Source organism: Molossus molossus, unplaced genomic scaffold (genome assembly GCF_014108415.1).
Source record: "Molossus molossus isolate mMolMol1 unplaced genomic scaffold, mMolMol1.p scaffold_m16_p_9, whole genome shotgun sequence".
In the NCBI taxonomy this organism is placed as follows: domain Eukaryota; kingdom Metazoa; phylum Chordata; class Mammalia; order Chiroptera; family Molossidae; genus Molossus; species Molossus molossus.
In genome coordinates, this window is record NW_023425403.1 from 92,715,545 (window position 1) to 92,787,633 (window position 72,089).

At 37.6% G+C, this 72,089-nt stretch overlaps 1 protein-coding gene across 1 annotated transcript; it reads left to right on the top strand.

Annotated features, from left to right (window-relative positions):
* The first annotated feature begins 19,929 nt into the window (after nt 1-19,929).
* Nucleotides 19,930-53,778, top strand: ITM2B (integral membrane protein 2B). Its single transcript, XM_036249613.1, has 6 exons — nt 19,930-20,228; nt 45,460-45,588; nt 47,415-47,621; nt 49,045-49,155; nt 51,362-51,512; nt 53,069-53,778. Exons 1-6 carry the CDS (start codon nt 20,112-20,114, stop codon nt 53,152-53,154), a joined length of 801 nt encoding a protein of 266 aa, XP_036105506.1. The 5' UTR covers nt 19,930-20,111; the 3' UTR covers nt 53,155-53,778.
* Nucleotides 53,779-72,089: the final 18,311 nt, after the last annotated feature.

Below are 72,089 nucleotides of genomic sequence, written 5' to 3' on the forward strand. Positions count from 1 at the left end.
GTAGTATAACCTGATACCCAGTATTGTGATCCCTCCTACTTTGTTCTTTCTCAAGATTGCTGTGGCTATTCAGGGCCTCTTTTGGTTCTATATAAACTTTTGGAGTATTTGTTCTAGTTCTGTGAAGTATATCATTGGTATTTTGATGAGAATTGCATTGAATCTATAAATTGCTTTGTGTAGTATGGACATTTTAATGAAGTTAATTCTTCCAATCCATGAACATGGTATATGCTTCCACTTTTTTATATCTTCTGCTATTTATTTTTTCAATGATTTGTAGTTTTCTGTGAAGAGGTCCTTTACTTCTCTGGTTAAGTTTATTCCTAGGTATCTTAATTTCTTTGCTGCGATGATAAATGAGATTGTTTTTTTTAGTTTCTCTTTCTGTGAGTTCATCATTGGTGTATAAGAATGCCATCGATTTATTGACGTTAATTTTGTATCCTGCTACTTTGCCAAATTCATCTATTTAGTCTAGTAGATTTTTTTATGGAGTCTTTAAGGTTTTCTATGTACAATATCATGTCATCTGCAAATAATGACAGTTTGACTTCCTCTTTTCCAATTTAGATCCCTTTTATTTTTTCTTCCTGTTTGATTGCTATGGCTAAGATTTCCAGTACTATGTTAAATAAGAGTGGCAAAAGTGGGCATCCCTATCTTGTTCCTGTTTTTAAGGGAAATTCTTTTAGTGTTTGCCCATTGAGTATGATGTTGGCTGTGTATTTTTCATATATGGCCTTTATTATATTGAGATATGATCCTTCTTTTCCCACATTGCTGAATGTTTTTTATCAGAAATGAGTGCTGGATTTTGTCAAATGCTTTTCCAGCATCTATTGATAAGATTATATGGTTTTTATCTTTCATTTTGTTTATGTGGCATATCCCATTTATTGATCTGCAAATATTGTACCAGCCTTGCATCCCTGGGATGAATCCCACTTGGTCATAGTGAATAATTTTTTTTGATGTATTGCTGGATCCAATTTGCTAATATTTTGTTCAGGACTTTGGCATCTATGTTCATCAGAGATATTGGCCTATAGTTTTCTTTCTTTGTTGTGTCTTTTCCGGTTTTGGAATTAGGATTACGCTGATCTCATAAAATGAGTTTGAAAGTCTTCTGATTTCTTGGATGTTTTGGAATAGTTTGAGGAGAATGGGTATTAGCTCTTCTTTGAATGTTCAGTAAAACTCTCCTGTGAAGAACCATCCTGGCCTGGGCTTTTGTTTGCTGGGAGTTTGTTAATTACATTTTCAATTTCCTTTGTTGTTATTGGTCTGTTCAAGTTTTCTATCTCTTCCTGGTTCAGTTTTGGGAGACTGTATGTTTCTAGAAATGTGTCCATTTTGCCTAGATTGTCCAATTTGTTGGCATATAATTGTTCATAGTATGTTTTGATGATCCTTTGTATTTCTGTGGTTTCAGATTTCTGATTTTGTTTATTTGGGTTCTCTCTTTTTGTTTCTGGTTGAGTCTGGATAAAGATCCATCAATCTTGTTTATCTTTTCAAAGAACCAGCTTTTTGTTTCATTGATCTTCTGAATTGTTTTTTTAGTCTTTATGTCATTTATTTCTGCTCCAACCTTTAGTATTTCTTTCCTTCTACTTGCTCTGGATATTTTTGTTGGATTGTTTATTTTCTAGTTCTTTAAATTGTAGGGTTAGACAGTCAATTAAGAATTTTTCTTGTTTCTTGAGGTAGGCCTGTAGTGCTGTGAATTTCCCTCTCAGGACTGCTTCTGCTGCATCCCATAGAATTTGTGTTGTTGTGTGTTCAATTTCATTGGTTTCCAGGAAGTTTTAAATTTCTTCCTTGATTTCCATGGTAACCCATTCATTGTTTAATAACATGCTATTTAGTCTTCTAGTGTTTGAATGTTTTTACGTATTTTTGTTGTGATTGAGTTCTAGTTTCATGCCATTGTGATCTGAGAGGATGCTTGATATAATTTCAATCTTCTTGAATTTGTAGAGACCTACTTTGTGTCCTAACATGTGGTCTGTCTTTGAGAATGTCCCATGTGCACTTGAGAAGAATGTATATTTTGCAGTTTGGGGGTGAAATGTTCTGTAAATATCAATTAAATCCTATTGATCTAGTTCATCATTTAAGCACTTCATGTCCTTGTTAATTTTTTGTCTAGAAGATCTATCCAGTGGTGTCAGTGGGGTGTTAAAGTCACCCACTATGATCATATTGCTATTGATCTCTCCCTTGAAGTCCTCCAGAACTTTTAAAATATATTTTGGTGCTCCCGTGTTTGGTGGGTATATGTTTGCCAGGGTTATATCCTCTTGTTGGATTGATCCTTTTAATATTATGTAGTGATCTTTTTTTTTTTTTTTTTTTTTAATCCTCACCTGAGGACACTTTTCCATTTTTTGCACAGACAGAGTGGGAGGGAGAGAGAGGAAGGAAGAGAGAGAGAGAAACATCGACGTGAAGGGACACATCGAGTGGCTGCCACCCGCACGACCAACCAGGGCCGGGGACAAACCGCAACCGAAGTACGTGCCCTTAGCGGGAACCGAACCCGGGTCTCTCGGGACCGCAGGCCGACGCTCTAACCGCTGAGCCAAACTGGCCAGGGCAGTAGTGATCTTTTTTGTTTCTTATTATGGCCCTCATTTTGAACTCTGTCTTGTTAGATATAAGTATTGCTACACCACCTTTTTTTCATTTCGATTTTCTTGGAAATTTTTTTTTCCATCCCTTCACTTTTATCCTGTGTGAGTCTTTTGTTGTGAGGTGGGTCTCTTATAGACAGCATACATATGGGTTGTGTTTTCTTATCCAATCAGATATCCTATGTCTTTTAATTGGAGCATTTAAGCCATTTACATTTAAGGTTATTATTGATAGATAGTTATTAGTTGTAATTTTTATTTTATGCCTGTGTTTCTCTTTCTCTCTCTCTGTTTCTTTTTTTTTATTTACAATAGTCCCTTCAGCATTTCTTGCAGTGCTGGTTTGGTGGTGATAAATTCCTTTAGCTTTTTTTTTTTTTTTTTTTATGTGTGAAGCTCTTTATTTCTCCTTCAATTTTGAATGTTAGCCTTGCTGGATAGAGTAGTCTTGGATTCAGACCCTTGCCTTGCATTTCTTTGTACCCTTCTGGTCTGCAGTGTTTCTATGGAGAAATCAGCTGTCAGTATGATGGGAGCTCCCTTGTAGGTAACTTTCTGCCTCTCTCTTGCTTCTTTAAGATTCTCTCTTTGTCTTTAATGTTTGCCATTTTTATTATGATGTGTCTAGCTGTGAGTCATTTTGGGTTCACCTTGTTTGGGACTCTCTGTGTTTCCTGGACTTGTGTGACTTTTCCCTTCACCAGTTTAGGTAAGTTTTCTGTCATTATTTCTTCAAACAGGTTCTCTATTCCTTTCTCTGATTCTTCTCCTTCTGGTACTCCTACAATGCAAAGGTTGTTACATTTTGTATTGTCCCAAAGCTCCCTTAAACTCTCCTGCTTTTTAATTTTTTTTTTCCCCATTTGCTGCTCTATTTGGGTGTTTGTTTGTTGTTGTTTTTTTACCTTATCTTCTTAGTTGCTGATTCAGTTTTCAGCTTCTTCTAATTTACTATTGTACCCTTCTGATGTATTTTTCATAACAGCTACATCATTCTTTATTTCCTCTTGATTTTTATGCATAGCTTCTACCTCTTTTTTTAAGCTGAAGTAATTCCCAGTGAGCTCATTATAATTCTCATTAAGTTGCTTGTAGTTTTCACCAAATTGTTTGAGCACCTTTAAAATCATTGCTTTGAATTTCTTTATCTGACAAGTTTCTTTCTTCTATTTCCTGTAGGTCCTTTCCTGGTGATTCCTCTTTTTCTTTCATTTGGGTGTTTCTTTGTGTCACCATTTTAGCAGTCTGGTAGTTCTAGGCCCGGTGAGGGATGTTGGAATGTGTAGGCATGTTGGTGTGTATCAAATAAGGCTGCTGCGCCTCCCAGACTGTTTTGGTGTATGGCACCTCTTGCCTGCTGTGGGTCCTGGAGGACAGCTGGCAGCTGGTATTGGTCTGTCATGCAGGTCTCAGCTCCATGAGTCTTGCTGCTGCTTGGGCTGGGGCACTACTCCTGATCAGCCTCTACTGATGCTACTAGAGATGAGTCTCAGCTGCTTATCTGTGCTGCTGCCTGGGGTGCATGTGTCCAGTTGGTGCTCTGCTGGGGTTCATGGGTCCAGCTAGTGTGCTTCTGGGGTGCAAGAGTCCTTCTGGTGTACAGCTGAGGTACTCTGCTGCCTGGTGGGGCTCAGCTCCTGATCAGTCACTGCTGGGGGCGAATGTCAGCTCCCGGTTTGAACTGGTACTGCTGCTGCTGTTGCCAGGGGATGCTCTCGGTCCCGATCCTTTGCTGCTCTTGGGGGCTGAGGATGCTCCCAGGGGGAGCTCCCAGGGGACTTTGCTGCTGCCAGATGGAGGGGCTCCACTCCAACTCCACTGCCGCAGTTGTCAGGGGTGGGTCTAGGCTGCCCAAGCCCTGTTGCTTGGGCTGGGGCACCAATGGGGATGGGTCTTAGCTGCCGATCTGAGCTGTTACTTTCTGTTGGGGATGGGGCTCCACTCTCACCCTGTTACTGTTGCTGTGGGGGGGAACTGCAGGGCTCCCAAGCTGGCGCTTATGCTGCTGAGGGTGGGTCCCTGCTCCCGAGCCTCCCTGAGCCTCTGATGCTATTGAGGGTGGGGCTCCACTCTTGCCCAGTCACTGCTACTGTAGGGGAAGGTTCTGGGCTCCTATCTGGTTTCTGCTGGGGGGGATGGTGCTCAGCTCCCGGCCAGTTTCAGCTACTGCAACAGGCATCTTCCAGTAGCAAAGGCATCCACTACTGTGCGCTGGTCCACTGGACCGATGGTGCAAGGTGCTAGGGCGAACTCAGGTCGCTTGGCCCTAGCCACTCCCCACTTCCTCCTCCCAGGGAAGACCAGGGATCTTCCAAAATGGCGAGGTCTCCCAGCCTTGCAGGGAGAAGCTCAGTGATGCACTGCTTATTGCAGTAGCCAGCTGCTTTCCGTCCACAGCACAGGGACCGTCTGCCCTGCATCTCTGCACTGCTCAAGGTTGTTCATCCACACTCGCATTCACTCACACTCTCTCTCACACTCATTCACTCTCTCACACACTCACCCTTGCTTCGGTCCTGCCCACCACCATCTTCTTTTCTGTCCTGCTTCATTATTTTAAATACTGATAATATTTTGTTGAAGGAAAGCATCATAGTTTATTTATTTTTTCCCCTATTGAAACACATTTAGGTTGTTTCATAGTTATATCAAACAGTGGCACAATCACACATATTTTGGTGTGTCTATCTTAATATGTACATATGATAAATTCTTAGAATTGCTTGATTGATAATAAGTCTGAGAATTTGAATATTCATAAGTACCGCTATATTGTCTCCCCAAAAGCTACATCAATTTCCGCTCCCACTAAGAAAACATGAGTATACTTATTTCCTCACACCCTTGCCAACACTGGGTATTATAAAAACTTTGAACTTTTGATAATCAGATAAAAATTATATCTCATTTGTGTATTAATAATTTTTATTTAAGAATAAGGTCAAAGCATTTTTATGGTTGTAGTTATTTTTCGTAAACTATTCATCTTCTTTGCCCACTTTTCTATTTAATTTTATTGTTCTTATTGATTTGAAGTAGCTCTTGGTAAAAAAAAAAATAGCTATTTATTATAGCTGTTACAAATTTCATCTTGCTGCTTGTGTTAATTATCTTTGTTTATGGTACTTTTCATGAGAAAGTTTTATGCAATCTAGCATATTGATTTTTTTCTTCCATCCTTTTAGGATATTGTTTTATTCGTAGAGTCTTTCCCTCATTCCAAGATTATAATTTAAATTCACCAATGTTTCTTCCAGCAATTTCATGGATTCATTTTTACATTTAAATCTCTAATCTAAGTGAAAATATTTTGCTCTATAGAAACCTATAATCTTAAATGCTTTTGTTAGAATAAGCATAAATTATTATTGTAACTTTTTGAAATATGGTTACTAGCTGGCATAGTACCAATATATCTTTCTATGAAAATCTTAAAAAAAATAAAACAACAAAACCAATAACAGATGTAACTTGAAAAATATCAATATGGTAAAGAATGAAACTAGGCTTCCCATATTTTGTTTTGAAATTTGAAAGATCACCATATGTGAGCTTCCCTCTGCAATGGCCAAATTCCTCTTCCATGTGTGCGCACTGCTCAGCACACGAAGACTGCCAGCTTGCTCTGGGCGGCCATCCCTCCTCAAGCTTGATATCAGTCCCACAGAAAAAAAAATAAAAGGAATAAATGAAGTAAAGAGAAAGAGTAACAGAGTAAGAGTAAACTTTGGAAGCAGGATCAGCATTTGTTGCCAGGCAGCAACAATTCTTTTTGAAATGTCTGAACTATACAATAATACATGCTATTTCTTGACTCTGACCCCATAGAAATTCTTCAATTTCCCCAGCCTCCCCCCCCCCCCCCCCCCCAAGTCTGTAGTCCTAAAGTGTCTTTACTACACACCAAGTTAAGAACACAAGCTCTGGACCCAGACTACCTGATTCACACTAGCCTCTGTACTTACCAGCTGTGACATCTAGTCATGTTGCTCTTTGTCTCAGTTTTCTCATCTGTAAAATGAAGATAATGATAATAATACTTGCCTTACATAGATGTCCTATGGATGGATTATCTGAGTTAATACTTATAAAGCACTATAATAGTGTCTGGAATATAATAGTGTTCAATGAATATTTATCTGAGACTAGTTATATCTGAGTCACAAGTCCAAAGGAATAACAGAAAGTTAGGAATTCCAGAATTTTCCAAATGTTCTTTTGTTTGACAGGTTTGGGAAGATCATGCAAATCCTGCCTTTCTACTTTGCTAAGCTATGACATGTGGGCAATTAGTTTCTTATTACAATTTACTACTGCAGTACATATGTGGTTTGAGGGCTATTATCATTAAAGTCATTCTTAATAACCTGACCTAAGACAAGCTATTTTTTTTCCAACCGACTCAAAGATCTATTCATTACTATTATGCAATAAAGTTAGAAAAAGTTATTGAATCATTTCAAATCTGTTTACTGATGCTGTTTATGTAACTTTTATATATATACATATATATAAAAGTAAGGCAATGGCACTGTAATAGAAAGAAAAGTTTCTTTCTTGGTTAACTGTGCAAACGAGGTATTGGCTAATTTTAGAAAACTACCTACCATATCTATGTGTAAGTATATGTTTGTTTGTTTGTTTTTCAAAAAAATGCATTAATACAATTAAAATGTATTAATTTATTATTTCAGTCCATTTTTGTGCAGTATGTTCTATCTCTGTCTAGTCCACTCTATTATGGCTGAATCCTTTGGACCATTTCTTACAGCTCACTAATTTATGCTTTGATGTATTCGTTTTTTATTTGGTTTATCCAGTAAGAACTTTTATCATTTTTTTTGTCTTCAAGATTAACAAATTAACAAAAGATTCTTTCATTTAAAACTGCCTGCTGTTATAGTTGTCGTATTTGTCATATCACTGAGGCTATTGATTATAGTTAATTTAAAATCTTATTTGCTTGATTAACTGTTTCCTTGGCATTCATGCTTTTATTTATTGAGTTTGGTTCTTGTCTTTCATGGTGTTGGTTTTCCTTAAAAGCCTGGTGATTCTTGGTTTGCCGCTTGTCTTTGTGTTTGAGTATCCCTGTCTGTGGGAGCTGGTTCTGTTCCCAGGAGCTTGTCGCTGGTTATTGTGGATAAGCCAGGGCAGCAGTGCTGAGAGGAGCCCCCGCCCCTCCCAAACCTCCTGCAGTTCACTACTCTCTGCAGCAACGTTTCTCAACCTTTTTGTCATTATTGTCCTCCTCAGAAGCCTTGTTAGACGTACCCCCCTCTTCACTGCCTCCACCCAACGAAATTTTGATACCAGATAGTGCTGCATATCTGTTTATTTACTGTGGCCCGTTGGAGGGCTACAAACTATTGCAATACTTAAGGGTTTGTTTGGGGTTTTTTGCTTCCTTTCCTCCCAGTCTCCACCCAAAAACAAATATTGCCCCAGTGGGAGCAATATCGCCTACCCCCAGCAGAAAATGCGTGCTCTGAAGAATGTCCCTGCCTTTCTGCACTGAATATCCTGGAGGCTGATGCTCTTACTGCCTCTGCTTAGAAAGCAGTTGCCCAAAGAATTCTCCTACTCCCTCATCCAATGCCTCTGAGTAGAACATTCAACATTCCCTGAACCATTCCTACCTCTAACGTCTAATATGCTAGGTTTTGTTGTTGTTGTTTTAATTAATAAACTTTATTTATTACAGCAGTTTCAGGTTCACAGCAAAATTGAACAGGAAGTACAGAGAGTTTCCACATACTCCCTCCCCACCCCACACACAGCCTTCCCCACCACCGACATCCTCAGCGGTGCGGCACATTTGTTACAGTCTGCACCAGGTTTTAAACTGAGGTTTGCTTTGTTAATCTGATAATACGTGCTTACAGTATTTCTCAAAATTTTCAAAAACTCGATCTACTGCCCAGCTGGTGTGGCTCAGTGGTTGAGTGTCAACCCATGCATTGAGAGGTCGCTGGTTGGATTCCTGGTCAGGGCACAGTCCCAGGTTGTGGGCCCGATCCGCAGTGAGGGGCTTGCAGGAGGTGGCCAATCAATGTTCTCTCTCATTGATGTTTCTACCTCTCTTTCCCTCTCCCTTCCTCTCTCTCTCTAGAATCAATAAAGGGAAAACAAAAACAAAAACTCGATCTACTGATAGCCCTATTTTTAAGCAATAGTATCAATTCCTCTTTGTCTTTATAATTTGACATTTTGAGGAACTGGGGCAGCTGGGTAGGGAGGGTTTTCCTCACAGGTCTCCATCTCAAGTCAATTTCTTAGAAAGAGAATTCTAACACGACAAAAAGGGGAAGTAGAGTGGGAGTTAACTTTCGTAAACTGTTTTTTTTTTTTTTCTTGATTTATTTTAGAGAGAGAAGAAGGGAGAGGAAGAGAGAGAGAGCGATAGAAACATCAATGAGAGAGAACATTGATTGGCTGCTTCCTGCATGTCCCCCACTGGGGATAAGGCCCACATCCTGGGCATGTGTCCTGACCAGGAATTGAACTGGTGATATCTCAGTGCATGAGTCGACCCTCAACTAGTGAGCCACACCAGCCGGGCCATAAACTGTTATTTTAAGTTGTCTCAAAGATCCTCCAATTTATAACTGAATAATTCTTCTAATAATAAAAGGCAAGCAAATTATTCTTAACTAAATATTCAACTTTTTAAATTACTATTATGTATATGAGCTTTTATATGATAAAGTAACATGGCTCTATTTTTATGAGTTCTTTCTTTAATGTACAGTACCGTATTTATGATCGTTGAAGTTAATGATATAATTTATATAGTATATTTAAATTATTTATTAATACTACACATTTATTCAAGATTATTAAAAAAATAACACAAAAGTCATTAAATTATATTTCTACTGCTTCATATTCACCTTTAATCTGTCACTATATATGTATACATATTATACAGTTCTAATATTTTACCCTTACTAATTTTGTGCTGTTTAATTTACTCAGTGTGTGGGGGGAGTATGTGTTTAAAGCCAAAAAGTTGTCATTTTTACTGTCATGCTTTCCATATAACTATTAAATAGGATGGGATCATGTTTACTGACATCTTGTTAGTATTAAGACATAAGAATAGTTTTATATTATATCAAAAAATATGAATACTGTCAAGTAGCTTTACAAAAAACTTAAATCAATTTACCATGCACTTTCAGCCCTGCCAAACACTGGATTCAAATTTCTTAAATTCTTTTGGAAGTTTTAAAATTAGCATTTAAAAAAAATTTGTGAATGCATTTTTTTCACATAATAACTTCCTATCTGTATTCTTGCATGTATAAAAATGTTTGCAGCAAAATGTATTTTCTTAATTTGTCTATAACAACCAAATCATTGCATACTTTCTTATTTGATACTCCTTCCATTGACAGAACTCTTCCCCTTGATTTGGGGTGGCCTTGTGACCCTATCAGAAGTGACACTATGTGACCTCCAAGGCTAGGTTATAAAATGCAATATAGCTTCTGTTTGGGCCAAAAAAGTGTATCACAAAGATAAATTTACTCATAGAACTGAGCCACCTTGCTGTGAAAAAGACCAAGCTGCAACTACTAATAAGAAAACAAATAATTATAGTTAAAAAAAAGAAAGAGAGAGCCTGGCTGGTGTGGCTTAGTGGTTGTGCATCAGCCCATGCACCAAGAGGTCGCTGGTTCAATTCCTGGTCAGGGCACATGCCCAGGTTTTAAGCCAAATCCCCAGTGGGGAGCATGCAGGTGGTGGCCAATCGATGTTCTCTCTCATCGATGTTTCTATCTCTCTCCCCCTCTCCCTTCTTCTCTCTCTGAAATCAATAAAGAAAAAATTAAAATAAAAAAGAGAGAAAGAAAAAGCCCAAGCAACTGTGAAGAAGTCCACGTGGAGCAGAACTGAGGACCTCAACCCACAGTCCTGGCTAAGAACAGTACAAAGCCAGCACCAACTTGTTAGCCAAGTACATGAGTCATCTTGACTGATTAGTGCCCAAACTAGCCACCCCTGCTAATGTGGATGGGGGTGTACAGAGATAAGGCACCTTTGCTGAACTCTGCCCAAATTAAAAATTTATGAACAAAATAAATATATATATTTTTTTGTTTTAAACTACAGAAATTGGAGGTGGTTTGTTACCCAGTAATAGGTAACTGATACAGGGTACATATCTCTTTTAACTACTTATCAAGTGCAATTTGAAATGTTGACATGTATTTAATTCTTTATTTGAAACAGTCACCTGTCACTATTTTGTAATCAAAGAGAAATATAGAGAAGTGAGAGGCAATATAAATATCTTATTTGGAAATATAGTCTTTGCTGACACGATTACATTAAGGAAATTGGCCTGGATTATCGGGGGGGCCCTAAATGCCATCACAAGTGACCTTATAGAGACAGACAGAAAATTTCATTTACAGGAAGAGGACAAGGAGAAAGAAGGAGTGTGAAAAAAATTGAAGATACTGGCCTTGGAGATTTGAGTGATCACAGCCAAGAAATATCAGTTGCCACCTGAAGCAGGAAGAGGCAATGGATAGATTCTCCCCTACAGCCTCTGGAGGGAGTGTGGCCCTGCCAACCCCTTGACTTAGTCCAATGGTACTGGTGTAGGACTTCTGGCATTCAGATCTGTGAGAGAATAAATTTTTGTTTTTCAAGCCTTCAAGTTTGTGACAATTTGTTAGAGCAGCCATATGAGGTAAAGACAATGCCAATCCAATTGTGGACTGTGTAAAGGAAATCATTCTGCAATACCCTTCAGTGCATATGCTGTTACTGACAATACTATGTACTGCAGGCGTTTCTACCCACAGCCCCCACCAATTCTATAGGTTGATTTCTAAGGACCTGCCCACTTCTCAAATTCTCTGATCTGTGAGGAGATGATAGCTTTTGGTGTGATAACAACAGGATTCCCGGATGGAGTACTAAGAGCCACCTTTGGTATCTAATGTGAAACCAAAGGATTGTATGAAAGTGACCCAGTGATAAAGTGGGATGCCTTCAAATCCACAAGTAAATTCTGCTAGCCTCCTAAATAAAATGACTTTATTTTTCTAGTTAAGTAGAGTATGGAAACACCCTAGTTTCGCAAAAACTCGAGTCGAATCTATAAAATGCTAATTGAATGGAACCTAAACTGGAATGCAGCTACACAGGTAAGACTTGCCATTTCTCTGCTCACACAGACTCCCACTTGACAGAGTGTCTTTGTGTTAGGTTACTTTAGAACCAGCTGGAGGCCCCCTGGGCACTGGAGGCGGATGCAAGGCCTTCCCTGTTTTTCATACTTTGATTTTTTTTTTTATAGGTTTCTTTCTTTGTTTCCGTTTGTTTTTAAAATCAGGAAAGCAACCTTCATTTCCAAACTTATTAACTCCCTTGCAGTTCTTTTCAGAACCATATTGTTTTGTTTTTCTTTAACTTAGGAAAAAACTCAACCACAAATGCAATGTTTATCTTTCAAAATAGCAGCTGAAAAAAAGCACAGGATATGTGAGACCAAAAACACTCTTCTGACTTCCTCTCCTTTGAGTGTGTGTGTGGCTTTCCTCAGGTTCTTCCCAGAGGCTGGCTGCTATAAGTAGTGTACTTCAATTTGGCTTAGGGGGAAAAGCTCCCCAAATGAGAGCAGCCGTCATGACCTTAGGAGCAAAACCTCGTCTGTTATGTGCATTTTGGCATAGGGTTAACTTCAGATTAGCAATGATTCTCCTCTATCTTGTCTTCTTCACTGTGTAATGACTTGAATTGTGCCGGTCTTGCCTCTCTCCTCAGTTGTTTGAAGATACCATCTGACTATGGATACCAGAGCTTCTGAAACGTTGACTTTCCTTGGGATCGCTATGGTAAAAACCTCTTGGAAATCTGTCTTCAGCGGAATTGTCTATTTCCTTTCGGTTGCATTCCATTAAACAACAGGATTTATTAGTTTAGATTCTTGCCTCATAGAACTACCTGTTCTTAATGATACGTGTCCTTTCTTTTGCTTCTCATAACCCATTCCCTCTTTGCTCTATTTCTTCTTCTTTTATTTTCTGTGTCTTTGCGCAGTCTTCTGCAACCACCCACCTATTTTGCTATTAATAAGGGAACTTTCTCACCCCCATTATTTTGCATGTGATTTTTATAAAGTGTATAGGTACTATGGCAAGTGGTTTTTAGAAATTAGAATTGAATTGATTTGATTAAGTACCATTAAAACTCCTGTCAGCAGCACATATATTTGTTTCTATTATATGAACTCTAATTCTTCATAAAAGTAACTCTTGTGTCTCAGAATGATGATCATGCTATTTCTTGGTAAGGTAATGTTTTATGATGCCTCCACAATATCATCTCCCTGCAAAATGTAATTAGTTCACTTTCAGAAAGAAATGACTATTAAAGTTTAAAAACTTGACTAACCCAAAGAATGGAAAAACTAGCTCTGGTATATCTGGAGCAGCATGCTCCATTGGCAGTTCGCCCAACAGCACTAAAGAGCAGTCATTGACAGAGTCAATAAGGAAGAGTGTCCTCTTCCAATAGTGTACTAGCCACACAGGTGTTGCCCCTCCCCCTTGTAGTGCTTCAAGGGCTTTCACTGAGACTAAACTACTTTAGGAAAGTTCTAGGTATTTTTTGAACTACTGGCAGTTTTTATTTCTTCTCTATTGACTAGAGGTTTATTTGCAGTTCTATGTAATTTTTTTCTTTCAGGGGCTATCTGATTATGCTTGTTCCTTCATTCCTTCTCTGCCTAATGTCCCTGGGCTGAGCACAGAGCTAGAGGAAGAAGATACTATTTTCAATTCCTTTGCTGTTTTCACTGGTGAAAACAAAGGCAGACCACTTCCTTGGTATATCTTTTAGCATCTTATCGGATATATATATATATTTTTTTTTTCCTCTCTGTGTGGTATCTTAAAGAAAATGACAGTTAAACATGCTGTTTCTGGCTTAGGTCAGATACTGTCTCAAGATGGATTTTAAAAGCCTTTAATGCAGCATGATCGACCTGCCCCAGGAATATCCTAAGGAGAAGCTTCCAAGTTCAGTATACGTAACATGCCTAATTTTCTCTGGGCCTTCAGAGGGTATATCTTGGCTCTGCTCTTATTTTATCTGTCTGAAACATCCTTTAAGGGATATCACAAGAATACAAAAGAATACAAAAGAGGTTTTTACATAAATATTTGGATCTTGGTTCTCTGGAGTTTTAATACATCAAACCTCCCATCACCGCCCCGCCCCCCCCCGCCCTATCTTAAAATAAGCCAAAGGAAAACTAGATAAAAGATTATACAGAAACAATCTCTTTAGATGCTTTCCTACATGAGTACAAACTATTTTTCTCTTGGGTATAAATTCTCCCTGTTATGCAATGATGCAAAGCGGAAGAAAGTTGATTATACCAAACTCAAAGTAAAAATTGTGGAACCTGAGAAGGAAGATACTTACCAGGAAGAGCTCCTGGTACCTAATTGGGCTCAAATTTTAAAAATAGGGTCTAGCAGCCATTTCTACATAGGGACCTCTGCATTTAAAGGAGGAGCCTGCACTAAGTTGCCTGCCTCCTGCACTGTGTTTCTGCAATCAGAGCCAGCACTTATAATGGAGTTCCTGAAATCCTATTTCAACTAATAGAACTGAGACTTAGAGCTGCACAACTATACCCCCATTAGCATCTTCACAGATGAATCAGAATGGTCCATTCTAACCAATCAGGACAGTGCCTTTAGACTAATCAAACTTGGAGGATTTAGAGTCCTCATTTGCATGAGGATGAACCAATCAGGAACTGGAGCAGGGACTTCTTTGGCTCTGGGAGCACACTTTCCCTTCCACCCAAAACTGGCCAGAGCAGCCCAGCATGCAGGAGCAGAGCAGAGCTGAGCTGTCTAGCCATGGCTACCTGGACCCAGGGCCTCCTCACAGCTGTGCTGTTTCACATCCAGGCTGCTTCTTAACTGAGCTATAACACTATTAAGCTGTTCCACAGCCTTGCTGTTCTCACAGCCAAGCCGTATTATAGTTGAGCTGTTTGCACTAAACAAAGTTTCCATCTTCACCACACCCCAAATTGGGGATTCCTGTTGGCACAGAATTGGTGCCAGGGATCATTGGTTGACACAATCCAAGTAGATTTTTCTTGTTTTAGTGGACTTACTAACATTTAACATATTCTTTTTATTGTTGTTGTTGTTAATTCTCACCTGAAGATATTTTTTCCATTGTTTTTCAGAGAGAGAGTGGAAGGAGGGGGGAGAGACACCGACATAAGAGAGACACATTGATTAGTTGCTTCCCACACACGCCCCAACCAGGACCTGGGATCAAATCTGCAACTCAGGCATGCGTCCCTTACCAGGAATTGAACCCATGACTCTTCAGTGTTCAGATCAATGCTCTAACCACTGGACCATATTCTTTTACATGTTAGTTAAACTGGCCTGGGACCCAGGCAAATTTTCCCAATATGGCTTAAAATAACTCCTTTTGTATCTGAGTGCTTTGTAGGAAGCGATTTCTAACAGGGAGATTCTTTTTTCTTTTTCTTTTTTTTTTGCGAAGGCTATTTACTGAAGGCAATGGTTATTACAACAGACCACAATAACTAGACTCCAGACACTGGTGTAGACAGATATTTGCCTTATTAATTCACTTAATCCCTGCCATGGCTCAATGAAATAGATGATATTATTATCCCATTTTACAGAAGAGGAAACCAGGCTCTGAGAGGGTAAGTAACTTGCCAAAGGTCACACAGCTGGAAAGTAGAAGGGTCAGGATTTGCACTTGGGCAGTCCGAATCTGAAGTGTGAGTTTCCAATCCCATCACTGTGCTGGCAAAGAGGTATGTTAAGTACTTATATATCCAGTATGTAGCAGGTATCCCAACCAGGAATGATGAATGTGATTGGCTAACCAACTGATCATTTCACCCTCTGTGTAAAAAAAAGCCTTTTAACCCTGACTGCCCCTTAAATGGCAGGCCCTTCTCCTCTCCCTGGTCTCCCCAGGTATGTCAGCCAACAGGCAACACATTTGAAATCCTGGAAACAGGGAGATTCTTAAACACACTTCTTTAAAACCTTTTTTGGTCCCTGGCACAGCACAATTCATTTCTTATACTTTGATCACTCTAGTTATAACCACCCAATTTGCTTTACAGCTAGCTATCACCCCACTAAAGATGTATATATATTCTCATCTTTGGCATCAAAACAAACCTTAAAATTTTAAAAAACAGGCAGTATCGGGCCAGAACCTAAGAGAAGAAACTAGCTCATTTCACTCAAAGATCTTGCAATTTTCACCAAGTTTGAGAAACATAGCTCTCAAGTACAAGCCTTACCTCTACTTGCCCTAGGAGTGCAGTAGCAAGAAGTCTGGTCTGAGGAACACAAGTTAACTATGCCAGTCGGTTCTAAAGATATATTTGTCAGTAACTTATTGTGGAACTTTTCCCAGGTCTTTGTGTCCACTATAGGCTGGGTGTATGGTGGAGAGTTTTAGCTAGGAATAGACTGTCATGTTGATCTAGGAAATGATCTCTGAGTTAATAGGAAATAGCTTCCTCATTAGTAGCTATGGCTAGGTTTGGGTTGAGCTATCACCTAGAAACCATGAAGACTAAGTGTGGAATAAAGCCCTTACTGTTTCTATTCATTAATGGTGCTGCTTTATGAATGTCTTTCTTGCTTAATAACTATTGCCAAATGCAATGTTTCTTGGGGTCCCAAGTTGGAAAGTTCATTGACCACAGTTCTTCAGGAGACCAAAACAGTTCAAGTTTTTCTTTGATTTTTGAATAACTTTGTTTAATGAGCATAAGAAAAATAAATAACCATGACCTTCCCATTAGATTTAATTACAACCTGGTCTTGGACTATGCAGGAAAAGAACTATCAGAAGACGTCTTGAAGTCTTTTTCCAGGATTTTGATTCTAATAGAACATTGTTTGAACACAAGGCAAAGTCTTCTGGCTATTAAGTCTGAGAACATGACACTCCATATTTATGGTTTTCAGAAATTTGAGTGTCTAAAGACAGCCAAGTTTGTTTTTTCATTTCCTGCCCAGCACTTTTTTTTTTTTTTCTATTTTGACTTTGGTTCAAATTGCATATCTACCTTAGATGTAATTAATGAGTATACATGAAATACAAGATATAATGTACAAAAATATTTAGAAATGCGATAGATTAAACCATGGTTAGACTATCTCATCTTATATCTCTTTTTTCTTTCTTTCTCTTAAATGGCAAGAGACACATTCTAAGCATGGTGCTTAGAAAGCCATGCTTGGAGGAGGAAAACCAATAGATGGCAACTAGATGACTAGAGCACCCGGGTGGAGCATATCCAGTCATTTCACAATCAAAACAAAACAAAATAAAAATTCCAAATGCCTCAATCAATCAATCAATCAAATCAAAAGAGAGCTGTATTTATTCTTAGGATAATTAGGAAAAACAACAACAACAAAAACCTCATCTAGCCAGTTTATCATGGAAAATAATGACATGCTATAACAGAAGATAATAGAAAAACATATATGGTATTAAGGTAGGGAGGCAATAAGAAATATAAACTTGGGAGCTAAGAAAGTTAAAAACAATAAAGGATACCTAAAATTATAAAGAAGAAAGAAAAACAGGGCTTGCATAAATGTGAAGAGAGGTAAGTTCCTGAGGCCTTCACCTTTGGCCTAGAAAAAAACACTTTTTAAAACTAAAAAGTTGAGACAAAGCCACAAGATACCCAGCTACAGTAACACTCTGGGTTAAAAGAGAAAGCATTAAGAGCACATTTCAAAGGGCATATTCAGTGATGTTTTTTCATAAAGCACCTCATATTTGCAAAAATAATTTTCCAATTATCTTGCTAAACCTGGAGGTATGGGGATAAAACCTGGGGTAAAAAAATCTTTGTCCAAGAATGTCACACAAATCTGAATGATCTAAGATTCTTGAATTTACTTGACTTGCTCTATTTTGTCCTCCCTCCAGGTTAGGTAGAAAAACAAACTTGGAAATTAAGGTGAAAAGTATAGCTATGATCACTTTAAAAATAGCCTTCTTACTCTCTCAAAATCAATGTGAAAAAAAAGGAAAACAAAGATCTTCCAAACTCCCTTACATTCAATAGTTAATGGTAACTTATGATGATGTTTTTAGCTTTCTTTTGTTGTGTCATCGACTCTCCTTCCCCTACTCCTTAGTTTCCAGGGTCAACAGGCAGCAGGACTAGATTTGCTATGTTTGGTCTTGATCCAGCTTCTTTATTATCTCTGCTGTTGTACACTACAGTTTTGTAGACACACACCAGATAAAATGAAGAAACAAAACCAGATTATTCCCAGACTGTTTGCCAACTGATTTTAAATTGTTGCTGATAGACAAAATAATGAATGCTCTTTTATTTCTGAATCTTTTAGAACAGAAATTGGGGGATGGGGGAGATACTTCCTTTTCTGTCAAACTCTTTTGTTCCTCCTTTTTCTCAGTTTCCTAATTTGTCTAATAGTGTTATTCAGAACATTGTTTTCTTCCCTAATTCTATCTAGTGCAAAATGCTTTGAGTATTTTTTCATCATTTCATCATAACAAAAGAGAATCAGGAAGGACATATGTATAGTCATTTATAATCCTTCAGATCTTGCTTCCAGTATTTCTTAGTCTTCAATTGTAGTGTCTCAGGAAATCTATGAAAGCATGCCAGTTCATTGTCAAACCCACAGAGGTGAGCTCAGCCAGTGTTGCTCAGTGGCTGGTGGTGATGCAAGGACCAATAGGTTGCCAGTTGGATTCCTGGTCAGGGCACATGCCCTTATTTCAGTCTAGATCCCCAGCAGCAGGTGTGCAGTAGGCAGCCAATCGAAGTTGATGTTTCTCTCCCATGGATGTTTCTTTCTCTCTCTCTCTCCCCCTTCCTCTCTTTCTAAAAAAAATCAATAAAACATATTTAAAAAATAAACAAACAAAACCCCACAGAAGTGTCTCCTGGACAAATGTCACCCAGGAAGTTTAAGTAAGTTCCTGCAAGTCACATGGTTAGCTAGGGTCAGAATCTACCAGAACTAGAACCCAACTCTTCCTATTCTCCATTATTTTCACTGGAAATTCAGAATGCTTAAGAAGATACAAAGTCTGGACTGAGTTTTTTCCTCAGTCCAGGATGACTCTTGGAGACATGTGATCGGAAAGATTCTGAGATCTTAGGCTGTTTCTCAGGGATTGGTGGTCTGATTCTGTGGAGTGTGAGCGACCTGACCCCTCCTTGAGTGTAGCCAAATCCCCAAGCACCTCAGACTCCACCTACTTTCTTCGTGGCGGACCCAGGGCAGAGCTGACACAGCTGAAACATTTTAGAGTACACCCACATCTCTGGCTGAACCAGGACAGAGTGGGGTGGGAGAAGGGCCATCTGTTGACACAGTCATTAACCCAATAACAGTGCGGGCCAGTATCCTCTCTTGAATTAGTTGTAAGTGAAATTTCTTCAAAATATAATTCTGTTTTATTCTTAATTCTTTTGCCCCCGGAAAACTACTAAAGATTTGACTGGAATCACAAATCAGGCCAGTATGCTTGTGGGTTTTGTCCAAGTCTGCATAAGAGTGGAACATTTTGTTTTCGGAATGTGAGATGTATGAAATACAAGTCTGCCAAGAGGCTTCCTCCGAGTGGCTCCGGGACTAGGCAGGGCAGGCGCTGACTTTCCCAGGGAGAGGGAGAAGACAAGGCAAGTCTGAGTCAGATAACGCCCTTGGGTGAGGTCCGGGAAGATAACAGAATTCAGATCACAAAGATAGAGCCTCTGTCCCCCACTGAGTCAGTTCCATACTAAAGTGAGGAAATGCGGTTGTGGACGCCCCCAAATTACACGGCCTTTAGATTCGCAGTGGGGCAGCAGGAGGGCAGAGCGGCCTGGTGCAGCCAGAGTTAATGTGTACGCCGCTAACCCAGGAAAGCGCACCTGATTTTGCTACAAAACAGCACCCGAGTCTGATAAACCTGTTGGAAGCGAATTCAGAACTGGAAAATCCAGGTCCGCACCCAGGAGCGCCCCTCCCTTCCTTGCCGGATCACGCGTGGGGCCCGGGGCCCGGGGCCGGGGGCCGGGCCTGGCTCGGCGCCGGGATCAGCCCCTCGGGTCCGCCCGCTTCCCGACCAGCCCCGAACCCCCGCCCCCGCCCGACCCTGTCCCGACCGCCCTCCGGCTCCGCCCCCGTGTCCGCGGGCTCCGGCCCCGCCCCCGCCCGGGGCCCCGCGAGCTGTCCCCGCCCTCGCCCGGGAGCTGGAGGGCTGCGGGAGCGGTGCCGCAGTAGAGCCTCAGCCGCCGCGGAGCCGCCCCGTCCTGCTCAGCCGCCGTTGAGCCGCGCCCGCCGCCCGGCCGAGGAGGCTGCGCCCGCAGCCCGGAGCCCGCAGCCCGCGCCTCACGCCGCCGCCGCCGCCCTCCGAGGGCACCCAGGCCAAGCCATGGTGAAGGTGACGTTCAACTCGGCTCTGGCCCAGAAGGAGGCCAAGAAGGACGAGCCCAAGAGCAGCGAGGAGGCGCTTATCATCCCGCCCGACGCCGTCGCGGTGGACTGCAAGGTCCGAGGGCCGGGGCGGCCGGGGGGGCTGGGCCGGGGAGCTGGCGCGGCGCCCGGCGCGGGGCCGGAGGAGCCCAGCGCTCCCTTTTTCTCGGGCTGCGCCCCTGTCCTGTCGGCCTCTGCTTCTTTGTCAGAAAGTGCGTGTGCGCGAAGCGGCGCTGAACACGGGCTTGGGGCCGGGGCCGCGGAGGGAGAAGCTCCGAACCGTGCCGAGTTCACGGTCGTTGGAGCAGCCGGGGAACGTTCGTGGGGCCCGGCCTGGGCTCGTCCGACCCCGAGACCAGCGGCGACCAGCAAACCCGCAGAAACAACAACAGAGTTTGGCACTTCCTCCCAGTATAAATAATACGCCTAAAATGGCTGACATCATACAAGCCTAGCCCTCTGTTGCTTTCTACTTTCATTTCGAGGCTGCGCTGCACTTGGACCTAGTCCAGCTACTGTGAGCCTCTCATTTTAAAAGCATTTTCTTCTTTACCTCCCTTCCCACGGCCCTTCGATGTTGGCAGGTGAACTTCAGTGGGGTCTGGAGATGGAGCAAGGAGTGGGTGAGGGGAAAGCAAGGTGAAGGTGCTCAGAGTAGGTTTTTTGGCTGTAGACTTTATAACAAAAACATTGCAGCTAAAGATCAGTAATTACTATGTGGATGTTAGTGTAAAACCGACAATTGGCTTTTAAATTATATCAGCAACTTTATAGGACCCTTTAGGCTAAGTGAAACTAAATGTAGGAAACGTGTCGCACATTCCTTATAAAATTATTTTACAAAATCCTCCTGTTAGCCCTAAGTAAAACCAGAAGTGAAACCATAATTGTGCTCATTTTTGTTAGCGTTTTCCAAGACTTATCAGTAGGATAAACTTAGTTTTAACTTAACAAAAACTCAATAATTTATGTGCAGATATGAGTAATGAGAATTATTTTCTATGTAGTCTAATGAATATTACTACTGAAAAATAGGCTATTAATATACTATAAAAATGTTTCAGAATTTAATGTTAACCTGGATGTGAAAATGTTAGCCTGTGCTTATTTTGGAAGTGTTCTAGTTAAAAACACAAAGGTTGGGGATTGATTTTAAATGTCTGCTTTGCCTTGAAATAGGAACAGTGAACTGATTCCCTAAAAGGATTAAGAGTGTGGGTATTGGTATTATCTTTCTGAATCCACTGCAAACAGGCTTGGTCTTAAAAGAAATGTTTGGAATGCACAGACCATAATTCCAATAGCAAATTATTATCTTAGCTGTATATTTATGTAACATTCACTGTACTGAAATAGATTGATAGTCAAGTGCCCAGTTACAACAGCCTCAAATACATATATAGATAGATTTTAATTATATTATGTATCTTTTTAAATCCTATAAACAAGTATGATCCTTCCCATTTATATAAAAAAAAAAATGTGTCAAGGGAGCATCGGATGATGTCACTTCAGACAGCTTTGCTCTGTTCCACTGTAGTGAAGGAGATTTGAAACTGCACAAAAATCAGAATTAATTTTCTGGGTTTCTTTAAATACAACTTTTGACATTTACTGTCATTTCTGAAATGGTGACCATGTTTTTATATCCTCAGAATTTGTCACAATTTCACCATATTCAAATTTTGTGGTCATAGCAGCTGTCAAAAAGTAACCATTCATAGTTCTGTGCTTTGTTTTCTTTCTATTTCTATTTCCTCAGATCCCCATATCCTAAGAACAATACTGGAACTAAGCTGTGAGGGCTAGAGTCTTCCTTTGTAACTACACTGCAGTTACGGATGAATGGGCAGATACAAAATGACTAATTCTTTTTCTAGCTATAAGCTCCAAGACTTCTTCAGTGAGTGACAAAATACTTCTCTACATTAAAAGTAGAATCCCTATAATCAATCAGTCACTTAATGATAAATGAAAAGCTTACTTTATAACATGTTTATGAAAGAACTGTCTCTTCATCTTAGAGCTTGGTCTGCGATTACATAATGTTCTTTGGTTCCCTGGGATGACTATACAGTAACTGCCTAGTTTGATTGCCTGGATTCTGCACAGAATCACCCTTCTGGGATATTTTCCTGCCTGGTTGAGAGGATCAAGTAAAGCTAGTTATGGACCAGAATTCCTGAACAAGAATTTGTAATACCTTTAACCCACCTAGCACACAATATCCTAAAAAATAATGTTTTTCAAAATGTACTCTTAAGGGTTACCTGCTCTCATATCTTCCGGGATTCTGTAAAAATGCAGATTCTACTAATTTATGCTTCAAGAATTCTAGCATTCTTGTCAGCTGGCTTATGTAACTCGCATTTCAGTACTTTTACACTGCTCTTCTCTTTTGCTGTTTCTTCAGTTCTTCTCTCACTTCAGGGTGAGAACCCACAAGCAGTTCTATTGCCCCGTTTTTCAATCGTGTCTTCTCAGTAGTTATTAATTTTAATAGCCATGTCTTGATTATTTTATCTCAACCAACTTACTATTTTTTTATTCTTTTCCTACAATTTCCCCTGAACTGTTTTCATCTTCCTCCACCTGACCCAATTAGCACAAAACTCTTAGAGATATAGAAACAGCAAAGAGTACTACCTAGGTTTTGTGTTAGAGGTGAATTTGAAATTATATGCACGTTTTATATTATAGGCAGACATTCATTTATGTTCTCTTGATAACTTTGAACTTTGAAAAACTGTTTGTTATACATGTGCAAATGTCAAAGAAAACAATATGCTGAATCAGAAGTCCCAGTTTTGTCATTACTTAACTGTTTGAACTTGGGCTTAAGTTTTTAGTTTTCCTTATCTGTAAGATGAGAGGGTAGGACCAGATGGTCTGTAAGAACTCTTCCAGTTTTAAAATTCTATGAAGATGCTAGGACTATATAATTATATGTGGCAGGAATTAAATTTTCATTGTGAAAATAACTGCCTCCTCACCCTAACCAGACTGTTCTCTTTCATCCTTCCTGTGTTTAACATATTATATTCCTTCCTCTTATTAAGTTAACAATAGGTCAAAGAGAAAGGAGATGGATAGAGGTATTATGTAATAAATCAAATATTCATTTTGGGTTATGTCACTAGAGAACAATAGTTGTCAAAAACTCATTTTGTTCTAATGCCTAATTGTGAAACACCTCTCCCAATATCCAACCTCAAAAAAGCTGACGTTTGCTTCATAGATACTTCCTTACGGCATTTTGCTGATAAATCATGTTGCCTCTTCTCTAACCTACATTGGGGTTGTAGACATTCTTAAAAAGGAGATGTTCTTAAAAGTAAAGTGCTTGTGTAGAGGAGAAGGTGGGGTAGGATGGAAGCTAGAGAAGTGAAGGACTACGAACCCAGTAGGGTCTGAGTTACCATCACAAAATGGCTGTGTGGGCCCTAGTTCTTTACACTTTCTGGTATTTCCTGTTTGCATTAAACTGGGCTGAAAGTTGGTGGTCTTTGTTTTTCTGGTGTTTTTGTTTGTTTTTAGGAGACAGGAAAGGAGGAACATAAAATATATGATATTTACTGAAATGTGTTGATCTTTAGAGAGGAGATCGGGAGCTTAGTTCTCTTTAACAAATGCATATCATTACCTAGTGTTCGTAAACATCAGTCAGTGAAAACTTTAGGGTATTGATATCTGAAGTGAAAGTGTAGTACTAGGAGAGAAATAACAAAATGATTTGGCAGGACCTCCTATGTACACATGCCCCACTGGACGCTGCTACTGTTGCTGCTGCTGCAGAGAGTGTGCCAGGTTGCATATTGTACAGTTGGAGGACAAGTTACCTGCTTGGGGTATTCCCACTATCTACTTAAACATATTTTTTTGGCCCTGGCCGGTTTGGCTCAGCGGTTGGAGCATCAGCCTGTGGTCCAGAGAGACCCGGGTTCGGTTCCTGCTAAGGGCATATGCCTCGGTTGCAGTTTGTCCCTGGCCCTGGTGGGTCGTGCGGGTGGCAGCCCCTCCATGTGAGTCCCTTACGCGTCAATGTTTCTATCTTTTCCTTTCTCACCCTCCCACTCTGTCTGAACAAAAAATGGAAAAATGTCCTCGGGTGAGGATAAATAAAAAAACAAACATATTTTTTTGGACTAGATAAGCAGGTATATTATCCTTGGAAAAATCATAAGCCTTTAGGACATTTATGGATTTACCTCTACAATGTAAGAGGATTGAGCGAGTAGAATTATTTTTTAACCAGAAATATCTCTTGGAACACATAGTTGCAAGCCTTTTAAATTTGATTTAGAATTTAAGAGGTTTTCATTATGTATTGCTGAAGTTTCACTTGCTTTCAAGGTACATTGAAAAATGTTTATAAATAGTAATTGTGGGGCATTTTATTTCTCTTCTATTATATAGTAACTTAAATATTTGAAATGTCTATTCAAAAGGCATTTTGTGCCCGCGCCGGTGGCTCAGTGGTTGAGTGTCGACCCACGCACCAAGAGGTTGCTGCTTCAATTCCCAGTCGGGGCACATGCCCAGGTTGTGGGTCAAATCCCCAGTGTGGGGCATGCAGGAGGTGGCCAATTGATCTTCTTTCTCATCGATGTTTCTATTTCTCTCTCAAATCAATAAAGAAAAAAAAATTCAAAAATAAAAGGCATTTCGTTTTCACAAAAGGAAGTAATTTCTGAATTCACGTTATAATTAAAGCTTTATGGACTGCTTTGTCTGTCCTTGTTATCAGTAGAGGAAGATCCAGAAAAATGTTTCTCCTCAAATACATTGATGGATTTATTCTCTTACAGTTTTGGGTAAACTTGGCACTTGTTATTAGTGCTCAGACTGAAGAAGTTAAGGACTTTGCCATCGAAGAACTTCTGGCCACAACTGCTGATAAAGGATTCAACAATTTTGAATTTCTGAAAGGTTTATGTCTATATGATGTAGAAAATAGTAACACTGGAGTATATTTTCAAGAAGCTTATATCAAAAGAGTTCTTTTCTTGGCTCTCTTCTGTTCATTGCACAAAGCTTAACAATGAGAATGTTTTACAGGGTTAACAGCTGAAACTTGAAAATTGGAAATTATATTACAGATATGACCCTAAGAAAATCATTTAAAAATTATTTAATTGTGATTATCCCCTTTAATCAGCATTTATGATACATATTCTTAATAGTTTTAAGGAAACCTACAATAAAATTGTACTTTCTAAGTGTTACCAACAACTGAATGAATAAGACTTATTTTAAACAATTGAAAACTTTATGCTCTTACATTGATCAGAGGCAAAAAGAACTTTTAGGAAGTAGTTCTATAATTCTACCATTTGGGGAAAGATCAAGAATACTCTTAAGCAGGAGAATTTCAGTCTTGAATTATAGAAATGAGGAAATTACTCTTGTTTTAATGCTAGAAGGATATTCTAATTTTTAAATTTATTGTTTTATATTTTAATGCTGGTAAGTTTTAGGCAGTAATTTTATGACTTAGAGCTAATGTAAATATGTCAGAAGAAAAATTAATGTTGGAATGAAAATACGCACAATTTATAAATGCTAACTAACGTTTTGAAGTTAAATATCTTGGAAATTTGTTTGGGAAATTGGCACTAAGTGTGGTTTCATATATTTAATACTTTGAGATTTTGAATATTTGATAAACCTTTTTTGGCATAGTTTTGATGGATTTCTGTATATTTGAATGTTTAACTTTTAATGCCAAAATTACTAAAAACATTTTTTTCAGAATGAGTTAAAAATAAAGCTTAAATCTTGAATTAGTTTTTGTGTGCTTTAAATGTGACTATAATGTTTAACATTATTTAATATAAGAGCCAAAAGGGTAATTCAAAAGAAGACCCATCTTTATGCTTTGAAAATGATTTTAAGAGCTATTTGATCTAAGATCTACATTTCCCTTTTTTTTTTTTAATCCTCACCCAAGGATATTTTTCCATTTATTTTCAGACAGAGTGGGAGGGAGGAAGGGAGATAGAGAGACATGGATGGGAAAGAGACACATCAACTGGTTGCCTCCTGCAGAACTCCAACTAGGGCCGGGTACTAAACCGCAGTTGAGGTACCTGCCCTTGACTGGAGTCAAACCTATGACTCTGGTCCACGGGCCAATGCTCTAACTTCTGAGCCAGACCAGCTCGGGCTAAGATCTGCATTTCTTAAAATTTATTTTGTTAGCCACCCTTTCTACTATTTATGTTCTGCCGTATATAATACTCCATCAGATTTTGTAGAAAAAAAATTCATTTTTTTCTTGCTTTTATTTTTTTTATTTTTTATTTTTTTTGTACAGACAGAGTGGGAGGGAGAGAGAGGAAGAGAGAGTGAGGGAAACATCGATGTGAAAGGGACACATCGAGTGGCTGCCACCTGCACGACCGACCAGGGCCGGGGACAAACTGCAACCGAGGTACATGCCCTTAGCGGGAACCGAACCCGGGTCTCTCCGGACCGCAGGTGGATGCTCTAACCGCTGAGCCAAACCGGCCAGGGCTCTTGCTTTTATTTTAATGCTAGGAAAATAATTTCCCAGGCCCATCAGTTTTAGCTAGCATAATGCTAGTCATATTAAGCAGAGAGGGCAAAAGTAGATGAATTAGTGAAGCTGGGCTTTTTGCATATAAAACAAGTTAGAACATTCTTCATTTTTATTTTTAAGAAATGGAGTTAGTGTTGCACAACCCTCTAATTTTTTTTTTTTTTGGTACAGACAGAGTGGGAGGGAGAGAGACGGAAACATCGATGTGAAAGGGACACATCGAGTGGCTGCCACCCGCACGACCAACCAGGGCCGGGGACAAACTGCAACCGAGGTACATGCCCTTAGCGGGAACCGAACCCAGGTCTCTCCGGACCGCAGGCGGATGCTCTAACCGCTGAGCCAAACCGGCCAGGGCAACCCTCTAATTTTTAAAGTTACTCTAGAATTAGGGTTTTTATTTGAAATCTGATTTTTAAATATTAACTAATTCATACGAACATTTTAAGCAGACACACTGAAGGCCTGACATTGACCATTATTTTACATTTTCCTTTATAGTGAAGAGCAGTGCTGATACATTATGGCCCATGGGTCCGAATATGGCCTGTTGCTGCCTGTTATTTATTATATGGCCCATGAGTTAAGAATGATTTTTACATTTTTAGATCAAAAGACTATTTTTCCTTTTTTCCCCAGTCACCTCAAGCCAGTAGAGGTATACATAGTTATTGAGAACTCAAGACCATATAATTCAGAGTTTAAATCCTGCCTCTACCACTTACTGTGATACTTTGGGTAAATTACTTCAAGTCTGTGTCAATTTCTTCATCAGCAAAATAGGGAATTTGATAATCTGGAAAAAATTTATCATAATGCCTGTGACAGAGTAAGACTCCATAGATAGCTGCAATTATTCTTATTACTACTATTACAATTATTACAACTACAACTCTGACAGGATTTGGCATTCATGAAACAGTTACATGATGCACTATCCCTGTCAATTAGAGTCTCCTCATTTATTCCCCTCATTCTTGTCTTATAATGTTACTCTTCCTCACCTGTCAATTACATAACAATATTGTTGCTATTTCACACATAGGACGCCACCAACTGGAGAGGAGGCATTCCTACAACATAACCCTTTAGCACTTTGATTTTCAACCAGTGTACCAGGGCATGCTGATGTGCCACAAGAATTTTTAAAACATACAATACCTAACTGTTTCGTCAGGGGCACTGACCCCTTTTCCTTAGATTGTGAAATAAAAAAATGACAGCCAACCTGATAGCCGCCTGGTGTGAATGAATCAAAATTGTATCTTTTTTTTTTTTTGGTCAGATTGGCAAAAAATATAATATATTTTTTGGTGTGCTGTAGAATTTTATTAGTTTATGTGTGCCACGAGATGAAAAAGGTTGAAAATTGCTGCTTTAACATTCAGTAGCTAAAAGTAGTATTCTTTTACATTTTTGCAGCGCTCTTTACTGAATAGTTTTATAGAAGATAGCTGGATTCTCGTATCAGCTTTTGCAGCCAGCCCATTGTCAGACACTTAGCTTTTGGAAGACTCCACTGCACACTAATCTGAGAATAAGAGTGAAGAAAACAGTGTCTTAGTTTTATTATAACAATATTTCTGACTAGTGGATCCCCTGAAAGGGTGTCCCTAGACTACATTTGGAGATCTTCTCTAAATACTTGCTTGTACTGCTGTTTTATGATTTCTGTTTGTTTCTATTTTTTGTTCTTTGCAATTTTATGTATTACCTACTGGCTTCCTAATATGAAAAGTGAATATTTAGCTTTTTCTATATATTTTTACATAATAAACACATAATCTATTTTCCTGGTATAATTATAGTAATTTCTGGTTAAATTGATATTCTTGCTTTTATTAGAGTTGACATAAACATTATTTACATCTGAGTAGTATAGAAAGATTTTATACTACCTTTCTCATACAAAATCTTTTTATTATTTGATAATTGCTCCTTAGACTGAGAAGGAGGAGTGCTTATTTTTCTATGGATTGCTAATTCATCTTCAGACTCTCTGACAGTAGTATAATTGTTTTATGTGTGTATAGACTTATCATATAGCTTATCATGTTTCCTATTTTCTTGGTGATATTCCACTTTTATTCTTCAGTCTTACCATCCAGACTGGTTGCACTACATGGCGCTATACAGATGTCCTGAGAGTAATTATTCTGGAATTGAATTACATTTGCTTCCATCCCATGTTAGATCTGCAGTTTTAGAAATCTGAGAAAAAGTGTCTGAGATAAACATTTTTTAAATCTTGCATGTCTGACCATCTTTATCCTCACATTTAATTAATAATTTATTTGGGTATAAAATTCTAGGTTAGCAGTAATTTTTTTCCTGAGCATTTTGATGATAGTGTGCCATTGTCTTCTGGTCTGATGCCATTCTAATTCATGGTTCTTTGTACAGGGCTAGTTTTGTTTTATTTTTAACTCTGGAAACTTGAGATTTTTTTCTTTGTGCTTTCAGCTTTCAAAATTTTATTGACTCAGTTTTTCTGTCACTCATTTTTATTGTCTTAAGGTTTATTTGTTTATGCTGTTTACTATTACTCTGTCCATTTTTCAGTAGGAAGATAAATGTTTAACTGGAAATCCATAGACGGACTTTCAACTTAGCTATTTTGATAGCTTTTTAAGGATTTATTAGAATATTTTCTTAAACATTAAAAATAGGCTTAATGATAGTTAATAATAATGGAACTCATCTGCATTATTAGCACTAATTTACGGTCAGAGAGGATGGCCCAGAGAAAGATATATAAGGCATCTTATGGTCTCCCTGTTTAAAGTTCCAAAACTGTCTCCTTCATGAGTAATTTTAGAGCAACAGCTCACTACCAACTTTGTGGTTTTGCTTTGTGGCTTTATTACTCTTAATTTTATTTAGGTTTCATTTTGTAATTAATAGCTTACCTTTTTTATTTATTTTGAAATGTTTATATGGTGGTGTGTCTGAATTGCTTTTATTGTTTTTTCTTCTGTGCATATGATTTTAGTACTTTTTGTTACTATGCTTTGTAATTTGATGAAGAATAGATAAAAATCTTAACACATAGCTCTTAATTATGTGTGGTTCATTTGATAAACCCATTATGATAGCAGAATTTTGTAGAAAATTAGGCTATGTTTTTATTTTTGTTGTTGTTGGATATGAGTTTTATTCAATTGTGACATCATGTCACTTGACCTATTACCAGAGTTAAGTTGCCTGAGCAATTATTTAGTCAGGTGGTTGACCTACTGACCTCATGCTTTCTCTTCCCTAAGGTGCAAATGGAGTCAGATGATTTTTAGGCCTTATTAGTTCTGTGATAGTACACAAATAATTTAACTTAACTTTTCTGGCTTTCATTGTGTTTATCTGTAAAGTGATGTGTTGGACTAAATGACTTTTCATTGTTCTTCCACATGGGATCTTTTCTTTCTGAGAACTAAACTGATCGTACATTCAGAGGCACCTACTGCATGGCTAAACACTAGACTAGGAATTTTAATTACCAAGCAAGCACCCCAGCATTTGAGAAGCACCTAGTGTAGCCAGGATAATCTAAACAATTATGTAAACCAAATTAATCACAACCTACTTAGATGTCTGTATCTGCTTTCACAAAACAACACCCTTGGATCCAAGAGCTAGGAGAGTGGTGGAATAAAGGAGCAAGATCAAATGACTGCTGAGTATTTATTGTACATGCATTTGGTGCTAGGCATAGGGTTCAAAGCACTTTGTACATATTCATTCTATAGAGACAAATATCCTTGATCTCAAGAACTAGAATTATTTTTCTAGTATTCACCTTGTATTAACTTTCAAATTATTCAGTTTAGACAGAGGATATAACTTTCCACATTTAGATTATTTTATGCTTTTAGAAGAATATACTTGGGGTTTTCTTATTAAAATTCTGCATTTTAAATGGAATTACTAATATTTGATTATGAACGTGTAATTATCTTATTGAATAACATTAAGATCCAAGATTTATACTAAAATGAGTCTAGAACAGTTTTGCTTTTTCCCCTCTAATCTTGCACTTAATTTAAAATGAATCATTGAAATTATTATTCTTATCATACTTAGAATTTTCAGGAAAACAATTGATATTAGGAACATATGAACTCATGATTCAGTCAGTGGCAGAGAAGAAATCTATGTTGACCAATGTGTCTAATCCTGGTAAAGGGTGTAAATCACAGTAAGTAACAGTTGTATGTAATACTGTTGTTTATAAACCTGCCTGTAAGTGCTGGTCTAGGCTTTTCTTTTGACTACCCATTGCCTTTAAATCTCACCAATATGAATTTTATATGTAGAAAAAATATTTTTAAGGTATGTATTTATATATTAATATTCTTTGCACCAGATAACCTGTCTCTAATGATATAAAAGTGACTAAGTTATGATCTAGCACTAAAAGCATTTACAGCATGATTTTTTATATTTTATTTCTGACCTATTTTTTTAACCTAGGCCTGTGCTGATTATATACAATGTCAGTATTTGGTTCAGATTTTATAGATTTCTCACAATAGTTAGATTGCTACACATGACTTTAAATTTTAAGTTTTTGTGTGCCTATATTGCTGCTTTCATATTGTAGGATTTGTTAATAGTAAAGGACATTAATGAGAAATTTGTTTTGTGGACATTATAATTTTAGATTAATTTCTCATTTTTTTAAGCCTCTCTATATTCCAAGTATAGAATAATGTAATAATTCTGTTATCCATGTAATGACATTCACTTGAAAAATTTTTCCTTTTGGTATGTCAGACACAGTGTTTCCCATGTAGACTTTGTCACCATAGTTGATATTGTAGCAATCTTGTTAGAAAAGTCTAATAAGAAAGCAAAATTCAAATATTGATTTAAATGAGGAAGAAAATGCGCCCTGGCCAGTTTGGCTCAGCGGTTAGAGTGTCGGCCTGCGGTCCGGAGAGACCCGAGTTCGGTTCCCGCTAAGGGCACGTACTTCGGTTGCAGTTTGTCCCCGGCCCTGGTTGGTCGTGCGGGTGGCAGCCACTCGATGTGTCCCTTCACGTCGATGTTTCTCTTTCTCTCTCCCTCCCACTCTATCTGTACAAAAAGTGGAAAAATATCCTCGGGTGAGGATAAAAAAAAATAAAAAAATAAAAAAAATAAATGAGGAAGAAAATGCAAACAAATGTTTGATGTCTTTATAGCTTAATAATAAATTAGAGTAATGTCTGATATAACTTTTGTGGTTCTAAGAATATAGTTAGGAAAGCATTTTGGAAATATTTTAAGTAGATTTTAAATTATAACAAAGGTTTTTGTTTGTTTATTTAAAATTTTTTATTGGAGTCCTGGATGGTTTGGTTCAGTGGTTAGAGCATCCAATGAGTTGTGGCTTCGATTCTTGTCAAGGGCACATATCTCGGTTGTGGTTCATCCCCAGCCCTGGTGGGTCGTGCAGGAGGCAACCAGTCGATGTGTCCCTTTCACATCGATGTTTCTCTCTCTCCCTCTCTTTGTCTCTCCCCTGCCCTCCCACCCTGTCTGATGATAAATGGGAAAATATTCTTGGGTGAAGGTTAAAAAAAAAATCTTATTGGAATAGAAAGTGATTTAATTTTGATCTCCAGTAATACAAGTCTTTTTGCAATTGGCCTTTTCAGTTTTCTGTTGTAGGTTGCGTTTTATTGGCTTCAACTTTAACAGACTCTTGTTTCAGCTTACCTTTCCCAGCTAAATCAGCTGGTGAAGGAAATAATGATAGCTATCATTTATTAAGCACTTCCTATATTTTCTCTTGTAATCCCCACTACAACCCTATGAGATAATCCACATTTGTGATGAGGTAATTGAAATGGAGAAGTTAAAATACCACTTGTCCAACTGTTTGCTGTCCTCCAAAATTTCGACGTTTCATGTCTACTGCCAGTCTTGTTTTTCTGATAGGTTTGTATCTTTTTCAGCAGCTCTAGTATCATTTAATTGGGTCTTAGGAAAAAAACAAACAAAAAACTGTCCTTGCTGCTCATAAATTGAGAAAAGAAAGGAATTTTTGTTTATTGGAGTAAAAAATGTTTGGCCTTGTTAGGTATACAGTTCTTGTAATTTTGACAAATGTGTATAGTCATATACAGAATATTCCCCCCCCCCCCCAAATTCCTTCATACCTCTTTGCAGTCATTCCTGTCTCTCACCCCTGTCCCTCTGTTCTATAGTTTGTCTTTTCTAGAATGTCGTATAGATGGTGTTATGACGTTAGTAGCCTTCTGTTATTCATTGTTTTATCTTTTCTCGAACTGAGAGTTGTCTGGAACAGCTCTTTGATTCCTGTAGCCCTTGGACTAGGATTTTCTTGGAGTTTTTCCAATCCCTGTTCTTCTCTGCCACCAGTTTTTGTTTGCTGATGCCATGTGTTTGGATTTGTTCTTTGTAGAAGAATGCCTGTTCTGTCAGTTAAAAGATTAAGGTGCTTTATTAACCATATTAATCTAGTGTCTGAAACCCAGAACTCAAAGTCCTTTATATGGAGAACTGGTTTAGACTGGTTGTTTTATAAAATTAGATTCTCAGAGGGATTTTGGAAATGAAAATCAAAATCATGTGATATAGAAAAGAACTTGGTATGTTTTGTTTTCAAATGGGGACAGAAATGATGAGAAAGGAGTTGAGAATACTAGACCATTAATCAGAAATCCATTTTAAAAATTTGAATCATCTGATTTTTTTAAATGTTGGCAACTGATTCTGTATTTTGGTAAATAGTACACAGACCAGACAACAAACACATCCATGGGCAGCTAGCCTTGTGCATCCCCATATTTATCGATATTACCAAATATATTTTAAAATGTATGCATCCAAACAACTAAATCTACTTCTAAAGATTCAGTAGCTTTTGTTACTCTGAGTTGAATAAACCGTATTGGTGAGCTTCTGTATTTCTGTTTCATTTTTATGCCTGAAGTTTTTTTATGACATAACTTTTTTTTTATGCAGTATAATTTTTAACCCTAATTGATGTTTTCCTCTCAACTATTCTAGTTGTTAAAGCATTGTTGCATTTGCTATAATAATGCAAAATAGTGTATCTGAGAGCTTTGAAAAACGTCTTTTCATTCATCCTAAAAAGAAGAATAGAAGTGCCGGGGGATGTAAACTGCTTTGTGAATATGGGGTCAGAATGAAAATTACATGAAAACCCTTGCATTTTGCCTGAATTAAGTTTATAATTGAAGCACATTTCTGAAGCTTTTTAGGGAACTGATTGAGGTGACCTAATTCTTAATTTATTGAAAGTACCAGAACAGAATTTGTCCTTCATTTTGCCCAAGATATAATTAAGCAATTTTACATTATCAAATGGTAAGATTTATTTGAACCAGAAATTAATACAGTACATGAGTGACAGTGCTTTTGAAAGTTGTGTCTTTCTGTATCTGCTGTTAAGGGGTGATTACAGCCCAGTGTGTGCCTTAATGTCTTCATTTATAAATGGTTAAAAACTTGAGGTTTTAGAAAGATTAATGGAATGATAATTATACATCACCTGTGGGAGATCTTTTACCTAATCAGCATAATTTAAGATGTACCATTTTTATCAGAGTTCATGGGGAGGGTATGTTTCTATAACTTGTTTTCAATTAGGCCAGGTAAAGTTATATACCCCAGTGAAGACGGTCTTGTTCAAGAGTGATTTTCATTTTTGTTGTTGATTTTTCTTGTTGTTCTTTAATTAGTAAGTAATCCAAGTGGTAAAGAGGAGCGCACATCGAGACTGGTAGGAAGTTCGGAGGCATGAAAGGGTTAACTGGGCTCTCATAGGCAGCAGCTGAAGTACTGGAGGGGTATCTCAGCTATGGGGATTCCCCTGAGAAGTCTGGGGTCTAAACCCCAAGCTGGGCTTCCCAGTCCAGAGAAACAGAGTGGGGAAAGGTGCCCACATACCATTCCACTGTAAAGCACTAGGGGCTCTCCAGCAGGAGGAGGTGGCTAGAAACACAGGCACCCTCTTAAAGGGCCATCACATTAAATTTTATTTGCAGCCACTCATGTTGGGCTGTGGCAGAGAGAGGGAATAGTGGATTAGAGCTACATAAGAAGAGTCTGGGGTTCATGGCTCTGGGGAGAGAGCTGGGAAGGCAGCTACCAGGATCCCTGTGCTGAGCCATTCCCTACACTGTGGATGCCATCTTTCTCAGTCAGAGTTTTCCCATCAAAGCACCTTTCACCTGGGGGGAAGCAGTTGCCCCACCCATTGAAAACTCTCCCTCCCTGCCCAGCAGGTGGAGCCTGACTGAGGACTAAAGCCTGAGGCCTAAAGCCTGAGGCTCATTAAGTGACTGAGACTAACAGTCAGCCTGCAGGCATTGGTTGACCTCTGGGTGCTTTGAGCTTTTGCCTGTCCTGCTCCTCTGCCTGGGGCTTGTAAAAGCAGATCTTGGTGTTTAGCTTGGTCCTTTCCATATGCACCTAGCCCCAGCAGAGGGAGCTCCAAGCTGCAGATTGCTGATAGCTCCAAAGAGGGCACACAGGGCCAGTCACAAATCTGACACTGGCCTGCATCAGAGACCCTCAGAAGAGGCCCTAAACCAATAAACCCAGAGGCCAGCTTCAGTCAACAACAGAGCAGGACCCAACAAGCTTCACAACCAGTACATATACAGGAAGATTTTGGCAGGCTACAATCCCTGCTGAGGTGAATTGCACTTCATGTGATAAGCCTGCATGCTGTGTTAGGTGTTGAACCTCACTCTCAGCCAGCCTGAGGAGCAAGTCCATGCACAAAGGAGCCAAGAATAATCAAGACTCAATTACAACAGCAGAGCCTACACAAAGCACACAAGAGATATTCATAACTAGAGCACCTAGATCTGGTGATAAAAGAGACTGCCACTGGGTCCCACAAGTTACCTACTACATAACGCCACCCTGCCAAGACTAAGAGTTGTGGCAGATCTACCAAATAAAGAGAAACAAAACCAAATATACAGTCAAAATGCGGAGACAAAGATACAGGCCCCAAATGAAAGAACAAGAGAATTCACCAAAAGAAGAGCTAAATAAAATGGAGATAAGTAATTTACCAGAAGTAGAGTTCAGAGTAATGGTTATAAGGATGCTCAACAACATGAAAAAAGATACAGAAACTATGAAACACATCAATCGGAAATGAAGACTAACATAGCAGAAATAAAGAATACACTGGAAGGAATGAACAGCATACACTGGAGGAAGCCGAGAATCAGATCAGCAGATTAGAAGTCAGGGTAGAAAAAAAATCACTCACTCAGAGAACTAAATAGAAAAAGCAGCTAAATAACATATGGGACAGTATGAAACATAACAACATCCACATTATAGTAGTACCAGAAGAAAAAGTGAGCTAGGGATAGAGAACCTGTTTGAAGACATAATGGCAGAAAACTTCCCTAACTTGGTAAAGAAAAAAGTCACAAGTTTAGGAAGTATAGAGATTTTCTAGCAAGATTAACTCAAAGAGGACTACCCCAAGACACATTGTAAATCTAATTCCAAAAATTAAAGATAGAGAATCTTAAAGGCAGCGAGAGAAAAGCAGTGTTTTACAAAGGAGCTCCCATAAGCTGATTTCTCAACAGAAACACTACAGGCCAGAAGGGAATGGCGTGAAGTATTCAAGGTAATGAAAAGCAAGGATCTGAAACCAAGACTACTCTATCCAGCAAGGCTATCATTCAAAGTGAAGGTGAAATAAAATGCTTCCCAGACAACAACAACAAAAAAAAGCTAAAGGAATTTATTACCACAAAATCAGCATTGTGAGAAATGTTAAAGGAACTGCTGTAATAATCAGAAATAGAGAGAAACATATGGCATAAAGAATAAAAATGGCAACAAATAAGTACCTTCAGTAATAATCTCACATGTAAATGGATTAAAAGACATAGGGTAGCTGAATGGATGAGAAAACATGACCCATATATATGCTGTTTACAAGAGACTAACCTCAGAACAAAAGACTTACACAGGATGAAAGTCAAGGGAAGAAAAAAATTTCCATGCAAGTAGAAACAAACAAACAAAAATTGGGGTAACAATACCCATATTGGACAACATGGACTTCAAGATAAAGGCCGTAACAAGAGATAAAGAAGGTCACTACATAATACTAAAGGGATCTATCAAATGACAATATATCTGATAAACATCTATGCACCCAATATAGGAGCACCAAATATATTTAAAAGCTTCTGGAGGACTTTAAGGAAGATATAAACGGCAATACAATCATTTTAGAGGACTTTGACACTCCACTGACATCACTGGATAGATCTAGACAAAAAAAATCAACAAGGAAACAGCAACCCTAAATGACACACTGGATCAGATGTATGTAATTGACATTTATAGAACATTGTACCCCAAAGCTGCAGAATATACATTCTTCTCAAGTACACATAGGACATTCTCAAAGACAGTCCATATGTTAGGACACAAACTAAGTCTCTACAAGCTCAAGAAGATTGAAATCATATCAAGCATCTTGGATCACAATGGCAAACTAGAAATCAACAGCAGTAAAAATATTCAAACACATGGAGGATAAATAGCATGTTATTAAACAATGAATGGGTTACCAATGAGATCAAAAAAGAACCTCTTGGAAACACGTGAAAATGAACACACAACAATCCAAAATCTATGGGACAGTGAAGGAAGTCCTGAGAGGGAAGTTCATAGCACTATAAGCCTACCTCAAGAAACAAGATAAACTATCTAACCCTACAACTTAAAGACTTAGAAAGAGAACAACAAGAAAAGCCCAGAGTAAATTGAAGGAAGGAAATAATAAAGATCAGAGTTCAAATAAATGACAGAGATTAAAAAAGATACAAAAGATCAATGAAACCAAGAGCTAATTCTTTGAAAAGATAAATATTGATGAACCTTCAGCTAGATGCATCAAGAAACAGAGAGGACCCTAATAAAATCAGAAACAAAAGAGGTAGAGTAACAACTGATAGCACAGAATTAGAGGAATGGAAGAAAATACAATGAATAACTATATGCCAACAGATTGGACAACCTAGGCGAAATGGATAAATTCCTAGAAACATAGTCCTCCAAAACTCAACCAAGAAGATTCAGAAAACCTGAACAGACGAATAGCAACTGATGAAATTGAAGCAGTAATTAATAAACTCCCAGCAAACAAAAGCTCTGGTCTGGACAGCTTCATAGGGGAGTTTTACCAAATATTCAAAGAACTAACACCTATCCTTCTCATAGTATTTCAGAAAATTCAAGAGGAAGACTTCCAAGCTCTTTTTACAAGGCCATCATTATTCTAATTCTAAACCCAGATAAAGACACCAATTCACAAAGATAGAGAATTACAGGCCAATATCCCTGATGATCATAGATGGTAAAATTCTCAACAAAATATTAGTAAATTGGATCCAGCAATATATTCAATGTGACCAAGTGTGATTTATTCCATGGATATAAGGCTGGTACAATATTAAAAAATCAGTAACTGTGGAACATCACATAAACAAATTGAAATATAAAAATCATATGAGCGTACTAATAGACACAGAAAAAGCATTCAACAAAATCCTACACTCATTTGTGATAAAAACTCTTAGCAAAGTGGAAATAGAAGGATCATACTTCAAACAATAAAAGCCATATATGACAAACCTACAGGCAACGTTGTCTTCAATAGGCAAAAACTAAAAACATTTCCCTTAAGAACAGGATCAAGATAAGGATGTCCACTTTTGTCACTCTTATTCCAACATAGTACCAGAAGTCCTAGTCACAGTGATCAGACAAAAAGAAAATATTAAATGCATCCAAATTGGAAAGGAGGAAGTAAAACTGTCATTATTCAAAGATAACATGATACTGTACATAGAAAACCTAAACATTCCACCAAAAAAACTATATTTAATCAATGAATTTGGCAAAGTAGCAGGATATAAAATTAACATCCAGAAATGCATGGCATTTTTATACACCAATAATGAACACTCAGAAAGAGAAAAAAAAAAAATCTCTTACCATTGCAACCTGAAAATTAAGATACTCAGGAATAAACATAACTGAGGAGGTAACAGACCTGTAGTCAAAAAACTAGAGCACATTGAAAAAGAGAGAGAGGAAGATACAAGTGGGAGAATATACCGTATTCATGGACTGGAAGAATTAACATCATTAAAATGTCATACTACCCAAATCTATAGATTCAATGCAATCCATTATTAAAATATCAATGGCATATTTTACAGATAGAGAACAACAAATACTCTAAAAATTTATATGGAACCTGAAAAGACCCCAGATAGCCCCAGCAATCTTGTAAAAGATAAATAAAGTTGGAGGTATCACAATACCCAATATCAGGGTATACACTATGAAGCCACAGTAATCAAAACAGCTTGGTACTGGCTCAAGAACAGTATACAAATCAGTGGAACAGAACAGAGAACACAGAAATCGACCCTAGCCATTATGCTCAATTAATATTTGACAAAGAAGTTAAGAGCATACAATAAAGACATTTTCTTCAATAAATGATGTTGGGAAAATTGAACAGGAAAATGCAAAAATATGAAACTAGATCACCAACTTATGCCATACATAAGAATAAACTAAAAATGGAAAAAAGACTTAAGTGTTAGTTGTGAAATTATAAAAATCCTAGAAGAAAATGTAGGCAGCAAGATCACAGACATCTTGTATAGCAGAATATTCACTGATACATTGTCTAAGGCAACGGAAACAAAGGAAAAAAAAATAAATGGGACTGCATCAAACTAAAAAGGTTCTGCACGGCAAAAGAAACCAACATCAAAATGAAAGAGGAAACCCACTTTTGTACACAAATATGGGAGAACATATTTGCCAATGATAATCTGATAAGGGGTTAATTTCGAAAATATATAAAGTACTCATACAACTCAACAAAAGGAAGATAATTTAATTAAAAATGGGCAGCGGACCTGAATCAACACTCCTTCAAAGAGGACATACAGATGGCCTAGAGACATGAAAAAATGCTCAATGTTACTAATCATCAGAGTGATGCAAATTATAACGACAATGCGGTACCACCTCACACCTGCCAGAATGATTATCATCAATAAATTAGCAAACAACAAGTGCTGGCAAGGATGTGGAGAAAAGGGAAGCCTAGTACGCACACTGCTGGTGGGAATGCAGACTGGTGCAGCCACTATGGAAAACAATATGGAGTTTCCTCAAAAAATTAAAAGTGGGTCTGCCATTTGACCTGGTGATCCCACTTCTAGAAATATAACCTGAAAAACCTGAAACTCCAATCAATACATATTTGCAACCCTGTGTTCATAGCAATACTGTTTACAATAGGTATAAAACCTGGAAATAGTTCAAGTGACCATCAATAGATGAGTGGATAAAAAAACTGTGGTACATTTACACAATGGAATACTATGAAGCTGTGAACAAAGAAGGCCCTCTTACCCGTTGAGACAGCATGGAGGGACCTGGAGAGTATTGTGCTAAGTGAAATAAGCCAGTGAGGGAAAGACAAATATTACACGATCTCACTTATATGTGGAATTTAATGAACAGAATAAACTGACAAACAGAATTGTTCCAGAGACATGGAAGCAGGGAACTGATTGACAGCTCTCAGAGGGAAGGGGGCAGGAAGAGATTAACCAAGAACATATATACATATATCCATAGCTAATAAACACAGATAATAATCACTCTGATGATTAGGTGTATGTGCGGGAACATGGTGGATAGGGGGTTACTGAGGGAGAATGGGGGGGGCATTTGTAATACAAAAATAAAGATAATTTAAACAAAAAATGAATTAATCCAAGCATGCAAAAACAATTTGTAATAACCATTTTATATTTTTAAACTCTTAGGTATCATATACTGTATGTATTATGCAAGTTACCTATTTGTTTTCAGTATTATGTTTCTGAGATCTTGAAATCAGTGCTAGTTGATTTCATTTTAACTCTTATTATATGAACCTATAATACTTTATTCTCCACTTAATGGACCTTTTATATTATTTCCAATTTTTTTCTTATTGATAATTCTCCTGTAATCATTATTGGACTTAATCTTTATGTATGTATATAAAAGTTTATCTAGGGATATAGTCCTAGGAATGGAATTGCTGGGTCATAGGGTATATATCTTTAATTTCTTTAGATGCTGCCAAATTATTCTGCAAAGCAATTGTACTAACTCTTGTCAGCTATATGAAAGGTTCCAGTTCTCATTGTTCTGTACTTTCTCCAGCACTTGGTATTGTTAGACTTCCTTTTATTGCCTGATATATAGGATTTCATTTGATTTTCCCCCCCATATCCCATATTGAAATATAATTTACATGTAATAAAATTGATCCATGTTAGGTGTACAATTTAATTGAATTTGTGGTAATTTTATAAAGTCATATATTCACCACTACAATCCAGATATGAAATATTTTCCTAAGGCTAAAGGTTTCATGCCTCTTTGATCTTCCCTTCACCAGCCCTTGGCCATGGCAGCCTCTAAGCTGCTTTTTGTCACTATAGTTTTGCCTTTTCTGGAATTTCATAAAAATGGAATCATGCATTGAGTAGTCTTTTATGTTGGACTTCTTTCACTTGCATCTTTTTGATTCATTATGACTATACCACAATTTATCCATTCATCAGTTAGTGGCGATTTGTGTTGTTTCTAGTTTGGGGCAATTGTGAATAATGATTCACTTGATTTTTAATTACTGATCTTCTATTAATTAGTTCGAATAATTTGACTTTGTTGGATTTTCTACAATTATGTTGTTTACACAGGATAGTTTTGTGTTCTTTTTTCTGTTCTTTATATCTATTCGTGTTCTTGTCATTTGTGTACTAGCTAGGCTCTCTAGTACAAAAACGAATAAAAAATCTTAGTGCCCATCTCATATTTTTGACTTGAAAGAGTATGGTATAAGTCTGAAGCTGCACCATTAAGTATGGCGTTTGATATAGGTTTTTGATGATTAGCTTTATTCATTTAAAGAATTTCACCTCTTGTTTGCAAAGAGATTTTATTATCAGTGGGAGTTTGAGTTTGACACATGCATTTTCTATATATTTTGAGATGGTTGTGGGGTTTTTCTTCTTAAATTTGTATGAGGCTTTTTTCTTTAAGCTTACTCTTCCAAGTATTAAAATTTAATCCTTTAAAATACACTTAATAAATCGCTTAGATTAAAACTTTTTTATCTTGAATATACTTTAATTCTTCTCCATGACTCAGCTTGTAATACGGCATGCCATTTATTTGTCATGCATAATGTTCATTTTGGCTGTAAATTGCTTAAGATATGAGCCATGTCTTAATCACATAGGATCTAGCACAGTACATTGGAAATAATGGGCCCTTAATAAATTTTGAACTGGGCTAAATACTTAGGACTGTTGTTCTTTGCTAAATAGCCACTGTATGTCACGAATTATGTTGCTCCCACCCATATCATTATCATGTTGGCTGCTGATGTAACTTTTATGGGTTATTAAAAAAATAACCAAGCTTTAAAAAAAAAATCTAAATTTTGTTCACTCATCAAATATTTGTTGAGAACCAACTTAGTGCCAAGGTTGGCTGCAAATGACCAGTATAGCCATGTACCACCTAGTGGTAGGGATCCATACTGAGAAATGTGTTAGGTGATTTTGTCATTTTGTGAAAATTATAGAGTATACTTGCACCTAGATGGTATCGCCTCCTGCATACCTATGTTATATGGTACAATCTATTGCTCCCAGGCAACAAGCCTGTACAGCCTGTACTGTAGAAAACAGTAAGAGATTAAATCACGCACAAGAGAAAATGATGCGATCGAGTGATGAGGTGGACAGGAGATACATGAGGCTGTTTCCAGTGTAACATGGCATAGTGTTTTACAGCAAACTTTTTTTTTGATAAGTACTAAAACAGCACACTCTAAATAAACAAAATGTATACTATAATAAATATATAAACCAGTAACATGTCATTTATTATCACTACCAAATATTATGTACTGTATGTAATTACATATGCTGTGCTTTTATACAACTGGCAGCACAGTAAGCTTGTTTACACCAGGATCACCACAAACACAGGAGTAACATGTTGCGTTACAGTAGCTATGACATCACTAACTGATAGCAGTTTTTAGCTCCATTAGAATCCTATGGATCACCTTCATATATGCACCTCCTTAACAAAAATGTCATGCAGCACATTTTGTATGCCTGTAATACAAAATGAATATGAGTAGATACTTACAAGAACCTTGTAGCCTATTAGAAAGAAAAGATCTGTATGTGAGTTATTCTAATGCAAGGTAGAAAGTGATCACTATAAATTTAAAGAAGAAAAGCAATTACATGAACTTTGAATACCTGATAGCACCTCATGATTGTGGTGCATGGACTTTGGGCCTATGATCCGGAGATTAAAATATTTTTATTTTCTGATTCTTTTTTTTGGTACATGCCCCAATGGGGAACCGAACTCGGGACTCTGTGCTCCAACCACTGAGCCAAACCGGCCAGGGCCATTTTGTGATTCTTAAGTTCACATTGTTGAGGTGCTGAACAAATGGCCTGTGGATAGTAAAGAGTTTTATATATTAAATTCTTTGAGAAATTTTTTTTGTTTTATTGTCATAGTCTTAAGATTTTTTTTGTTTTGTTTCACTTTTTTTTTTTTATCCGAAACAAAAATGTTTACTTCTCACAGACCAGAGGCTGGGAAGCCCCAGATCAAGGCGTAGGCAGATTTAGTTCTGGTGAGAGCCTGCTTCCTGGTTTGTAGATGGCTATCTTCTCTTTTTTTTCATCCTCACATGGCAGAGAATGGATACCTAAAATGTAATTCTTGAATGAACATGAGAATCAAACTCCAGAGCATGGCATAATAAACTTGCTTTTTAAAGAAAATTTCTTTTATTGATTTTAGAAAGAGGAAGGGCAAGAGAGAGAGAAACATCGATGTGGGAGAAAAACATTCATTGGTTGCCTCTCGTACATGCCTGACTAGTAATCAGACCCGCAACCTTTTGGTATCTGGGATAGCACTCCAGCCAACTGAGCCACACTGGCCAAGGCCAAAGTCTCTTTCTGATCTGTACCAGTTAACTCCATTCTCATCTCTTGTACCCCTTCCCACCATATTGGGCACTCCAGCCATATGACATGTGGCCTTTGGAGATAATACATTTTAGCTTGATGATTTCATTCACTTTTTGCCCTTTAACTCTGTCTTCTAAGTGGTTAATAAATATTTGTCCTTTAACATTCCATTCCAGTATTTTCTTCCCTAGGAAGTCTTCCCTGAACAGTATCATCCCTTCTTTTGTGCTCTCTACATTCTCCCATTAGAACCCATGTCATATTTATTTTCTCTGTGTGTATTTATTTTTCAGGCTGATTTTGTATGATCTCTTTGACAGAGGTGGTATAACCAATGCCTAGAACATAGTAGATGTTCTTGAAATTATTGTTTGCTGGCCAGTTAAATAATATATCAAAAGGCCTGGAAACTTGTTATTAATTTGTTAGAGCTGCATATTCTTTTACAAGGGTCTGTTCCTGGTCTTTGGCTATTCACTTATGTGCTACTAAAAGAGAGAGCCTGCCGAACAGTGGGTTTTGTATGCACATTTGACTCTTTCAACAGCTGATACCAAATGTTTGGAAATGACTATTTCTATCCCTCCACTCTGCCCCCATCTTAAAATTAATTATGTTAGGAACTAATTATTATCTCCTTAGATATTTGTCAGATTAGATAAGGGCTCAAGCAAAACACTGTATTTTATAATTCAATTTTTATATCACCTATGGCTTCATGGAATTCTTACAGCTTTTTATTCACAAGTGGAATATCTTACATGGCTTAATAAATTTCTTTAGTCTTATTCTCATCACATAGTACTTCCTTGCAGTGCACTTGCTGTGTTGTGTATATAGTACATTGACAAGTATGCCTACTACAGCAAAGTGGTCCCCCCAGTATTTCCAGTACCCACCTGACAACATACATAGTTATTGCAATATTATTGAGTATATTATTTCTGGAGCCACTAGTAATGTAATGCCAGCAGCGAATCTCCTTTGTCTGCTGTTTGCATATGAAACTTGATACAAATAAGAAATTATCTATTGCTCTGGTGTGACAGAGTAGAGGAACTGAGTTAGGGCAAAGGGGGGATATCTCAGGACTTGACCCCAGATGACATTCCAATATTAAATTATTTTCTTGAGTGAATCAAGATCAAAATGATAACAATTGTATGCTAGTTGTATGCCTTTTGACTTTATAAAGATCTTATTTAAAGATTTCCTATACTCTGCTATTGCAAATAATCTGTTATACTCTGAAGTTATGATATACAAGGCTCAGCACCATAATATTGCATGAAAAAGTTGTGTTGTAACCTGTTCTGAATTTTTAAATGTTGGAAGACATATTAATCACCAGATGTTGTGCACGGAAAATAGAAATCATGGATTGTTAATTGCTATAGAGATATGGATAGTATAGGTGAGGTGTTGAGAGTTAAAAGAGAGAACTTTCCCAAGGGACTGGTTTCTTAGCCCCAGAGACACGATGATGAATCTTGAACTTGATTAAGGACCTGGCTCCTTGGTCTTTTTATCTTTGTTTATAAAACAGTAATTTCTTTCAATCCTGTCCTTTCTACGATTCTGACTGGAGAAGTGATATTGACCATCAGTCTGTTTTCATATTTTAGGACCCAGATGAAGTGGTACCAGTTGGCCAGAGAAGAGCTTGGTGTTGGTGCATGTGCTTTGGACTAGCATTTATGCTTGCAGGTGTCATTCTAGGAGGAGCATACCTGTACAAATATTTTGCACTTCAAGTAAGTGGAAACATACTAAGAACTTTTTTGCCTTTCATTCATGTGTGTTAGAAAAGTGTTTTTAACTTGCTCTAAACATGCAGTTTAGTCTGTGGCCTTTAGCCAGAATGGAGGTTCAATTTTAAAGTTATGTTTAAAAGTCTCCCAGACCTGTTTCCCCACCCTTTTAGACAGAGAAATACATTAGAGTACTTTTCTCTGCCTCTTTCTCAGTCATTACTTTCTCTAGAGAACTGTGTGAATTCAGCAGTAACTTAAGATGCAAGTTATTTTTTTTTTTTAATAATGTATTTTATTGATTTTTAGAGAGAAAGGAAGGGAGAGGGAGGAAGAGATAGAAACATTGATCAGAGAGGAACATTGATTGGCTGCCTCCTGCATGCCCCCACTAGGGATTGAACCCGAAACCTGGGCATGTACCCTGACCAGGAATTGAACTGGTGACCTCTTGGTGCATGGGTTGACGCTCAACCACTGAGCCACACCAGCCGGGCAAGAGGCAAGTTATTTAAAACTTAAGTATTTCATAGTAATCCTAGTGGGTTAAGACAGATTTTTCTTCTGATTATAATTATCATCTGTTTTGTGATATAATTCAGTTGGTTTATTTTTTTTCCTTAAGGAATCTTGGAAAATGAATTTTTATGACTACCTCAAGTACTTTAATATTCTTAAATTTTAGAGAGAGTGTTGACAAATAGATTTTATTAAAATAATTTTAGTAAATAATTTTGTTTTGTTTTGTTTTGGTTAATCCTCACCTGAGGATATTTTTTTCATTGACTTTTAAAGAGAGTGGAAGGAAGGGAGGGCTGGGCAAAGGGAGCTGGAGAGAGAGAGAGAGAGAGAGAGAGAGAGAGAGAGAGAGAAAGAAACATCGATGTGAGAGAGGCACATCAATTAGTTGCCTCCCACATGTGCCCTGACCAGGGTTGGGGATCGAACCTGCAACCCAGGTACGTCCCCTTGACTAGGAATCAAACCCATGACCTTTCGGTGTGTGGGCCAACATTCTAACCACTGCACCACACCCTCCAAGGCTAAGTAACTAATTTGGAATTAGTCTATCAGAGGATGTAAAAATTTCATACTCATTTTCTGTATTTTTCAAGATGATGGCATTGTTAATAGACATTACTGAAATACCACGCATCTTTGTTTAGTACAATATTTATAAGAAATATATTTAGTAAAGGAAAGATCATTTGCAGTTTTACTGTCCAAAGATGTTTTTTGTCTTAATGTTTTGTTATGCGTTCCAAGTCTTTATTATATAGGTATACTTTTTTTTTTTACAATTTTATCATGATTTGCTCTAAAGATATTTTCCACTTAATTGTGATATAATTTAAGGAAAAGTCAAACTGGAAATTTCAGAAAAATTATTTCTGTTTTGGCTAACAAGAAAAAAAAGTATTGAATTAGTGAATCATGTTAAAAGTTTTAAAAGGATGTTCTTTCAGAAGAAACATTAATTTCTGAATGTATTGTTTTATAAAAATAATGCCTACAAGTAGAAATAAGTGTGTTTCCTCAAATTAACTTGTCGTCAGAAGGATAATTGCTTTTATATTCTCCTTTAGTGGACAACAACAGTAAAGGAAAAATCAGCTGCTTTTCTCCTTCTGAAGCTGTTTTTTACGCTTCAAAACCTGATCTTAATGAATGTGTTAACTCTATAATTAAAACTGTTTGACCTGTCATCTAAAAGTAAGAGTTTGCAAGCAAACTACTATTTAAACAGAGGTGGCAGCTTAAGTAATGCTTACATTTAAAAACCTCTGTCTCCCACTGAAATGCTGAAACAGTATTTAAACTTTCTGTAGCCAGATGATGTGTACTACTGCGGAATAAAGTACATCAAAGATGATGTCATCTTGAATGAGCCTTCTGCAGATGCCCCAGCTGCTCGCTACCAGACAATTGAGGAAAATATTAAGATCTTTGAGGAAGATGAAGTTGAATTTATCAGCGTGCCTGTCCCAGAGTTTGCAGATAGTGATCCTGCCAACATTGTTCATGACTTTAACAAGGTGAGCCGAACGATAAAAAGAGTGCAAATTCTTTAATTTATGCTTTTTATAGTTTTAATTTCAGTACTTGCTAATTTATTCTATTTAGTGTTTACTTGGTTATTTCTGTCCTATAAAATAAACTGTCAACATTTGATGGGCTCATTATTTTTACATTCTCATTCTACATTTCCCCCCAGCTATTGAAAATTGTTATGCACTACAGAAAATTGAAGTGAAAATACAGTTAATATCTCAAATTCTCCACCTGGTTACAAAATTTTATCCTATTCATCTCTTTGTCTCACATTTGACCCTTGACCCCTAGATACTTAATACTGTTATCTCTTAAGAATGAGGACTTCTGCATAACCACATAGTTGTCCCATCTAAGAAAATTAACATAATATAGTATTATTTAATATTTAGTTGATATTTAAATTCCCCCAACAATTTTTATTCCAAGAATGTTTTGTTTCTGAGATTCAGAAATTCTTACATTACCTGTAGATTTTAAATCTGTGTATGTTTGCCATTTGAATCTGAAGTTGGCTTGAAAACATTTTATCCCTGATAAAATACATCTGATGAATATTTGTAAGCCAATTTGAAAAATTACTTACTTCCTGGTAATCTTATCCAAAGCAAATAGTAAATAATAATAGCTAACACTTACTGGGCTCTTAAAATCAAAGTGTTTACATGGGTTTTAGTTAACTCATTTTAACCCTCCAAACCATTCTGTTGACAGTCTTTGTCAACCAGTGTTTCTCAAACCTAAACCACAAGAACACAGACAGTCATTTAACTGACTGTTATTCAATTCTCTAAGGATGGTGTTAACTAATACTACTCTAGATGCATAGGAGAGAAGTTCATTTTTACATATAGTGGATGGATGCTTGGAGGGCATTAAGGTTTATAAGTGAGGGAACTAACCTCTTAATCAGATGTTAAGTTATTTGAAGTTAATTTTAATAGCTTATTATCAGTTATTGTAGAAACCCTTGATAAGAATTTCACTTCCCTGCTGGCCGAGTAGCTCAGTTGGTTAGAGCATCATCCCAATACACCAAGGTTGCAGGTTTGATCCTGGTCCCAGCACGTAACAGAATCAACCAATGATTGCGTAACTAAGTGGAACAACTAATTGATATTTCTGTCTCTCTGTCCTTTCCTCCCTTGCTCCCCCTCTGTCTCTCTCAAATCAATCAGTCAATCAATCAATAATTTTTAAAGAAGTTTACTTCTTAGTAGCAATAATTTTTCTTCTCCCATTACTATTTCCATTCTTATCCCAGCAAAGTCTTGATTTATTGATGTACAAGTGATTTACACACTCTAAAGCCAACCCATTTTAATTGTACAAATTATTCTTAAAAGTTCAGTTATTGCCTAAGTTATAAATATTCATCTAAAAAAAAATGTATTTTTTTCTTCCCAGAAACTCACAGCCTATTTAGATCTTAACCTGAATAAGTGCTATGTGATTCCTCTGAACACTTCCATTGTTATGCCACCCAGGAACCTACTGGAGTTACTTATTAACATAAAGGTATAAATTTTTTTTTTTTAACTCACTGCAATGCAAATCATGTTCTCTTTTCATTAGCATATCTTTTTTTAAAATTAATTTCTTTGTTACAGATGTTTCTCCTTTTTCCCCCCACTGATTCCTCCCTTCCCCTTCCTCCCCGCCTTCTCCCCAGCTTTGTGGTCCATGTCCGTTGTTCATGCAAACATGCATATAAGTTCTGTGGATTATCTCTCTCCCCTACCCCCTTTTCTTCGGATAGTCAGTCTGTACCCCACTTTCACGTCTCTGGGACTACCCCATTCCTCAGACTGTTACGTTCATTATATTCCACAAATAAGTGATCATATGGTACTTGTCTTTCTCTTTTTCGCTTGTTTCGCTTAGGATGACACTTTCCAGGTCCCTCCATGTCGTCTCCAAGGATAAGAGATCTTTCTTTCTTACAGCTGCATAGTACTCCATTGTGTATATGTACCACAGCTTTTTTATCCATTCGTCTACTGATGGACATTTGGGCTGTTTCCAGATCTTAGCTATTGTAAATAGTGCTGCTACGAACATGGGGGTACATATATTCTTTCTAATTGGTGTTTCAGGCTTCTTAGTGTATATTCCTAGAAGAGGGATCACTGGGTCACATGACAGTTCAATTTTTAATATTCTGAGGTAACACCATATTGTTTTCCATTGCTGCACCAGTCTGCATTCCCACCAGCAGTGTACTAGAGTCCACTTTTCTCCACACCCTCACCAACACTTGTTGTTTGATGATTTGTTGATGGCGGCCATTCTGACAGGTTTGAGGTGATACTTCATTGTTGTTTGAATTTGCATCTCTCTGATGATTAGAGAAGATGAGCGTTTCTTCATGTCTCTTAGCCATTTGTATGTTCTGTTTGGCAGGTGTCTAGTTCCTCTGCCCATTTTTAAATTGGGTTCTTTGTCTTCTTTTTGTTGAGTTGTATGAGCACTCTATATATATTGGAAATTAACCACTTATCTGATATATCATTGGCAGTTATGCTCTCCCATACAGTGGGTTGCCTTTCCATTTTCATGATGGTATCTTTTGCTGTGCAGAAGCTTTTGAGTTTGATGTAGTCCTATGTGTTCATTTTCTCCTTTGTTTCTGTTGCCTTACGTGATGTATCAGTGAAAATTCTGCTGCGTATGATGTCTGAAATTTTGTTACCTACAAAATTTCTAATAGGATTTTTATGGATTCATGAGTCACATTGAAGTCTTTTATCCATTTGAGTTTATTCTTGTGTAGGGTGTAAGTTGATGGTCTAGTTTTATTTTTTTGTATGTAGCAGTTCAGTTTTCCCAACACCATTTATTAAAGAGGTTGTCTTTGCTCCACTGTATGCTCTTGCCACCTTTGTCAAATATTAATCGAACATATTGCCTTGGGTCCATTTCTGGGTTCTCTGTTCTGTTCCACTGGTCTATATGCCTGTTCTTGTGCCAGTACCAGGCTGTTTTGATGACAGTGGCTTTGTAGTATAACCTGAAATCTGGTAATGTGATCCCTCCTACTTTGTTCTTCTTTTTCAAGATTGCTGTGGCTATTCGAGGTCTTTTTTGGTTCCATATGAACTTTTAAAGTATTTATTCTAGTTCTGTGAAGTATGTCGTTGGTATTTTGTTGGGGATTGCATTGAATCTGTAGATTGGTTTGGGTAGTATGGCCATTTTAATGATGTTAATTCTTCCAATCCATGAACAAGGTATGTGCTTCCATTTTTTTATATCTTCCTTTATTTCTTTTTTCAAGGAAGGTATAAAATTTTTAAATATTTTTTATTAATGATGCTGCTATAGCATCTTGGAATTTCTTGTTGAGAAACTAGCCCTATATGAGCCCATTTTACTGGAAATACACCGAGAGGAACTATGAGTCATGTTTTTGTTTTTTTCTTCTAATTTTGAAATTAAATATAATTTTTAAAATTGTATTTTAGTTTTCTGGAAGGACCGGAGAATAAATAGGAGGCTTTCAAGAAATAAAATCTGTATTACAACTATTCAATTCTGATGCCACAGACAACATGTAAACAAATGGTCATGACTGTTTTTCAGTAAAACTTTATTTATAAAAACAGATGGTGGCCAATAGTTTGCCAGCCTCTGTTCCAAGTATAATCTCTCAGAATTGTTTTTTCCTTGTCTGCTCAGTGTCGGCCTTGAGACATTCATGTAATATATTCTTTTCCAAATGTAGGCTGGAACCTATTTGCCTCAGTCATATCTGATTCACGAACACATGGTTATCACTGATCGCATTGAAAACGTTGACCACCTGGGTTTCTTTATTTATCGACTGTGTCATGACAAGGAAACTTATAAACTGCAACGCAGAGAAACCATTAAAGGTAATATTTTTAAAGTGCTGGCAGAAAAGTTTTTTGTTTCACTTCATTGTGTTAAACTAGAGTTAATATGTTTGCCATGAGTGAGAAATAAAACTGTTCTATCACTATATATAATATCTGTAGATTTCTGAAGAATCACCTTAACTCTTAACTCCACTTTTTTCAGGTAGAGAGAATAGGTGAATGTGAAATCTCATTGTCTTGAGATGCTGGTAGGTTCTTTCCATGTAGTCACTCAGTCCAACTTTCCATCCACCTCTTTGGTACAGCCTACTGCAAGGGTTCTTCTTTATCCAGAGGATCTCCAGAGAAGCTCTTCAGTTGCATGCTCGGATCTGGTTTCTAAGCAGATTTTTGCCTTTGGGATCTTGTTGAAGATAATCACCATCAGTTTAATTACAAAGGAATTTGGCTGAAGAATTAAGAGTATTGATACAACTAATATAGCTTTGCCAACTCACTTAACCTTTGTTTTTTCACCTGAAAAATAAGGATGATGGTATCTCCCCATTTCCTTTCAAAATCATTATAAAAATAAAATGAAAGTACATGTGACAGAGCTGTGGGAAAGTAAGAAGTGACATTCAAAGAAGTGATTTCTTTGGAACTGCAGCACCCAGTAAAAGTGCTTTCCTGGCTTTTGTTATATATATATAACAAAATATATATATATACATATATTTTTTTTTCTTTATTGATTTTAGAGAGAGAGGAAGGGAGAGAGAGAGAGAGAGAGAAACATCAATGAGAGAGAACATCGATTGGCCGCCTCCTGCATGCCCCCCACTGGGGAATTGGCTCACAACCTGGGCATGTACCCTGACCAGCGACCTCCTAGTACATGGGTCAACGCTCAACCACTGAGCCACACTGGCTGGGCTGTTAGCACTTTTAATAATACTGTTCTCTTATCTCATGCTAATGAATCACCTGAAACCTGCTGCTTGATTTATTACACTTTTTTTTTTTATCCTCACCCGAGGACATTTTCCCATTTTTTTGATCAGGTAGAGTGGGAGGGAGAGAGAGGAACAGAGAGAGAGAGAGAGAAACATCGATGTGAAAGGGACACATCGAGTGGCTGCCACCCACACGACTGACCAGGGCCGAGGACAAACTGCAACCGAGGTACATGCCCTTAGTGGGAACCGAACCCTGGTCTCTCAGGACCGCAGGCCGACATTTTAACCGCTGAGCCAAACCGGCTAGGGCGATTTCTTACACTTTTAAATTATCTTAATCATTCATAATTTTTTAAAAGTCAGACTTACACTTACAACGAAATTCTCTATTTTTAATGTGAAGTTTCAACAAATCACCACCACAGTCAAGATATATTTCTAAGTTATATGTATGGCATTGTTATTGTTACTAAGATCTGTTAAGATAGTTCAGAAAAGAGAAAATTATTTTCTTTAATGTAAAAATTTTAACTATAGGAGTTAATGTAATATAGAGTGAGATATTTTTATATGTCTAAATAATAACTATGAGGATTAATGTGAATATTTTTTACTAAAGAACCAAAAATTTAAAAACTTTTTCCTCCCAAACAGGTATTCAGAAACGTGAAGTCAGAGATTGTGTTACAATTCGGCATTTTGAAAACAAATTTGCCGTGGAAACTTTAATTTGTTCTTGAACAGTCAAGAAAAACATGGAAAAAATTTAATATCACAGCATAACCCTACCCTTTGTATTTTGTGCAGTGATTATTTTTTAAAATCATCTTTCATGTAAGTAGCAAACAGGGCTTCACTATCTTTTCATCTCATTAATTCAATTAAAACCATTTCCTTTAAAAAAACATTTTCTTCTTTCCAGTGTGGTGTCTTTTATCTTTAAATTAGTAGTTGAATAAAGTCATACATAATAGTACACTTCACCATAGATCTTAGGTATAGAGATTCTATGTTTTAATTATATGCATTTTCAAGAGGCGTGGTTATCTAAAGAATAATCATATAAATGATACATGAAAATGGACCACCGTGACTTATTTGTAGTTGTTAGTTGCCCTGCTGCTTAGTTGTTAGAGCATTTGTGCACACAATTTAATTTTTCTCTAATTAAAATATGCAGTATTTTCAGTGTCATATTTAACTATTTAGAGTATAATTTTCACCTCAGTGTTTTAATATCCTAGGCATCTGCTGTAATAATATTTTAGAAAATGTTTGGAATTTAAGAAATAACTTGTGTTACTAATTTGTATAACCCATATCTGTGCAATGGAATATAAATATCACAATGTTGTTTGACTAAAGGCCTGTGTGTTGTTTTTCCCATGTAATAAAACCAAAGAGTAAGTTGGTTCTTCATATCTTAAGATATAATCCATGTAAAGGAGGAAATAATTTTTAAAAAATCTAGTTCTCTATATACAGTGAATAAAATAGATTTTTTAAAAAAATAAGCTTTTTAACCATATACTTCATGAATACTATTAAAATAACATTCATGACAACCTTGAAAGATGCTGTTTAATACATTTTAAAATAATGCTTTTGTATTTAATGGAAGGGCTGTTATTAAACCTAAAGTTTCCAAGTAGCATAAAATACAGTGTTTTTCTGAGAATGTCTCCTCACAAGTGGAATGTTTTTTGAGTTATGGTTATCTCTAAGGCTGCTTCCTGTGTGAAATAACTCAGAATCCACTACCACTTAAAATACCTAAGAATAATTTTGTTGCAGGTTTCCAAGACGAAAAAAATTATTTTTGAATTTGGGAAATCAGAATTTTAAAGTTTCACAAACCCATAAAGAATTTGGCCTGGAAACCAGTTCTAGTTCAAAAGGATGTTATTTGGTTCCTGGCTCTTGGTTTCATTTCAATAATGTAAGAGCTTTAGGCTAGCAAGTCAGATATTCAGGGATTTAACATTTATTTTAGAAGAGAATGTGTTCTGATAAAATGAAAATTGCTTTTTCCTACCTTCCAGGCTCTTAAGATTTCATGGTATTTTAGGAGGTTATGAACATTTAGGAACACATTTATTTATTCTGAGCATCCTTTATATGCCTGGCACATGAAGTATTAAGCTTTGAAGATACATCTGTGAAGAAGACAGCTGCTGCTTCATTGAACACTCACGAACTAGTGAAAGGGAATGATGAATAACCAACTAATTACAGTACAGTTGTGATCAGTACTGTCATGGGGAAGAATGGGTCCAGGAATTTGGGGAACATGAGGGACAGTGAGATTTCTAGAATGTGAACTACTTGGGACCAGGTTATGCCCTTCATGCATGCCATGCGAGGACTCCATTCAGTAGCTTATGGGCCACTATTACAGGTTTGTATTTCAGAAGGAGCATTTTAGTTTGTTTCCCACTAGTAATGGTAGTGCTATATTAGGATAGATGGATTGCTATTATAACAATTGCAACATCTCAGTGGCTTCGTCCTATTCCTGTGTAGCAGGCTCCAGGTTCTAGGCATCCAGACTTCTCCACTCCAGCTTTAAATCTCCAAACTTGCCATGGTGGGGATGAGCTAGAATGGTAGATCCTGTGGGGTTTCATGGCTAGGCCTAGCAGGTATACATCACTTCTCCCCATCTCCATAGGCCAGTGCTCAGCCAAACAACTCCCAGCCAGTGTGGTAAGGGGGATGGGAAGTGTCATATGAGTTATGATCTGCTGAACACATAGCATTGTCTTTGCCACAAATGGGGCATTACAAATGAATGAATGATAAAATAACTAGAAAATAAAGATCACCCAGAAAAAATCATAGTAAGATTTTTTTTTTTTATCCTCAGAGGACATTTTTCCATTTTTTTGTTCAGATAGCGTGGGAAGGAGCAAGAGAGAGAGAAACATCGATGTGAAAGGGACACATCGAGTGGCTGCCACCTGCACGACCAATCAGGGCCGGGCACAAACTGCAACCGAGGTACGGGCCCTTAGAGGGAACCGAACCCAGATCTCTCTGGACCACAGGCTGACGCTCTAACCGCTGAGCCAAACTGGCCAGGGCCATAGTAAGATTTTGAGTAAGAGTGTTTAATAACCTGTGTTATATTACTATAATAGCAGCATGCTCTTGGTAGGTTTGGAAAAAGACAAGGTAAAAAAGAAGTTGTATATTCCCTGCCACTAGCTCACTTTTGTTTTCTTGAGGTTTTTCTATTGTTATTTTGGTATATACACTTTATTTTTTTCTATATGTGTCTGTGTTTGATGTGGGTTTCTTATAGACAACGTGGTTGGATTGTGTCTGACAATCTGTCTTAATTGGTACATTTAGATGATTGACATTCAAAGTAATTATTGATATAGTTGGATTCTTGTCTACCATATTCATTACCATTTTCTACTTGTTGCCCTTATTCTTTATCCTGTTTTTGTCTTCCACTCTTTTTTTGCCTTTTGTGGTTTTAATTGTGCATTTTATATGATTCTATTTTTTCTCTTTTCTTAGTATATCAATTACATGTTTTTAAAAAACTTTTTTTACCCCAGCCAGGTGGCTCAGTTCATTGCAGTGTTGTCCCATACACCAAAAGTTTGGGGTTCGATTCCCATTCAGGGCACATATCTGGGTTGCAGGTTTGTTCCTTAGTCCGGGCACGTACAAGAGCAGCTAACCAATGTTTCTTCTCTCTCACAATGATGTTTCTACCTCTCTCTTTCTCTCTCTCCCTCCCTCCCTTTCTCTTTCTCTCTGAAATCAATAAAACCATATCCTCAGGTGAGGATTAAAAAAAAAATTTTTGTTTTATTGGTTTTTCTAGAATTTGCAATATACATTTACAACTAATCCAAGTCCACTTTCAAGTAACACTAAACTACTTCATGGGTAGTGTAAGTACCTTATGATAACAAAATAATCCAATTTCTCTCCTGTCCCTTGTATCATTGCCATCACTCAATTCATATACACATACACAAGCTTTATGGTGTATAAATAAGATATATACATAATTGAATACATTGTTGCTATTACAATTTTGAAGTTTTATTAGATCAATTAATGTAAAATGTTTTACATTTTTTATTCTTTAATGCTCTTATTTATGTAGATCTGAGTTTCTGACATTTTATTTCCTTCTCTCTAAAGAACTTCTAACATTTTTTAACAGCATTCTCTCATGTTTTGTCTGGGAAAGTATTTTTCCTTCGCTTTGAAGGATAATTTTGCAGGAAACAGAATTTTATGTTGGGAGTTTCTTTAGTAACTCTTTAAATTTCACTCCACTCTCTTCGGGCTTGCATAGTTTTGGAGAAGTTGAATGTAATTCTTATTTTTGTTCCTCTATAGGTAAAGTTTTTCCCTCTGGCTTCTTTCAGGATTTATTTCTTTATTTATTCATTCATAATTTAAAAGTTCCCGCTCCGTGCGTTTCCGCTCCGGTAAGCGGACACCCTGTGCTCTGACTGCTCTCTGGTCTGTGGGCAGCCATTTGCCCCAGGTCGCCCTTCTCTTATGGATCAAAGAGGAGTTGTTGATTTTTTAGTCAGTTCAGCTTTTTACTTGTTAGGGCACAGTGGCAACTTCTAAGCTCCTTATGTTTGAAACCCATATGTCTCTTTAAAAACATCATTTATCTTCTATTACATCAAATAAGGTTTTATTCCTTACATACTTGTTTTTCTTTGCACACATGCATACACATACGAATACAGGCCCTAATCTTCTCGGACTCCCAGTATAGTTACAAGACAAATTTTAGTTCAGTCAGTCATCCCATTTATATAACTATGACAATATTCAGCTCAAAGCCATGACAGGGTACTATGGTGCCCTATTTTTAGGCTAATTACCCTTTTTTCATAATTTCTAGCATTTAATCATAAGTATTTCAATCTTCTCTATCACATTGAGTACTTTACTAGCCAGTTTTTTTTCTCTTGCAATACTGAAACTACCAATTATCTCTGCAGACCTCCCTGCGAGTTTCCGTCCTGCTTCACTCTGAACTGAAAGCTTTTGTTTTTTTTTTAATCCTCACCCAAGGATATTTCCATTTATCTTCAGATAGAGTGGGAGGGAGTGAGAGGGAGAGACATTGATGTGAGAGAGAGACATCGATTGGTTGCCTCCTGCACAACTCCGACCATGGCCGGGGACCGAACCGCAACCAAGGTACGTGCCCTTGACCGGAATCAAACCCATAACTCTTTGGTCCTCGGGCTGACTAACCACTGAGCGAAACCAGCCAGGGCTGAACTGAAAGCTTTTGTAGCTTGCTGTCCAGTGTGTCATTTTGACTTTACCACTTCCCCTAGGTGTTTGGTTTTTCATTGTCTGTTTACTAAATCCACTGTGTGTGTGTGTTGGGGGAGTATACTTTTTTTTTTTTAATTGAGGAAGGAAGAGAGAAACACCCATGTGAGAGAGAAACATTGATTGGTTGCCTCCTGTATGTGCTCTGACCAGAAATCGAACCTGCAGCTTTCTAGTGCATAGGACACCGCTCCAACCACTGAGCCACACCACCCAGGGAGGTATATTTTCAACTGGCTTCCTAAGAAAGTGTTTTCTTCATATTTAGATAATTAAGGCTTCTATTCTGAATATGGGGAAATTTCTAGACTGAATATGTATAAGACCCATTTTTTCATTCTAGAATTAAAGAGTTTATATTGATTTTGAGAGAGGGAGATAGGGAGAGGGACAGAGAGAAATATCAATGTAATCAATTGGTTGCCTCCTGTACGCACCCTGACCAGGGAATCAACCCGAAACCCTGGTATATGCCCTGACCGGGAATTGAGCTGGTGACCTTGCAATGCACAGGACCACAACCAACTGAGCCACACCTGCCAGGGCTCATTCTAGAATTTTTCGAGATTGTTATGCCTGTGTTCTTATATTTCATAATGATGTTCCTCATAGGTCATCTTTCAACTTATGAATGTTTTTATTCACTCATTTTTTCTGGAGTTTCTATGGTAGTCTGTTGTACCTCCTGGAATGATTCTCTATGCATGTTTCCTTAACTATTTTCATAACTGCTTTACTATTCTTTGTGGGGAATTTCTTTGATTCTATTCATCAGAGCCCTTTCTCTTCAGTTCTCTATTTCTAAATATTGGTGTTTGTTTTATTGTTACTAACCCGTTAATATCCACAGGTCTTTTTTCTGGAATCCTTAAATCACTGGAACCAAGTTTTTGATTCTGCTTTTTGACATTTTCAGCTGGAATTTTATCTTCCTATCCCAACTACCAGCCAGCCATTTGGATCACTTTTTTTATCTGGCCACATGGACATCTTTCCCCAGCATTCATGAATTAGGCTTTAAAGTTAATTGGTGCCAATAACTGAACTGAGTTACATTGTAAAGGCGTATGCTTTCCTGTAACATAGTGGCTTTATTAGGATTTTTTTTTCAAGGTTTTAGTATAATCTTATAAAACACTTATTCAAAATATTTACAATCATTGATTTGACCAGATTGGTCTAACGTAGTACCCATGATTTTACTTCATTTCCATTGCTACTAAGACAGTTTTCCTTATTAAGAGTCAGTCGAATAGAGATGCACCTCTCACCCAAGCTTTGTCAGTCAGATGTCTCCCAGGAAGTTTGGAACTTCAGCTGAGACTCAGGGGTACACCCTTTGAACTCATGTGCCATGCCTGAGACTGCAATCTTGGTGTGGCCATGGACTTGGAAAAAACAGGCTATGGAGGGTAAGAATGAAAAGATAGACTAAGAATCGCAGGCAGAGAGGACTGCTCAGTTTCCTGGTGGGTTGTGAGGAGACTCAGCTATACTTCCCTGTCCCTGAGTTCACAAGAACCCCATCTTGTGTATGTGTGTACTTGCCTGAGAGAACTATAATCCAGTTCATTTCCAGCAACATTCTATCGCTGTTACACTGGTTGAGAGAAGAGCACAGACGTCAGAAGATGAAAATCTTGGCAAGTGGTTAGGATTATCAGCGGTTCTCAACCTGTGGGTGGTGACCCCTTTGGAGGTCGAACGACCTTTTCACAGGGGTTGCCTAAGACATAACAGTAGCAAAATTACAGTTACAAAGTAGCAACAAAAATAATTTTATGGCCCTGGCCAGTTTGGCTCAGTGGTTAGAGCGTCGGCCTGCGGTCCAGAGAGACCCGGGTTTGGTTCCCGCTAAGGGCGCGCGTACCTCGGTTCAGTTTGTCCCCGGCCCTGGTTGGGTTGTGTGTGTGGCAGCCACTTGATGTGTCCCTTTCACGTTGATTTTTCTCTCTCTCTTTCTCTTCCTCTCTCTCCCTCCCACTCTGTCTGAACAAAAAAATGGAAAAATGTCCTCAGGTGAGGATAAAAAAATAATAATTTTATGGTTGGGGGTCACCACAACATGAGAAACTATTAAAGGGTCGCAGCATTAGGAAGGTTGAGAACCACTGGATTAGATCATGACATGAGTGAGAATCTCTGTCTCAACAGGTGGCAGAAAATGAAATAAAGTAATGGATGTGAAAGTTGTTTGTACAGCTCTGTACAGTTGTGGGCAATTAATACTGTTTGTGAACCCTATTGCTGCTTATCTATTAGCAAGTAAACTGCTCTTTTTAATTTTTGCTTTTTCTGTGTTTTAGCGTCTCCACATCCATGTTAGTAAGTGGGATGCAAACAAACAAAACCCATAAAATAAAACAGCAACACCAATAAAAACCACACTCTTCTAAATGATGTTTATCGCAAATAGCAAAAGTGGTAATACAGAAAGTAAAGGAACTCAAAAACAGTTTAATAAAATGTAAATGAAAAGGTCCCAATTCCACACTTGAATGCCATTATGAGTTGATGCTGGCTGAATGTGTATGATTCTACTCTAAGTGCACATTTATTTATTTTTAACTCGTCTTTATTGTTGGATGTATTACAGATGTCTCCCCTCTTTTCTCCATTGACCCTCTCTTCCCCAATCCTGCCCTCCTCCTGCCTTCCCCACAGTATTGTCGGTGTCCTTTGGTTATGCATATATGCATAGGAGTTCTTTGGTTTTTCTTAAGTGCACATTTAATAGTTCACTAGATAACCTCTCTTCTACCTAGGGAAGAGTTTATTGCCCATAATGATATAAATCCTATTCTGGGTGTTGGGCACCAATCCTTGCATGTTTAACTCTTTGAGACTTAGTTTTCTAGATAAGGACTTTGTGTGTATCTGTTTATAAAAAAGACAACACCTCATTTCCACAAAACAGAGCTCTCGGTTTGTTGAATGTTTCTTCCAAAGTCAACACTAGCTTATTTCTCTCTGGGTCTTTCTCAATGTATAAATGAGGAAGAAGCATTGTTTAGTCTCAACTCTCTTAGTATTGATCACTGTTAGGCTTCAATTTACTGAAAAAATAGGAATCACAACTTAATATATATATATATATATATATATATATATATATATTTTTATCCTCATTGGAGGACATTTTTTTCTTTTTTTTTTGTTCATATAGAGTGGGAGGGAGAGAGAGAGAAACATCAACATGAAAGGGACACATCAAGTGGCTGCCACCCGCACAACCCACCCAGAGCCGGGGACAAACTGCAACCGAGGTACGTGCCCTTAGCGGGAACTGAACCCAGGTTTCTCGGGACCGCAGGCTGACACTCTGATCGCGGAGCCAAACTAGCCAGGGCACAATTTAAGATTTTTTAAAAGTATTTTCTGTAGATCCCACTCTTAATTCTTCCAACCTAGTACAGATTAGCCATGAGAAGCAGAATGAATGGGAAAGGGCCTTGAGTGAGCAACATCCTTTCCTAAATAGCATAGACAAGACAGTCCTAGCTCTCTCCTGCTAGCACTTAGAAATAATTTGATGGAATTTCTTTATTCATATTTTAAACATGTTTACATTTTTATAAAAGTCAAATAGTTGATGGTAAAAAGTGAATGGACTCCCTTTTCCTACCATCTTTTCCTCTTCCATTCTCCAAGGGAGACTGTTGTTAATAGTTTAATGTGTAATGTAATTTTTAGACCTGGTTCTTTCCCTAGTGAGTAAAAAGATAAACCCCTTTCTCTGGTCAGATCACGGGAGTGCGTTTAAGAAGACAACTAGAAATCTCCTCTCCACCATCACCAAGTCCTCTACCTCCCAGTAGCTTTCTGGTCTTAGGTAACATCCACTTCTTCACCCCTGCAATCCGTTCTTCATGCTTGCAGTCAACAATCTCGTCAAAACATGAATTTGATGTTCTCTTTATTGCATCCCCTATTAAAACATTTCCAGGGATTCTGGGTCTTAGGATAAAGACTAAAATACTTAATGCTGGATGGTCCAGTGCCAACCCATCTCTCCAGTCTCATCTAACTCACACTGCCCTTTGCTCCTTGCATCCTGCCACACTGGCTGTTTGACAGTTTCATGGTAAATACTGTTCTTCCTCCATCCCTTCTCCATTACGCCCTTTTAGATAGTTTCTAGTCAACCTTCAGAATTTAGTTCAGATTTCCCTTCCTCAAAGGAAATTTTCCCCAAAGCATTAGGAAAGGTTCTCCTGTTTCACAGCTTCAGACATCATATATTTCCCCTGTGTGGTATTTAATATGATTAGAATTTTACATTTTGTCATTGTAGCTTGTTTGATATATTTCCCCTACTAGATTCCTCAATATCCCTAATTGGGTGCCTGGCACCTAGTTGGAGCTCATAATTATTTGAGTGACTGAGTCACTCCTCTCTCTACCATCTTGTCTCTATTCTGGATAACACTTCCCAACCAGTTGTCCGGCTGTCTCTTCCAAAATCCATGCTGGCTTTTTCATTTATTCATTCTGGATCTGAGTAAGTTGCCTGAAATAGAAATCTAATTATGTCTTTCTTTTACAAAATTATATGATAGCATTCTGCTGCACTTAGGAAAAAATCCAAACTCCTTCCAAGTCCTAAAATTCTTCTCTCACCAGGCGCTCACCACTTTTCTGTTTGTATCCTAACCTCTTCTTTGTGCTTTGGCCTTCATATAAGCTGGCGGCGCTTGGACGAAACCGTTTTCTTGCTCCCCTACCCCTATCAGCACACAAAAGAGCATATAGTTAGCTCCTACTCATTCAGATTGCAGATTAAAAGTTTCCTCATAAGGCCATCATAGCTCTCTTTATTATCTGTGTCCCCAAAACCTTCCATTAGACTAGCAATTTTCAACCCATGCATCACAAGAATTTTTAAAACATGGTACCTGACTATTTAGTCAGGGGCACTGACCCCTTTTCCCTTAGATTGTCAAATTAAAAAAAAAAAAAAATTACAACAGCCAACAACACATCAATAGCTGTCCAGTGTGAGTAAATCCAAATTAGACCTATTTTTTTTGTCAGATTGACAAAATACATTTTTTGTGTGTGTGCTGCAGAATTTTAGTAATTAGTGCTATGAGATGAAAAAGGTTGAAAATTGCTGCACTCGACTGCTAATGCTTATCACTAGTCCTCTCTACTTGGCAGTGAATGAAGGAATAAACTTGGTCAACTATAGACAGAAAACAAAAAACAAAAAACAGTTCAACATCAACTTCATTAAAACCAAAGTATTTCTTAGCAGATAATCTTTAGCATTCGAATGAACAATTCCATTAATATTTGTTGAATGAACTACATTTTGTGGATCAACTCATTCAGCTGGTGAGGGTCTTACTTGGAGGTTATTTCATCCTGGCAGGCGATGGTGCAGACATAGCCTATTCTAAATAAAATGTTCTGGGGGCCATATTAGGATGTTTTATATGACAGAAGTGGATGACATATCTAACCAAATGTTCCAAACCAAGATAATGTTTTCTTGCGTGTTTTACAGAGTGGAATTGGGGGCAGATGCTCTTTTACATTCAAAAAGATAGCAACATTCTTTTAAGGCTGAGTGATTAACAAAGGAGTGATGTAGTTAAGTTTTAAAATGTAGGGTGAATATTTGGTTGTCATAAGAACTGGGGATGCTATTAGTATTTAATGGGTGGTGCCAAGGATGCTAAATGCCTCAAAAGTAGGGAGTCATGCACAGAAAAGTATTGCCCTGCCTGACTTGTCAGCTATACTCCTGCTGGGATGCATGGGAGGGGACAGAACTGAGTTTCCAGAATGCAAGGGATCAAGGTATCCATCAATCACTCCCCACACACAACTAAGTAGAGCCAGGCAAGGTGTTCGATTTGGGTATGAATATGGCAGTTTCTTAAGAGTGTTTCTTATAACAAAACATAATTAGCCAAATGCCAGTTTAGTAGTTATAGCCTACATTGTTGGTTTTAATAACCCCAGAGAACATTATACTTCAGTTAACCCCTGATTATCCGATATCCATTTCCTGTCACAAACCCAGCAGAGGCATCCAAGAAAGGTGAGCCTGTGAAATCTGAGAAACTTGTATTCCTCTCTAGCTAGTTGAAACTAGAAAGCTACTTGAATGCCTTCATTTAGCTCCCCATAGAAATGCCTTTATAAACCATGACTCTTAGCTTTTGTTGAAGAGTGATAGAAATAAAAATGAGCCTTATGAATGTGCTAGTGAAATGTTACAAAATAGCTAATGTTTCTTACCTAAATATTCTTAAATTTAGTGTTAATTTTTTTCTCTTCTAATACATGCTATTATTAGATAATAGAACTAAATAATTTGTTTCCCTTTTGCCTTGGTTGCTGAGAAACTTGGAATTAAACTTTGTGCTCAATTAGATTACTTTTAGGAGAGATTTTTCTGTATATAATCCTTTCAGTAATTGCCTCATGTTTTGTTGTGTATTTTAGATAGAATTTACCTGCAACAAACTGCACATAAGTATTCAATTCAATGAATTTTGACAATTTTATGCATCCATATTAATGATTGGGACATTTTCATCACCCCAGAAATTTCCTTGTGGCCCCTTCCAATGAACACCTCCCTCTGTTCAACTACTTTCCAGTTTCTATGGCCATATATTCGTTTTTGGCTGTTCCTGAACTTTATTTGAATGGAGTCATACAGTATATAATCTTTTAATCTGGCTTTTTTCTCAACATTTCTGCCATTCATGTTGAATGGTTCTTTCTTTGCAATTGCTGAGCAGTAGTTCACTTTTTAAATATACCACAATTTGTTGATCATTTCTCCTGCATATGAATATTTTGTTTGTTTCCAGCATTTGGCTACTATGAATAAAGTTGCTATGAACATTCATGTACAATTTTTGTGGACATCTAATTTTTAAAAATCTTTGTTTAGCAATTTAATTGTGAGCATTTTTATTGTTAACCTCATATCTTTATGAGAGAGGAAGTGGGTAAAGTATATATAAGAAATACATGAAAATACAGCAATTCCAGTATGATGAGATTTATAATAATAAACACTTCAAACAACTTATACATTTTAATTTTCCATTGCTTTAGAATTGAAGACCAAGCTAGGTATATAACTTCTTTTTTCAAATAAACTTCTGTGGTTTGGTGCCTTCAAATTTATGTTCCCCATAAGGTATGTAGGTGGCTATCTTCTCAAATCCCCATTTTTCTTGTCCAGCAGGCAGATCAGATTTGACATATTCAAAGCCAGTTTGATTTTCTCCTCAAACCTAGCCCTCCCATGGTTTTTTACACACACACACACACACACACACACACACTCACTCACCCAGTTTCTCAGGCTGAAGATGTGGTGGAGTTATCCTTGACTCCTCTTTTTCATAAACCTCACCTCTAATCTATCAGCAAATCTGGTGCCCTCTTCCTTCAAAATACTGATTATCAGGAATTCAGCTGCTTCTCTCTCTATTGCTAACATACTAGTCAAAGTCGCCATCATCTCTTGCTTGGATTAGTGCAATAGCCTCCTAACTGGTCTTCCTGCTTCTGTGTTGGCCCTTGGAACCTATTCTGAACAGAGGAGATAGAGCGATCATTTCTAAATCTCAGTGACATCATGTCACTTCTCTGTTCAAATCTTAGTATTTCTATTCAGAATAAAAGCCAAAGTTCTTACGATGGACTGACTACAAGGCCATAAGTAATCTGGCCTCCAAGAATCTCACCTTACAGCAAGTCCTACCACTCAAAGCCTTTGTATTGTATTTTTACTTAGTCCTACCCAGGCCAGACCATGAAGACTGACTGCTTCAGGTTTGAGTTCGGCAGAAAAGATGGCTAGAACTTGGCTCAAGATTCCTGAAACAGCTAATAGGCAATGAAAAGAATAAACAAATAAAGTGTTTGGGGACACTTTCCCACAGCCTTCCTCGTATACTTACAAAGTTTTCTCTGGGATTCGGTGGTCTCCACAGCCCACTTGGATGATATGTTCACCAGGGTAGAGGATCACAGAACTGGATCTTGCCTGGCTTCCCAACACCCAGCCATTCAGCAACCAGAAACAAACTACTATCTTATCAATATTCTCCACACATTGAGATGGATAATAAGGCCTTGTGCCTGGGTATCTTGTGGCTTTGACAGTCTCCTTTCATCTATGCCTGTTCTCCAATAAGATTGAGTTTTCTAGTCTACCCTCTTAGGGACCTTCTGGCCATTACCCACTACAATGCTTTATATTCTCCATGGTTTTTATCATCACTTGACATATATTTATTTCATACTTTATTGTCTGTTTCCATAAGTAAAATGTAAATTCCCTAAGAACAGGGATTTTACGCTTTTTGTTCCTACTATATCCCCAGTACTTAGACTAAATATTTACTGAGTTAATTTTGTTCAGTGTATTTAATGTTGTTATATGTAGTCTCTCTCCTTCATTAAAAAAAATGAGATTAATATATAGAGTTCAGTGGCTAATGTCAGACTAAGCCAAACCTCCTTTTTTGTGTTTTTCTTTCCTCTTAGTTACAGAATTTTATTTAGGGGTTGGAATGGCCATGGGAATGCATGTTGCATACACCTCAAATTTGGTACTAATTTTGTTGCCATGTTAAGAAAGTAAGCAGGACATTGTGTTTTCAGTAGCCAAACATCTATATTCTTATTTTAATATCTAAAGTTTAAATTACGGCCCTGGCCGGTTTGGCTCAGCGGTTAGAGCATCAGCCTGCAGTCCAGAGAGACCTGGGTTCAGTTCCCGCTAAGGGCACGTACCTTGGTTGCAGTTTGTCCCCAGCCCTGGTTGGGTCGTGCGAGTGGCAGCCACTCTATGTGTCCCTTTCACGTCAATGTTTCTCTCTCCCTCCTGCTCTATCTGAATAAAAAATGGGAAAATGTCCTAGGGTGAGGATAAAAAAATAAATAAATAAGTAAAATCCAAATTACCTCTAATATAATATAGGAATCCTGTGAATGTGATAATGCCGAATAACATTGGAGAATAAAAGAGGCTGCCCTGGCCAGTTTGGCTGAGCAGTTGGAGCGTCAGTCCATGGACCAAAGAGTTGTGGATTCAATTCCAGTCAAGGGTGTATACCTGGGTTGCAGTTCAGTCCTGGGCCCTGGCTGAGGTCGTATGGAAGGCAACCAATTGATGTGTCTCTTTTACATGGAAGTTTCTCTCTCTCTCCCTCCCTCCCTCCCACTCTATCTGAAGATAAATGGAAAAATATGCTTGGGTGAGGATTAAAAAAAAGGCAAAGAGTTTATTGAAATTTAGACTGATTCACAAGTAAAAGGCCTCTTGGAAACAACATTCTGAGAAAGGTCCTGCTTGTTCAAAAATCTGCATGTTTTGAGGTCTAGATGGGTATAAATGTTACAGAAACCCCAAATAGAAAGTATAGCCTCTTCTCATTGATTCATTCCAATAAATAATTTTATCAAGTGTTTACTAGATCAGATACTTCAAATATGTAATTCTAATTATCTATTGTGTTCTATGTAATAAAAAGTTTTCAAGTAGATGACCCCAAAAATCTAACTCCCTGGTGATCAATAAAAGTAACATTCCGTGAATACCCAGGTGTGCAGATTGTAGCGCTAAACTCTGCCCTAAAGGAGTTTGTAATTTCTGTCAGTTGGAGGTTGAAAGAATAATAAGCTTCACTCTCTCTGTAAGTCTCATTGCTTCCACTAAAAGAAAAGATGTTGACTAATAAAACTGTTTTATAGATCATCTCTTTTTGTAATATGTAAACAACAAAATTTGTTTTGCAGATTTTGATAGGATATTTGATATAATATCAGTTGGATATTATGTCAGCTCAGTTTGGAGCAAAAGGAGAGGTTCATGCTTAGGAGGGTTGAGAATCTTGCATATTTGACTCATTCTCACCCAATACTCTAAGACCATGGTCTGGAAGGTGGTTTTGAGGCTCTTTTAAGAACAAGGGCATTTGACACCACATTCTGGTCAGAAATAATAAAACCTGGAAAACAGAGTAATCAGCTTTTTAAGAAGCCACATATACATAAAAATGGAATCTTCCAAGTCAAAAATTTATGTGGCTTCTATGAAGGACTTTGCTAAATTAAACAAGTCTGGTAAAGATCAATTCTAGGCAGAGGGTATTTGGCCAAGGACAAGTGCCATGACAAGGGCAAGCTCTGGTTGATCACAGAGTCACACACAAGGCATTGTTGGTAAGGAGAATTTAAACCAGAACACAAAAGTCACAGCTAGAAGGAGTTCAAACTAAAAGCATACACTAAACAACACAACAAAACACACAAACTCCACAAAAACCCTACAAGGTAATTGGCAGAAACTGCCTTGTTTCAGCATTGATGACTCTGTTAGTACATTTCACTTAAAACAATGAGCTTAAAACAAGACCTGTTGACCTGTTACCTCACAAAAATCAATCCTTAGCCAGAAAATGGAAGATCTCTTCTGTGAGTCATACCTTCCCCAGAAGCCATGGGCTTCCTGCAATCATTGTTAAAAATTGTAGATCTCTTGGCAATGACCTTGAAACACCCGGCCTTTCTTAGATGTACAGATTGTATGGCCACATGGTGTGTGACCAGAACAGAGAACCAGGCAGAGAGTACAGCAAGGAGAGAGCAGAAACAGAAGAGACATATTTGCGCACCAACCACTACCTTTTTGATTTTTAAAGATCACATGCATCTTTGATTTTTTATTATGGGGATTTTCTAACATAAACACAAAAGTAAAAACATTGGTGCAATACATTCTCATGAGACCATCACTCAATTTTATCAATTAGCAATATTTTTTCTTCCTCATTTTATCTATTTCTTATTTTATTTTTATTTGTGCTGAAGTATTTTAAAGCAACTCTCAAATATTATATCATAATGGTATCATTGTAGTTAACTAGTTATTAATATCAGAAAAGAAGCAAAGGGAAGGCCAGATATTATAGGCGTATTCTGCCTAACACTGGGGGGGGAACCACATAGAGAAGATAGACACATGCCCAGCAAAGTTGGAGTGACATAGGGAAGATACTTGCCTGTCAATCACACCTGGGGACAGAGATGGTTGGCCAGAATGAGCATGGCCACTGCAAGAATATGAAGAATTGGAATACATAATCCCCCTGACCAAGGGAGCTCTTGTGTTTTCGGGACTCTTGAGACTCTGTTGCTTGGAGCTTGCTCTCCTGGTTCTCTTGAATTTTCCCAAGTGGCCCACGGCCATGTGGACCCCACACGCAATGGACTAATGAACTGCAGCTAGCCTGATGCTGAACTGGACCCAGCTCCAACATGCAAGGAAAACTCTGGACACTGGCTCTGCTTCTAGCTCTACTAAAACCCCAACTGCACTTCTATAACCAAACTAAAAGGAAATAGAACTTTGGAAACCCAGGGGTGTAATTCCATAGAAATAAAACTTTCTACTGTATCTCATCCTCCCGTGCAAGTCTCAGAAAATTCCTTTCCTCAGAATATTGTAAAAACCCCAACCCCAGCAGCACTCAAGAGAGATGAGGCACACTTCCCTCCATTAACAATTTCACCCATAAATACTGCAGTATAAATGTTGTGTCTTTTTAAAACAAAATCACAATACTGTTAACCTCATCCTTAAAATTAACAGTAATTTTTTTGTCATCTAAATCTGTGTTTAGGTTATCCTCCATTGGCTCAATAATGGCTTTTTAAAAAAAATTTTAAATCTTCACCTGAGGATATTTATTCATTTATCTTCAAATAGAGTAAGAAAGAGAGAGAGGGAGAAAGGGAGAGAGAGTGAAACATCAACGTGAGAGGGACACATTGACTGGTTGCCTCCCACATGACCCCAAACAGGGCCAGGGACAAACCATAACCAAGGTACATGCCCTTGGCTGGAATTGAACCTGCAACTCATTGGTCCGTGGGCCGATGCTCTACCACTGAGCCAAACTGGCCAGGGCAAAAATGGCTTTTCATACTTGAGATGTTTGAATTCAGATTCAAGCAAGGTCCACACTTTGCATTTGATTGCTCTATCCCTTAAGTTTATTTTAATCTATTAAGTTCCTCTCCATCTCCACTCTACTACATTTATTGATTAAAAAGTTGGGTCATGTGTCCTGTAGAATTTCCAAAATTTTGGATTTTTTTGATTCATTTTCCATGGTCATATTAAATGTTCCCCTATCCCCTGTATTTTTTATTTTTTTGTAAACTGATAAATGTGAAGAAAGAATTTAATTCAGGTTATTTATTTAAGCAAGACTACTTCATTGGCTGTGCTAAAATCTTCCTACTGCATCACATCAATAGGAAGAGCTGTTCAGCTTGATGAATGTATTCAGGTAGGTTTACTTAATTTTATTTAAAATTCTTAATTATTGCCCTGTCTGGTTTGGCTCAGCAGTTGTAGCGACTGCCTGCAGACCAAAGAGTTGTGTTTTGATTCCAGTCAAGGGCATGTACCTGGGTTGCAGTTCAATCTCTGGCTCTGGTTGAGGTCATGTGGGAGGCAACCAATTGATGTGTCTCACTCACATCGCTGTTTCTCTCTTCCTCCCACTCTATGTGAAGATAAATGGAAAAATATCTCAGGTGAGGATTAAAAAATAAAATTCTTTTTTTTTTTTATCCTCACCCGAGGACATTTTTCCATTTTTTTGTTCAGATAGAGTGGGAAGGAGCGAGAGAGAGAGAAACAGCTATGTGAAAGGCACACATTGAGTGGTTGCCACCCACATGACCCAATCAGGGCCGGGGACAAACTGCAACCGAGGTACATGCCTTTAGTGGGAACCGAACTCCGGTCTCTCTGGACCGCAGGCTGATGCTCCAACTGCTGAGCCAAACCGACCAGGGCTAAAATTCTTAATTATGAATATAATACATTTATTGTGAGAAAATTAGAAAATATAGATTTCAAAAAAGAAGAAAATAAGAAGGAATTGTATTCCCCACAATCCAAAGATGACTACTATTTACATTTGTTATCTACCTTTCTAGTTTTTTTTTTCTATTTTGGCTGATTAATCTTGAAACTTTCTCCTTTCTCTCTCCTATTGGATTATACTGCCCTTTTAAATATCATACAAATAAATCCTTTTTTGGGGTGCAAATATATATATTGATACTGGAAAGAAGGAGGGAGAAAATATAGTTTGAGCATCTGTTATGTAGCTGTTACTTTTACATAATTTTTTACTAATCCTTAAAATGACCTTGTCAGGGAGGTATTATATTCCCATTTTATAAAAGGGGGGATTGAAACTCAGACTCTTGGTATTTTTAATTCGGAGTTCAAAGAGTCTTGAAGTCTTCTGATTCTAAATCCAGAGTCCTAACATTCATTTCCTTCCTGAATTCCGTGGTACTGATATCAAACATGACCATTCTATCTAGTCAGTTAAGAGTGTACTTGATAGCATGATAAAACTTAGTAGTTGCTAAAAATTCTTGAGAGATTTTGATATTTAGCAAGGCAAACTCTGGCATATGAAAACAAAATATAGAAAGTTTTCCATTTTTCAGAGATAAAAAAATGTTGCATGTTTTCTATGTTTTACTACCTTTTTACTGTTTATCTTTTCTCATGGTACTGGCAGTTAGGGTCTTTAACTTCAAGTAGGTAAAAGAATGGAAATGTAGATAAAAATCTGTAATGGAGGAGATTGGGTTTTGGGTTATTTATCAATCTTGTGTTAGAGCAATTGTTAATCACATGAGTTAATTCCAAGAAGCACAGAACTGAAAGTTTCCTTAAAGATCATCTTCTAGAACATTCTCAATATATAATGAAGAGTCCAAAGCTCTAGCCAGTTCAGTGACTTTCCTCAGGTTACTCAGCTACTTTGATATCAAGTCATGACTTCAATTCAATATCTTTGACCTTCAGTTGTATATATCACCATTGTGTGAACTTAACCTATTTTGGAAAAAAAAAATCCCTCTATGGACAGAAGGAAATAATTAAACAATCTTTTCATTACACTTAATGTGGCTTTATCAGATTCAAAAAATGCCCACCGTTGTAAAACATGTGCCAAGAATGGTTTCCGACTATTCTGAAAGCTGAGGGCAAGGGTACAAAGAGGGACTACAGAAAGGGAGAGAAAACACAGTTTAAATAAGGCTATCATATTTTTCTAGAGTTTCTTTAATCCTCTATAGGAAAGTTTAAATGTGCCTTTTAGAGCCATTCGATACTTTAAATCTAAAACAAAGGTAGAATCATGATAAGCTTGTTTATAATATTACTGACCACACTTTTTTTTTTTTTTTCAAAAAAATAGAAACACTTGAATATAGAAAAGTACAAATATATAAAACTCATTAGAGGAAATTTAGGCAAAGT

Bases quoted from the DNA above. Each gene is read 5' to 3' on its own strand.
- ITM2B (XM_036249613.1), top strand. From the start codon at position 20,112: ATGGTGAAGGTGACGTTCAACTCGGCTCTGGCCCAGAAGGAGGCCAAG. The intron at 20,229-45,459 runs GTCCGAGGGCCG...TTCATATTTTAG, and splicing joins CCGTCGCGGTGGACTGCAAG to GACCCAGATGAAGTGGTACC. The intron at 51,513-53,068 runs GTAATATTTTTA...CCTCCCAAACAG, and splicing joins ACGCAGAGAAACCATTAAAG to GTATTCAGAAACGTGAAGTC.